Source organism: Python bivittatus, unplaced genomic scaffold (assembly GCF_059951505.1).
Source record: "Python bivittatus isolate LINGU-HERP-01145 unplaced genomic scaffold, Pbiv_v1 ctg000320_np1212, whole genome shotgun sequence".
Lineage (NCBI taxonomy): Eukaryota > Metazoa > Chordata > Lepidosauria > Squamata > Pythonidae > Python > Python bivittatus.
The window spans coordinates 5,464,621-5,536,709 of record NW_028277052.1 but is presented as its reverse complement, the minus strand read 5'-3'; the positions used below and the strand labels follow the sequence as shown (position 1 = coordinate 5,536,709).

Here is a 72,089-nt window from a genome sequence, read left to right as displayed (position 1 = left end):
CTCCTGGCTTATTGATGGCCCCTTACATATTTGTATTTACCTCTAATAGGGACAGAAAGAGCACACCATTCAGAAAGAGCCACTCGATCCATCCTTCATTTATCCTAAGCACCCAAGGCAACAAGGATGGTGCTTGTCACGATAGCTGGTGGGTTGGAAAAAGACTCAAGAACTTACCAGTGATAAACATCAAGGCAACTTTACATTTGCAGTTTCTGATTCACTTCTTCAACAGAAATAAATTTGAACTGACAGCCTCCGGTCCTTTTCTCAAGGAAGGGGAAAGCAGCTACTTGTAGGCTGAGAATATGGTTTGCATGCTCTCTTCCAGGAGATGAAGCTTGCAATGATCTACAGCGCCATACACCCAAGCATTTTAAAGTATAATAAATTGAATGGGTGGGCAGGTGGAGATGAAATTTGTCTCACTCATCAGTCCAGACAGCCAGAATTTATTGATAGTGCTGCTTCACTCAGAGAAGTGTGTTGAACTGGCTGTGGATTTGCTGGTATTCTGAGCCATCTCCAGTTCACCACCGGTTAGAGAGTTGGAGATTACTTTTAAGAGATCTTTGGGTTTCTTTAATACAGAGTTTCTTTAATGGGTGCTGCAAACTCCAAGAGATGTCAGCAAAATTGTGATCGATGCTGCTTATTTGACAACAGCCTATTCTAAGCTTTTTCCATCCATCATTTCAATGACATTTCTCCCCAAACACGCCAAACTGAGACCGTAGGAAGTTTCCGATCTTACTTCAGCACTGTAGTATGGGCATGAATAGGAGATTAAAAGCTGGGCAGCGACAGAGCAGAAGATCAGTTGATGAGAATATTGTTTCTCAAGTATTTTTTCTCCTGAGAAAGAGGCTTCTGTTTCCTTCCTTATGTTTAGAGTGCTTGAGAATTTCTTTTGAATTTTTCTTGGTAGCGTAATTGAACTTACTTTATGGATGGAAGGGGTGGTAGCCACAACTGTTCTCCATGACACATAATTCCATCACTCTAAAACCTTCCTAACTGAAAGCTTCATGGGAGTATTCCTAGCATGAAGTCTTCCTTTCTGATTTAAGGGAAGTTGGGGGAGGGACCAGACCACTGGATGATAGTGTAATGAAAGGCAGAACATTCAAATACTTCTATTGCATGAGTGCATCCCCTAGAAGAATTTCACTAAATTCTGTTCTGCTTACAAAGAAATTCAGGAAACGACTCTTTTGTCAAGTAGAAGACACAGTAGGGAAAATGTAGAAGAATGGTTTTGTCTGGTCTTAACGACTCAATCAAGGAAAATATATTGAACAAGACTGTCAGGCCTAGCCCAAAGAACTCCTGGAGACCATGCAGGTTCAATCAGCAAGGTTTATTTGCCAGCACCTGTTTACAGAAATCTTCTCAGAGTGACCAGCAGTTCCCAGGCACAACTCTCTACTATCTTCTGGAATGTTTAGGGATGCGCCAGCTTTCTCCGCACCGTTTTCACCCCCCTTCCTCCATTCCAGTCCATCACAAAGACCAGCAAAACATTCAAGAGAGAGAGAAGGAAAAGATAGCCAAAAGCAAAGAATTTCACTGAGATCCCAAAGATGCCCACATAGTGCGAGAGAGTTGTTTAGCATCTGGCATTCAGAAGCATGATGCCTCTCACTCATGTGTAGTGTATAACCAAGAAGGCTAATCTTCTCAGTTGCTCCTACCCGTGGTACAAACACATCCTAGCGACATCTTTTTTCTGCTATGTCTCCATGATGCTGCCTTCTTCTCATTCCCAGCTCAAGAATGAGAGAGGCTTAAGCTATCCTCAGCTATACCAATGCCAATGTAGATTTTCCCTGTTATTCTAATACCAACCAAAGACAGCCTCAAACTATGTAAAATCTGTTACACTCCGTTACCCATCATCTTGAGGTCAAGGAATTGCAATGATTTGAAACTTGCAGGGTGGGGATTAATAATGGGGATAGATTATTATGGTTTCATGCTTATATGGTTTTCTGGATAGAAAGTATTTCTTCTCAGTTATGGGGAATGGCCTTAACAGCCACTATTATCCTCATGGATATACTGAATTGTCTTCCAAATCCAGTGGTCTCCTTGCATCCCATTATTTACCCACATGGATACCTCTTTTCATCTCTTCTAAATCTTCAACTAGATTCATGAAATGTGCTTCTTCCATTGAAAGAATCTAAGAAGGATGGGCAAACCAGAGACAGATAAGAGCATCAGTAGGTTTAATTTTGGCATTCTTTTGTCTCGTCTGCAAAATTCAGTAGTCCATCCAGGATTCATCTCCAACAAATTCACGAGCAGCTTGATGCTCTCACCTTGCTTAAAAACCACATAGGGCTCTTACATCTGCAAAATTTGATATGAACCAAAATTCTGTTAAAAAAAAGTAAGCGGGGGAATTTCCTTTGTACAACAGCTTTTAAAAAAAATTCTCTAGAACAGTTTAAATTTTCTAGATGAACTTTGGATTGATAAAGGCAATTGAATTTCCACTTTGGTTAGTTAGCATGGCCAATCAGTATTATCCAGTAACCTACCAAAAAAAAAAAAACAGGATTCAGAACTGAGAAGGATGCTCCAGAACTCATAGTATTGAAGCACAATGACAACTTTGTCACTATCAGAAATAAAACTGTCCACCTTAAGATGTTAGGAATATAAAGGGATATTGACCCTTTATATTAACATTACCAATAGGTCACCAAAACATCTGAGTTAGTTAAGCTTGTTTCTATTGAACTGATTCCATTTTGCTTTGGAAATCACTCAACCTTCTCCAGTGATTCCCAGGCAAACCCAATGCTCTAATATAGTGTTGTCCAAACTTGGCCACTTTAAGATGAGTGGACTTCAACTCCCAGAATTCCCCAGCGAGCATGCAAGTTTGGACAACACCGCTCTAATATATGAATTGTTCCCCCCGCCTCCCTAATTTAGGAAGAACAAATCAGATCAATGCAAAGGTAGGCTGCAGTAATTTAAAAACTTATTTATTGACAAGTACAAATGCTAGGCAAATATTTCATCTGTTCAATTTCACAATATAAAATTTCAAACAATCCAACGGTTTTCTTTCAGTATTAACATGCTACTGTAGGAGTCTACAAAAAGTTTGGATTCAGCCTTCTGTTAATAAAGTCATCCTGAGTTACAAAGCAAACCTAAGATGTAGCAATAGGTTTAAGAAATTCCAGCCCACTCTTGCAACCAAGCCAGATTTTAAGGGGTGCTGTGAATATACTCAGAGGTTGTAGTAATGCAAAAGGTTGTCCCCCAAAATACATTGCAGCACCTATCGACACCAGTTTATTATCCTGTGTAGTATTTCACTGGCAAGGAGGATCATTAAGTATAACTTTCAGAGTACAGTCATATAAATACTACTATGAATTGACATTAATGCCAATATAAAGATTTTGCTCCTCAGCAGATCACGCTTTAAAATAATAAAATCCAGCCTCCCATCTTATTAAAATTGCTTGTAGTCCAAGAGTAATATAGGAGATGATTTGAAACTCTTAGCTAAGTCATAATTAATGCGACAGTTAACCTGAGCTTGCCAGGAGACCTATAGGAATCTTCAGGAGAATGCAACCCGGTGTCCATTAGCTGTTCTTGATTCTCACAATCTCCTCTTGACTTATTAGCTGAAACTGATAGGAGTGGAGAGCTAAAACATGATGATGACATGTATCAAGTTGCCTATTCCCAGATACTTCAAAACAGAATCAAACTCAAAGCTTTCATGGACCAGCATCTGAAGGGTCATAGTTACCTGGAGTCTGTATTAAGTAGGTAGTTTCTAATTTCCTTTTTTAGATTCCTCTCTAAGGACCGTTGTCAACATTTCCAGAATGTAATGCTTACTGCTTTATTCTGCATCTGCGGGAAGCTGACACCCAGAAACCAGATTTGCTGCTACTCCTACTGGTGGTATATTATCTCAGAAAGCAATTGGACAGCCAGAAAAGATGATTCCAGGGACTTGATATTCCTCCATAATAGGGACATGGATGTCTTCATCTTCCAAAGTTTTTGGGCTACTTACACCATGCTCGCTATTAGCATTTTCTGCCTGTTTGCTTGTCCCCTTGACATCTGGGACTTTGGATTTTTTCTCAGTTTCCTGTTCATTTTTGCTGGACTGGCCTCCCATCTTGGCAATCTTACAGGCAGGAACGCAAGGATGGTTTCTGGCTAGGTAAAACAAACAAGATTTTAAAGTGTTAGAACGATAGCATGCTTATAATGGGAGAACAACGTCTTACAAATATTGTGGCTATACAATTCTTTACAGATTCTCCTCCAAAATAAAATCCAGAGGCCTTCCATCCATTCTGTGTTGCTGCATCATGAAATTAAAAACTTTTCCAGCTTGCTCCATTCTGGATATCTTGGGTTTGGTTTTATCATCTGTTCTGTCCACTGCTACCCTTTATTAAGCTTCATTGCTTGGATGATTACGCAGGAAATGTATGGTATTAATTGCAGAAAGGATGAAATATTAAATATATTATGTCTGTACCTTATGACTGAAGAGTTAAGGCTCGTATCTCAAGTTAGAAATCCCAGGAGGAAAAAGTTACATCCAGAAAGTAACTTTTTCTTGTGGAGTTGTCCTGACCTGGCAGAAATGAGAGAGGTCATAAGGTGAGGAACAGGACAGTTGTTTAATCCAGAGAAGAAGGCTAAAGCAAGAGATTTCAAAGTCAACAGTTGACTGAAGAATTATGGTTGACTCTATGGAGTCCAAGAAATATCCAGAGGTAATAGGAGTGATGTAAGAAGAAAGGTGGTATAGGTAGTCCCCAGGTTAAGAACAACTGCTTTACAGACAACCCACAGTTAAGAACAGAGCCTATTGTAGCAAAATTGAAGTTAAAGACACAATGATTCGAGTTACATTCACAATGGCTTGAGTTCATTACCCAATACTACTTATACAGCATTATACACTACTACTGTTCTGGTTTACATACAAATTTGACTTAAGGACAGACCTTGGGAACAGAACTCATTCTTAAACTAGGAACTACCTGTACTGAAAATATAAACTGCTATAAATAAGAAAAAGAGCTTCTAAAATTGAAGTCAGCTCCCAGGTAGACTATTTTGGCTTTAAGTATATAACCGCACTTATATGCGTATATTGAAAGGGAACACATATTCACTCAAGGTTATTCAGCAATTAAGTAGACAACTGTGGTGATTAGTAACAAAAGTAGAATCTTCTGTTAGCCATCTTACACATTCATGCCAGGAAATTGCCAACTTTTGTCATAGTGACACAATAAGATTATCAGCTTTCAAACAATGCCCATAACCCTTAAGATTTCAGACGTTATAGGTCATAGGGCTGCACAACTAACCCTAACCAATTTTTGAAATTTCCCCCAGTACTTCAAAAACGATTCCCAAATTGTGATTTGTAATGGGAAAAAGGATAAATGCTACTATTCAAATAGATGTTATAATTAAAATGCAATTATAAATAAATGTCAACTTCATTTGTTGTCTCAAGCTTTTCCACTTGGGCAGCCTTGTCCTATCCACTTTTTGTAGCATAGCCCTTGACCTACCATTTAAAGGCTAGATATACTCCTATCTGCCTAGCAGCAAAACTTAGTTATGTTTTTCTTGCATAGAAGATACTATAACCCCCAACTTCCTTTTATTGGGAGACAACATTGTATACTAGGTCTTCACCAGTAGCTTTTCTCCTCCACAAATAATGAAAACCTTAAATTATATCATTCAAGGACTATCAGGTTCCTCAAGCTACAAAAACCCTACTTAACCCCCTAAGGAAAAAAAAAATAGAGGCAAGGTAGATCAGGTAGCAAAAGCTCTCTGTAAACTAAGATAAAGTTGGGTTTGTTCAACAGCCCTTTTGGAACAAAGATTTATTAGGGAAGAACAATTCTAAGCAGTTTGAAATTGCAAGTTTAACAGCTGTGGTTAAATTTACAAGACATGGTAAATCATAGCACGGTTTGATTTTGGTTTAACATAGTGCATAAACCCCACCTTCGCTGCTTACAGTTAAGTGTGATTTCTGTACTTAGTTACTAGTGGCTTAAAGCATGAATTTGCTAAGCCATGTAGGAAGACAGTTTACTACTTCATCTAGCTTATTTTCAAAAAGCATGTTTCCTAACTCATATTTTAGCTTTCACAACTGTTAGCAGATGGAGTCATTGGGCATGCAAGGCAGAAATTGTGGGAACTGACATTCCAAGCATCTCAAAGAAGCTGCAGAGAAAATTGTTACACCATAACTGTACATTTAAATTTAAGAACCATTTATCAACAGCATAAGAGAATATAGTGCTAAGTGTTTTTTGATTCAACTAGTGATAAAAATACACCCCAGTCCTACCATTATTAACAGCATCACATTAAGTAAGCTTGAATAGAAAAACAGCATTGGAAAAAGAAAGACCCATCAACAGCAAAAGAATAAAGATAACTCACCACTCAGAAGCAGTCTCTACAAGCTCCTTTTCTATTGTCACAATTTCCTACAGTCTCTTCTTAAATACAACTCAGTGGACCCGCTCTAAATCTTCCCCAACTTCCAATACATTTGTTCCACCTGAGAAGTGTTCTTTCCCCTTTCTATTAGACATTCGCATTTCCAGGTAGCGCTAGCCTCATTGGGCTTCAATCGCTTGATACAGCTGTGGTGATTTATGCAGCTGCAAGCTGATGAATTGCAGAGTGAGGTTAATTGGTTCTGAAGCTTTTCTAGCATCCTGGATTAATTCTAAAAAGGCACCTATGGTAGGAAATGGGAGGTCAGCATGTGAATATTGCAGGCCAGACAAGGAGAGGTAGAACCTTGGATGAAATGTTGGTGGAGAAAAAGGACAATTAGATGTTCTTCCAAGCTGTGTGGTCTAGACAATCAACACTGCTATTAATTCATAGATGAACTATCCTGCATAAACATGTAATGTTGCTACCATTGGGAAAAAAAGGTGATAGTCTTTGCCATCATAAGTCTGCTTTCCTGAATAGTCTTCCATCACTGATCTTGTTATTGAAAAACCACAACTGATGGTGTGCACAAAGCATAATGATATAAATCACAGTTAACAATTCACAATGGTCAAGTTCCTGCATTGTACTTACCCATCGTATGGTTGGTTTTCAGCTTAATGTATTAAAAAGGTGGGACATAAATTGGTGGGTTAGGCATGTTGTGCGAACAATCAACCTCTGAGTTAGCAAACCATGCTTTCCTATGTGTTCCTAGTCTAAAGTGTAGTCCTACTCATAATACTTCAGAGAAAAGATAGCTCCTGACTGATGCAATCTCTTAATGAATTTTTGCTGCTCGGAAAATGCCTTTTCTAGCCATTCCTTCATTTTATATGCTTAGTTTTAATATGGCAGCTTTACTTCATGAAAAATCTTCACATTTTGCTGTAGCTGCTTCAGGAATAATGCTTTTTAAAAAGTTTCCCCTCTTCTATTTTCTTTCAGATGTTTTATGCTCTTTACTGATTAGTATTGGTGTGACTGTTGCAGTTTTCAATTTCCATTGCTGCAAAATGTGGTCAATAAATAAATGCTTGGTATAGTAATCTTTAAAATTACACTTTTGTGGAAGAGCCAGTTTGATTGAGAAGAGTCTGTACCTGTGCCAACCTTTGTTTTTATCCATCGTTATGTGTCTTCCCTGTCTATAAAAACTTATAGTATTGAGGATTACATCCTCCATTGCCAGCTGTTTATCTGTTGATTCAAACCAGTTGTTTGAGCCAACTTTCTTCATGGGCCAAGTCAACCAAAATTTTAGCAATGCAGCTCCGAAATTGAAAAAGAAAATGCCCTGCAGACAGAGAAACCTATAGATGCTGATGCTGTAGCTGACTGTAGACTTGAATATGGCTCCCTGCTGCTCTAGCCTGACAGCCAACCCATTCACCACACTGTTCCTAATTTTACATAGTGTATTTTTTAAAACAAATATATTGTTTCTCTGCAAGAAACGCACATAAAACAAAACCATGATCATTTATTGAAACAAAAGAAACTAGGTCAGGAATATACAGCATCGGGAAAGGCTAAGAAAAATGGAATAACAATTGGTCACAACTCACTTTCCGGGGAAGTACTAGAACAATCAAAATTGTTACAAGGATGAATTCTAATCCTGAAATTAAGGAAGGAAGGTAAGATTTTAACACTAGCCTCCATTTATGTTCCAAATACAGATAAGGAACAATTCTATGAAAGATTTTTCCAGATGTTAATAGGAATTGCAGAGGAGGAAATAATTATCTTAGGAGATATGGATGATGTGCTAGATCCAAGTTCTGACAAATCATACTGGTGGTTGGTGGGAAGGAAAAAGACAGCCCCAAGAAGGTTTTTCAGTGCATGGAAATGCTAGCTTCATCCCATGCTTTGGAGATTAAAGAATCCAAAAGCAAGAGGCTACATCTTTTTTTCAGCAAGGCACAGTGTATTTTTGATGTGCTGTTGTCTGAGTCATACTCTACTCTTCAGCCAAAATCAAGCAAACCGCAGTGTAGCCTAGCACCATATATTAGCCTTGCCTTGTGATTTATAAACCAAGATTTATGGCTTTGTGTGTTGAACAAACCCAGTCACTTGTGAATTATTTGATTAACCATGATTAAGCATGCTACGGCTTGGTGCAAGATTAAAGCCAGGCTGTTAACTGCTTGCATCTCCACAGCAATCCTTCTGAGCTCCCAAATGACCTTTAAACTCCCTATTAAGCTAGGAACTAACTGTACAAGATCCATTGTCCTGGTTGCCTGTGATAACCATGATCAGTGGAGGGTCTTAGATGGATCTCCTTTGGCTGCATGTCTCCTCCAAGCTGCAGAAACAGAATCAATAGTTTGCTTCTGTTAAAAGGGAAACTCTGTTATAATGATTTCAGAGAAGAAGCTGCCTTTCTCTATCATGGATTTCTACCTGTCCAATTCCTAGTTCATCTGCAGTTCTGTTGCTTCCAAAGGCAGAGATCCTAACACTGCTAGGCTGATTTTATCTCCAAGCAATTGGTTCCTCCTGGGATTGCCTCCAGGCACCGCTTTGCTCCATTTCGTGGAACGATGCAGCTAAGAAACTTATTCAGCCTGTTCCAGTGATCAAACCTTTCTTCTGTGAGTAGATCTTATTTATTTATTAGTCACATTTATATAGCCTCCCTTCTCACACAAAGTGACTCTTGGTGGAATGTTGGGATTAAAAAAAAAAAACCCTAGAAAGTTTCTATTACTGTTAGCAAAATGATACTTCTGAACCATCTTTAAATGCTAGTTTCACACATTGCACTATACTGTGGCTTGATTTAAGCATGGTTAACCAAGCCACAGTTATCACACCTCACAATCACTTCAGGTGGTTGGGACTGCATAGCACCCTGGGCCAAAATCAGATTAAGTGGCCCAGTGTCGGATACTACAGCAAATCAGTCAGCGGCAGATCCATGGTAGTTCTCTATGTTGGCTGGTATTTTAGCCACCATTGTGGTGGCCTTCTAAGACTTTGTTTTTTGTTTAACTATAGTATCACAAATGGAAGGAGATTGGCCAAGGGAAGGGAGAGCTTCTCACCATCCCTATTTCACTCCCCACATGCCTGCAAGGGGTTCTTAAGAGCAAGTGAAGCCACAGAGATAGGGCTTAGCTGTACCTATTTTGTATTATAGGAGAACTGATTAAGCTATCTGTCACAGTGAGTGGTTCCTTAGTAAATAACCCTAGAATGTGATGAGTACAAATTGTGGTTACTGTATTCCACTGTAATCACTGTTCAGTGAATGATCCAGACTAGATACCTTGGCTGATAGGACATACATACATTGGCCTCAGTCACATTAGGACCTGATGCATCTTATCAGCCAAGTCAATAGAATGGTAGGTGAATTGCAGCCTTTTTGCTCTTCCATCCATCTCTCACCCTCTGTCCTTGCAAATGCTTCCCCGCCAAAACCATCATATCTGCATGTTACCCTGGACCAGCTGGGTCAGCTTTTAATCAGTCATTTTCTTTTAGTTGGCCTTGCCTGGATGGGAGGTACAAATGGGCAAACTTTATAAAGCTGTGTGCTCTTGGGAGGAAAGTTGATTTATAAAGATAATCAGTTGCCCTATGTTATTCCTTTGTTTTAAAACAATTGTACCAGGTAAGGGGAAACCATTTTAAAGGTCCTCTATCTATCTAAACAGTCTTAGCCTTGAAGATTTCATCTTTCCAAAGATCTTCAGGAAGAATAGACGACCTGCATAGTTTGGAATCCTTCAACTCCAGAGGTTCATAAAACTTGTGGCATTTAGAAGACCACTAACGATGGTTTTATTTTACCAGGCTTTCAACTGTAGTTAAATGTTACTGGCATCCATCATGGGTCTATGTGTGTTGATTTATTACTTCTTAATTTATGCTTAATTGTAACCAGTCCAACATTTTTTTTTGATTGGGACAGTTTTTAAAGATGGCAAAATAATGCATATGTTGACAATGATTTATTCCTAGATTTCTTTGTTAGTTTAGAATCAGTCTAGTTAACCTGATGTTCTTCAGATGTTTTACACTTCAGATGTTTACAACTTCCATAAACTCCAGTGAGAAGAGATTGTGAACACTGTACTCCCACACACTGAGTGGATGCCATGTTGCTAACCACATGTTTAAGGTGATCAGATAGCAGGTCATCCAGAGTGCTTATTTTTTTAATAGCTGGGCAGAAAAAGGACTTCTGGCAGATGAAGCTGCACTTGAAATCCCCCTCCTTTCCAAACTTAGACTAACCCAGGATATTTTTAGCTATCCTTTGTTGAACTCAGCCATACTAGGCTGGTTTGTATGTAGAGGTAACCCATAATGGCCGAGTTCACCCAACTTGCAACATAAAAAGCAAATCCATTGTGATTTAGTATCAAGCATGAACCAGGCCACCTTCCTGTCAACATTTAGGAGAGGGTTTTGTAGAACTGGAAGCCTTCTTGAAGTAACTGTCCGTGATGCTATCATTTGGAGCGGTGAGGTTTATAGCTGCTTGATTCCATTCAGGATTGTAGTTATCAACTCCTCTGTTGACAGAGGTTAAAGAGGTCAGTTGCTGTTCTTGTTAGAGGGAAATTGAATTGCCTTAATTTTTATTATGAGCCTCACCATTTCTTTTAACATTGTTCAAGGAGCTCCTGAGATCAAGGCTTCAAATAAAAGCCAATCATACGAGCTCTTATGAAATACGGCTTCCTTATAGGATATGCCTGGTCTCTTAGTTGATCAGTCAAGAGAGTTTTGAGGGCAGCTCATTGGGAGAAATTAGTTCAAAATGAGTTATGACTTCACTTAATTCATTTCCCACAAGTCAGACGTATTTTATTAAAGAGATCACAAGCTTACATATCAAGAGCCTTATCTGTTTCCTACAGAAAGAAGCAGGATGGCTTTCAACTCTCTTTAGGTGTGTTGAATCAACAAGAGTAAACATTTTAAACAAATGTTCTTACTTTCATAGTTGCAAGAAGGTCTTGGGAAAGATCCAGCCTTCATAAAATCATGAATTAGACTAAGTCATAGATTAGTCATTAGTAAAACTGAGTAGTGAGGAGCTGTCATTCCATCTTTCAACCTATTAGGAAGCCACGGGAAACCACTTGGTGACATGATACTATCACTAGAATGGCAAGAATAGGGCTACCAGATCTGGACTGCAGAAATCCAGATGACCAGTAGATGGCATTAAAGAGAAGTTTTGTACCTTGTTGCTGTCATCAGGTGGTGTTTTGGATCATTCGGCGTGGCCGAATTTTTAAACCTAATCCCCCTTCCCCATTTTAGGGTGTTAATGGTTTATCTGAAAGGCAACTCTCCCACCTCACTCCCCAACATCCTAAAATTGCCTTTGGACCCAATTACAGGCCATTTGCTAGGCAGTCTTAAAGGTGGGAATTGAAAGGATCTGCCACCTTTAAATGCTTTAAAAAAGCACGAAGAAACAAGCTTAAACGTGATCCTTAATTTTGAAAACAAAATTGGCAAAGTGGTAACACCAAAATCCAGCCTTTTCATTGCCATATATCAGCAGGGCCATCGGTTGCCCGTGCAATTAATCATAGCTTGCAAGCCACAATGGCTAAGCCAAAGCAAACCTAACCAACTTATGGTTTAACATCCCAGTCAGCAAAGGCTTCATTTCTATGTGACTCAGTATTGGGGAATAAAGGAAGAAATTCTCTCCTCCATGGTTTGTTTTAGAAACACATCACTGACACCATTGGAATTAATAAGTAACTGCTGAGTTTACGCGACGAAGAAACATAAATAAATGATCAAATCACCATCTGTTGCTGTGTATATTTTCTCTGTATATTTATTTATTTAGACACAATCCTATGTCGCATGGTGTTGTTTCCCAAGTCACCTTTTCAACATACAGAACATATGCAGGATGCTGTTGTGTAGGCTTGTTCAAACCTTCCTCTTTTGCCTCCTTTTCAAGAATAGCATTCTATATGCAGACTTATCAAATGGGAGGATTTGACCCAGTAATTACAGCGTGGTTCCAGTCTTTGCACGCATCAGTCTTCTGGAGCAATTTCCTAGTAACGTGTTCCTACACATGTTTAACTTAGAAAGTAAACCCTAAGCACCCACAGGAATAATTCCCAACTAAGAATCTGAACTAAGCATTAGAAGAGACACAATGTTGTGGCAACTCCCTGTTCTTCGCATTTGGGTCCACCATAAATGCATGCATAGGGAGGCTGGAGAAGGACAATGTGTTGTGGCTGGGAATACACTGATTAATTTTTTGATGGAGGAGGGGGAATGTACTGAGTAGAATGAGGATGGCATATAACCAAGCCTAAGATTTTCAATTGTCTCCCCCCCCCCCACTATTTATTTCCCATTGTACAGAACCTTTTTAGAGTGTACATTACTGTATCAAATTTGTACGACACCCAACTTGCAATGCCTCTGGGGAGCTCACAGTAATTAAAACAAGAAAAATCAATAACAAGTGAAAAATAAAAGATGGTGAAAATGACAAAATGGACTGGAACAAAGCAAAGGGACTTCACTCTCCCTTGGCAAAGGCTTAGGCAAAGAACCAGGACTTCAAGGCCCTGCTAAACAACATCAAGTTGGGGGCCATCCAGATCTCAGGGGTACTTCATTTCACAGGGTAGGTATTTGTGTGCTTACCACCTCATAATGGTGTGAAAACCTGGCACTGATTTTCAGCAATTCCCTTATGAAATTCAGTAGTAAATGGGGCCTATAGGAAGCACAAAAAAGAGATGTGGGGGTGGTAGGATGAGTGTTGGAGCTGAAGATCTCTCTTCCCATAACTGAAGGGGACATCTCCTCCTCCAGAGTGCCAAGTAGTGGAAGCTTCTTCAAGGAAAGGGGTAATCAAGATGATGGCCACAACCATGTGACCTAAGCCCCACCCTTTTTTTTACGTGTATTGTGCCAAGAAGAAATCCAGCAAGTGATTTCCCCCCCACACCTTTATTAAAATCCATTGGGATGGAGTATGACCAGCAGCAAGGTGTATGGACTTGATTATAAGATTGGTGCACCATTGGGAGACCTGAAGGATCAGATTAGGGATAGATCTTCCTGGAGAAGGTCTATCTATGTGGTCACTAAGAGTCACCACTGGCTTGAAGGCCATCCATCCCCCCCTCCCCCCGTCTCCCATAAGAGGGTTGATTTCAGAGTTGCTGTTTAGAACACAAGAGCATAATTGCCAGCTTAAGATTTTCATTGTTCATCTCATCCTGCAGAATTAATTTCAGTTCATCAGAGACATGTAAATGAGCAATTGGAAATGGTAAATGAAGATAGGCCCCGAGATATTTGGTTGGCTGTTTCCCCTCGTGTTTCCAATGAAACTTAATTTGCTTCTTGATTTGATTATGTGTAAAATGCTTGGTCGATTTAGAAGCCTGGAGAAACCAACAGGAAAAAAAAAAGTGACACGATGCCCAAGAATGGGTCTTACTCACCTTGACCAAAGAGGACTTCAGGGAGATCTTGCTTGAGCTGACCTTAATTTAAAAACTGTAGAGTCAAATAAGTGCAGGAGGAGAGCACTGAAGAATACGGGAGTTGTTAACTCATTGGTGTTGCATACGTATACCTGTTTCAACAAGGTCAGAGATGGCCTTAATTGCTAGGGAGAATGTGCTCTGGAGGACAATTGAAAATATGTTTTAAAATGTCCTAGCACGTTTGCAGTTACCTCAACCATTACATACTTGCAAAGGTTTTAATCTAATAGGGGAATAGAATTCCTCCTGCTACCCTGATTATGAATGATCATGTTCTGTCTAATTAAGAAGCATTTTTCTCTCCCCCTCTCCACAAATAACTGGAGGAATTTCTTTGCTTTCACAGAGCCTGTAGTTCTGTAGCAGATTTTCTTTGCACGCCAGTGCTCTCTGGTAGGACTGGGGAAGCATCTAGGCCGTTTCAGCCTCCTCCCCAGAGAATATTTATCCAAACTGCTTACCAGTGCTCCTGCCTACAAAGGAGGGGAATATTGTCAGTATAACTATCAATCTTTTATTGTTCAATATTTCTAAAAGAAGAAAAGGAGTTGACCCTATTGATGTTCTATTTGTAGCTGCTCTGTTAAAATGACCACGTTCTTCCATTCAGCATTAGCTGAGCTGAAATATCAGAAACTTCTGAGATTTTCCTCCTGGTTTCCCAAAACACCAATTTTCCAGAAAACAGTCTAGGAGGTTCATGGCACTCTAACACTCCACCTACTTACCTACCCTTCATTCTCTCTCTCCCTTCCTTCTCTATTATAATGCCTGTTGCAACTATTTCAAGATCCTGATTTCAGGTAGCTTTTGGAAACAAATTTTGACAAAGTTTCTGAACTGAGTTTTTGGATTAGCATCTCTATTTGTTTTATGAAGTGTTACTAAAATATTTTTTTTTAAAAAAAGCAATTCAAACATCTTAAATAACATATTTCTTGCTCCGGCTCAGCTGATGAAGATAAAAACTCATAAGTTGCAGTTACAAAATGGCATTTTATTGGCAGCAAACTACAAAATGTTTCATCAAGAAATATAATGAAGCATCTTCTCCACAAATAATTAGAAAAATAGTATTGGGGCTTGTTTAAATAGTAATGTACTGTAATATTATCTATTTGCATTTCATAGTTTTAGGCACAATGGTAATTTAAGAAGAGCAGAGCTGTGATTATGTCAAGGGTACATAAATTACATTTGGAAGACTGAGAGTCATGTTTAAGAGAAGTCCTGTTTATTGCAGTTTTTCAGGATCCCTTCACTTGTCTCCTATGGCCGTGCCTGGAATATATTTCAGGACTGCCTGGGAACATAAGATGAAAAATGGCTGAGCCACCTTGGAACCCAGAGGGTCATTTCTAGCAGTCAATGGTGCAGAACAAAAAAAGATAGATTTCCCAATCAGGAAGTCAATCTCAGAACACTTTGTTAGCATAGAGAGGTTATTTCAGGATTCTTTTCGGCAAATGGCAGATCCTATTTCTCTATGGGGGCAGAAGAATCATGTACAGCTGGCTAGTTAGGGTCATTTCCAGAGGCTGATGAAAGTAGAGGCTCTGGGTCAGGCTTAGATGCTACTTGCTCTCTTGCTTCCATCTCTTCTACTCTTTCAGTTCCTTCTTGCACCAGAGATGCTTGAGGTTCTGGGTGTGGCTTTTCAACTGGAACTTCAGCAATAGGCTGCAGTTCTTCTCCTGCCTTAGGAACTTCAGTGGTGGCTTCAGGAGTTTCTTCACTCCGCAGAAAGGCATCTTCTTGGGCCCTGTAAAACTCACTCTTGCTCACCTTATCTCCCATCACTGAATCAGCAGCAACACAACAGGCCAAGGAACTGATCTACGAGATGGCAAACAGCAGCAAAGTTGTGGGAAGAAATAGCCTGTATGAGAACACCACAGTGAGTTGATATTTTGTTATGACTGCAAAGAAAGATTTGCTCATTGAAACTGCTAGGTGAAAAAAAGGTATTGGATTTCAAGAGGAAGCATGGATATGTTTACTAATGCTGGATCACAGGGCATTCAGCCAATAGAGCAGTAATAGGAAACAGAGTTTGGTGGACACAACTGTACCCAGAGACACCTGTGGTGCATCAACTACATAGCAGACCCTTAATTTCTTCTCTTAGAAACACAATGGTACAAAGAAGAACATCTGCCTGTAGCATCATAGTCCCCACAGGCAATCTTAGAAAATAAAAACGATGGGCAGTCATCCAGTAGTTTATCTGAACTGTGTTTCTCAACTCAGGAAAAAAAAAATACCACTAAGATAAGCTTGAATGGAATGGAACCACCTCCCGATTTGTTCCCTGACAAATGGGTGTTTCATGACATCCAATCCACCACTGCAGCTCTTTTGTGAGAATACCCAAGATATGTTCACAACGTCACAAATGTTTGTATTGTCAAAGGGTTTCACAGCTGGAATATGATGGCTGATGTGGGTCTTCCAGGGTGTGTGGCTGTGTTCTGGAAGTTTTGGTTCCTAACGTTTCGCCAGCATCTGTGACCGGTGTCTTCAGAGGACAGGAGCACAGACAGGAGCAGTTCTCTCTGTGCCCCTTCTGCTCCTGTCTGTGCTCCTGTCCTCTGAAGATGCCGGTCACAGATGCTGGCAAAACATTAGGAACCAAAACTTCCAAAACATGGCCACACAGCCCGGAAGACCCACATCAGCCATCACAAATGTTTACTATCTTTAGAATATAATTTGCCTTCATTCAGAAAACCATAGACTTTCGCTATATCTCACCAGTAAATCATACAACATCTATCATAGGAATGGAGGGGCAGAGGGTGTGGGGAAGATAAGTTCTACAAGATGAATAGGTAAAAAACTTTGAACTCAGACCTGATAGACCCAGGGGTAAGTAATCAGGTACCTCCAGATGTTTTAAGTATCAGCTTCCCCCCAGCTTAGCCAGCAGGTTCAGAGGCAAAGGATTGTAGGAGATATTTTAAAATATCTAGAGGGTACCAAGTTCCCTATCCCTTTGACAGAGCTTCCACAGTCCCATCTAGAAGATACTTCTGTACTCAGTTCACCTGAACTGGTTGCCCAAGAATAAGTACAGAGCCTGTTTTACAGAATCAGAATTGAACTTTGGCACCAAGACCATATTTAGAAGCCAAACCCATCTCCATTTCATCACTTTGGCTAAGTCAACATCCTCTGGCAGCAAATCAGCTTCAATACAGCAACTTGATTAATCTTGTTAATAGGAGGACATTCTGTTGCTTGAGGTGAAGGATGAAGTAGTCTTTTCCAATTCTATGTATATTCCCTGTTTATACAATAAACCACAAACTAGCTAACTAGTTTTAGTTACCATATTGAAATGGGCTTATTTTAACATTACACCATGGTTTGGATCATTATAGCTGACTTGCCCATGATTTATTGAATAAACTCATCATTGGATAGATTTGCCCAATATTCTATTCTGTATATATTTTATAAACCAAAATAACTGGGTTCACACAGCCCACTAAACAAGCCACCCACATTATGGCTTAGTATAATGTATGAACTCAGACACAGAGATAAAAGAATTATGGGCCTCAATTTCCCCAGACAGCTGTATCAGCACATTTACTTCTATGCTATTAACATCCGCCTTCTGAAGTCAAGCACAGGCACACCAACATGTAGTTGCCTCATTTGCAATTAATTTTATAGAATGCTTGCCATTGACTGTACAAGCTAATGGCATAATTTACATACCATAAAGCTATAAAGGAGCAACCTTTATTGATAGCTACATACTTCCCTGCTGTAATCAATATCTTTTCAGAAAGAGATGTAACCCTTAGCCTAGTATTCTATGTACTTAGTGTTATTCTATTGTCAGTTAAACATCTCCCTACCAAAAGTAAGGCTTTTCTTCTGCAAACAAAACCCCCATAGAAAACTCACCACCAACACTCTTCACCAAGCAGTCTTATTTTTCCAACCCCCAGGAAGCACTTTTATAGTACAAGGGAGTCACACAAAAAGGCTTCCCCGGGAATCTCCAAATGCTAGTTCTGCTATACTATCATTCCTCTGAGGGCCATAGCTTAGCTATTGGCTAAGACTTAGCTAATGTTCCAGCGGAAACCATGGCTGTATTCACAAGACACGCTCAGCCACACAAGTTAGTCTACTGAATTTTAACTTAACATATCATGTACCCCCAGTCATCTGGTTTATGTATGATGTACTGTCTGACATGAACCCAAGAATTACCCATAGCTAAATTGTCCAAACATAACCAGGGTAATATTTTTCACCACCTTTTACTGCAATTTTGAGTTTGGACTTTTTGTTGATGAAAAACTGATTCAGCTTTAAACGAAAAATGGAAGAGAAGGATACAGGTGCAAATTGTCTCTCCCCCTCCCAGCAATCTTCTAACTTTGAATTTGTCCTTGCGTGATTCTATTAGTCTGTTTTTACACTTAGAAACGATAGTGAAAGCTTTGATCCTGCAGAGACTGATGCTGTAATCTATAGACCACATGAAATCACTTTCCTTGTGCTTAAATTGAGAGCTTGAGGACTTGGATAGATCATATTCCTTAGATGTGTAAAACCCCTGATAGACTCTGGTAACTGACTAGGGAAAGTTCTTAGCGTGACAGATGCCTAGAGCAAAGAGGGCAGGATTGGGGTTCACTGGCATTCTGTAGAGCAGTGTTTCTCAACCTTGGCAGCTTGAAGATGTGTGGACCAACTGCCAGAATTCCCCAGCCAGCATGGCTGGCTGGGGAATTCTAGGAGTTGAAGTCCACACATCTTCAAGCTGCCAAGGTTGAGAAACAGCGCTGTAGAGAGTGAGTCATGGGTGACATTAAACCTCAACTTAGTAGTTCTCTGTATTGTTGAAGGCTTAGTAGTTCTCTGTCTCATTGTGTCAGGTGATGGTGTGTTTGTCTCATTCCAATGTATATTTGGACAATAAAACATCCCATCTGAGAAAAGGACCAAGAATGATGGGCATTGGTTAGCTGAGTCATAAGGTTAGCTGAGTCATTTCTTACAACTTCAGCAGCCTTCCCTAACCCGGTTAGAGTGCTAGTTCTCAATCTCCCCAGCTGCTTAGAAGTTCTAGACACTGTTGTCTCTACAAATCTGAAGGGCACCAAACTGGTGAAATTTGAATTAAAGCTACATACCCCAATCCAATGTATATTTACCTGCAGCAAACCTCATTACATACAATGGGCTTTACTGACAAGTAACTGTGTCTTTGCCTAAAATGGAACCATTGGCCCCAGTATGGAAAAGGTAAAACATATAGTCTTCTTCCCTAAAACCTGACTTTATAGAAACATAGATTATAAAGGTTGGAAGGAACCTTGGAGAGAATCTGGTCCTCCCCCTGCCCACTGCATAAATCCATTACTATGGCATCTCCATCCAGCCTCGATTTAAACCCTTCCAACATCCAGGTACCTCTGAGAATATTTTTGGATTATCTTCCATGTTAACAAAATGGTAACAAATGTAGTAAATCCTTCATAAGTCAGTTCAGGATCCAATCCAATCGATTTACTTTTGAATACTGACCCATTATATTTGGTGAGGGGGAGGCCTAAGCATTTTGACTGCTCAACATACACACCTATTCACACCGGTCATTATACTACAAGGTTGTGATTCTGTTTCAGTCTTATTCAACCTCAGATTCTGTAGCAAGACAAGAGAAATATTCACTGCAGGAGGAAATTTCCCTTCCAGGGATTCTGCAAATATGTACAACAGTTGCCCTGGGATATCTGCCTCAATTTACCATATTTTTCATACCCAGGGACAGAAGATACAGAACATTTTTTGGGGGGGGGAGGAAGTGCAATGATCTGTGCTGAACATGGATGAAAAAACAATTCGGTCTGTTGAGATCTACTTTTTTTTCTCCAAAGGCGAGTCAGGAAACATTTCAACTTGAAGAATTCCCTGTAGGTCAGACGAATTTAATGGTAGGTGCTGCTTTTGTCTCCTGGCCAGAGAATAACAGATACCAGTAAGCGGGCAATGCTACTGCCAATTTTTACTCCTTTCCCAACAGAAGCTTCTGAACTGTCATTTCCCTGGGATTGTTGGTAGACCGAGATAAGGAGCAGCCAATGCTAATAGGCTTCTGACAATACAGGATTATTTCAGAGACAACCGGCTGTGTTTGCTTCCTGCCTTTTACGTTCTTTTGTTCCAAATCCCCTCTCTTTATTTATTTATTTGCATATAGGGTTAAGTCCCTTTGCTTTTGTTGCACACGCTGTTTGGTGTAGGAGGAAAGGAGATTCAACATTCTTTTAAGGTTTTCTAATTTTTCCCCCCTCTTCCTTTCAGGATGCCATGCTTCTGAGAGACTGTCTTGTATTCAGCCAGCCATATTATGGCACTTCCCATTCTAGTGTTATTCTCCCCTTGATGTAAGAAAGGGGCAGTAATGCTACTTTAATGATGTAGATCGGGGACTTGTGATCAGGATACATGGAACATTATTTCCTTCCATATGCTGTCCCTAATCTGTAGAGGTTGGCAGGATTGGTTCCTCTAACAGCCCTCCTTGTCTATGTGATGGAACCTCACATTTGACTTCCTGTAATGCACTCTGTGTACATCTACCCTTATATTTGGTCTCGGAGCAGAAGCTGGTGCAGAATCTGGCATCAGCCTGGGCCTGTCAGGCCTAGCCCAAGGAACTCCAAGAGACAATGCAAATTCAGTTCAGCTTTGTTTATTAGCTACAACCTCTAGCAAGAATCTTCCCAGATTGAAATCCCATCTCCCAAGTCAGCCAGCCACAACATTGTGAATTCCTCAGGGAGGTGCCAGTCTTGTAACTCCCACGCTCCTCTGGCGAGCTAAGAAAATGTTTATCTCCCTGAGCCTGGCCTTCATAATTCCATTCCACCACAGGGCCCCTGGTTATGCACCTATTACTCCTCTGAAGAAGCAACTCCACTGGCCCACATAGAGCTACAAAGCAAGTTTCAAGATTTTGAATATAGCTAATAGTAGATTGTTAGGATCACCCTGGAAGTCCTACTGATGGTGTCACAGATTGTGGCTTATCATTTTATGATCATTTTGTACAGGTCTTGTAGATGATGGCCTCTGATCTCCAGAATGTTCTATCCTAAATATTCAAGAGTCATCTAATTTTACGTTGTTTTGGTGCCTGCAGAATACTTGTCTTTTCATTTAGACCTTGTATGCAAAGCTAGATTTTATTTTTTAAAATTTTCATCTATCTATCTATCTATCTATCTATCTATCTATCTATCTATCTATCTATCTATCTATCATCTATCTATCTCCTGGAAGAAAGCAATGGCAAATTCTTTTGTGATGCTGTCAAGAAAATTGCATGGCTGCAGTCAAGAGGAAACAAGCTCAGTTTATGAGCATCTTTACTTCTAAGTGCAAGAACCAACACATTGGCTATGCGCATTTCACAGAATCATTCTTCTTTGGAAAAAAAAATCAAAGGCAATATCTTCTCATGCAACTGAATAAGAATGATTTAAAAATAAAAAAGAAATATTAGGTGCAGCGCTAATTAATAACAGCTTAAGTGCTACATGAATGCCAGGTATTAGTATTTCAGAGTTGCCTTTGTAGAAACTTGCAAGAGATTTCTGCTTGCCAGAGTGACAGGGAAGATTATGTATGAGGTACAGAACATCACTGACCCAACGAGATTTTAGCTAAGAGCCAGATTAAACAAAGATCACAGAAAGGCAATCATTACATTTAGCAAAGTAAAAGATGACAGAAGAAGAGTTTCTTAATCAGTGTCAAGTGCTCTGCTGGCATCACAGCACAGAGGGGGGTTTAATTAGAGGTGAGACTGTAATTATCCAGAAGTGGTCATTCCTTATCAGCTGAAAATAGTGGAAAAATTGATGCTATTCTGCAGATCAAGCTTTAAATGGGATGGGTGAGTTTGAGCTGAATGGCAGATAATGGAATGGCTTGGAGAAAATCAAAGGAGTGAATCATTCCCCAGTTCATTAGTGGTTCAACAACTCTTAAATTTGCCTTTGAGCAGAAATAGCAAATAATACAACACGGGTACCTGCGTTTATCTTAGAAAGAAAAGAGGAAGGAAGGAACCAATCAATCAACTAATTTAAAATGTATGTATTGGGGAAGGATTTAAACTTTTTAGTGGGGAAAAAAAGCATAAATATTGCATACCAGTAGAAAGTTTCAGTGGTTAAAATGGAACAAGGACACAAGACTGGGGATTTTTCCTCCCTCCAGGAGCTGAATTGCACTCTTGCAGAATATTTGTTTCTAAAGATAACTTTGCCAAATCAGATTTTTCTCATTTTAATTATATACTAACTATATATTTCCAGAATAAAAGAGAAGAGCCATAGAGCTTGGCATTTTTAAGTGCCCATTTGGAAATCTGTCCTACAAAGGGGGCCTTCCATATATGGGAAAAATATGGCAAATAATTCCAAATAATAAACCTCATCAGCTTTTGCATACACTTATTTCAACAGACATTGGCTGAGCCACTGTTTTTATAATCATGGTTTACTGAATGACATGGCTTGTTTCACATTTGTGCTAAGCCACCTATAAGGGTATAATCTATTTTTGGATAATATTCAATGCATCTGATATATTCTATGCTACATGTTCCAGTGCATCTCTTTGTTTTTAAGATGTTCCAAGATTGATGCTCCAATAACTAGCCCACCATGTTTTAGTGTAATATGCTACATGAACTCAGACTGTGTGCTTTATTTATAGTTGTGTGGATTATAGAACACAAACACATTGGAGAAACAGAATCTTCTTCTTCTTTTTGTGGCTGCAGACTAATGCAATCAACCCAGAAGTTACTGTGCCTTTAAGACAGAATTTCTTCCCCTGAAGATTCACATGCAGAACTTCTATGTGCTGAGTTCACTTAAAGCAATAGGAACTGCCTGTCAGGGGTACTGTGAGCTTTAATAGATACGTGAAGCATTCTGATCTGAAGCTATCTACAACAACTTTGCTTTAACAAAGAAGAAAAAAATCTGCCCCAAACTCCAGGTCTACTATGGGAACCTAGGAAAGGGGTCCCTGTGAACTTCCTTTAGGGCTTAAAAAAACTTGGTAGATCTCACTCTAGGAAAAGAAACAGAAACAGGCGGAAAACAATTGCTGGCAAGAAGCAAATCTGGAGAGCTTCAAGGGCATGTAGTCACCTTTGGGGAATTGGTGTCTGTCTGGATTCCATCCCAGTTTGCATGATCTGTTTATTTCTGAAAAGAGGCTGATAACACAGACCCAGACACACACAGACACACACACACATCTTATAAGCTTCCAAGTTGTATCATAAAAGGCCGCCCTTGAAATTTCCTAGAACAATTTTTGTTCATGTGAGTGAAGCAACGATGATGGAGATGGAGTTAATTTATTTGCGTACTGCATGTCATTCTTTCTAGGAGACATTGTGTGAAAGTAAAAGTAATTTCCAACTCCCCCCCCCCGCCTTCCCCTGCTCTTGCTTTATTGCCAGAGTACTATAAGATATAAAATACAGCTATCTGACGACATCGTAACCTTGAGATACGACTTTCTTCTCTTGCTAGGCAATTGGCAGGTATTAGAAGATGCCAATAAATTAAGACAGCTACAGATCGAGGAGTCAACAGCAGCCTCCCCACGTTTATTTTTCTTTGCAAATATCTGGGTGTATTGAAGGCAGGACCCAGTCGGATGGCATAAGTCTGTGGCTGTAATTAAGTTGATTATTTGCCCTGGTTCTGAATTGCTTTGATAAGTATACGTTTTGGAGGGCTGCTGTGAAACAGAAAAAACTTCTTGAGCGATAATGAGATGTAATGACTTTGCAGATAAAAGGTAAGGACTATTTTTTTCCAAATCTTTATCTTATGAGTTCTGAGTCCTAACAGGATGACTATGGATACAGTGTGCCCATTAATACATTCCTTGATCCTTGCCAGGCTTCTTGATTAAGGCTACCAAATCTGGGCTGCCTAACTCCATATGGTCGATAGATGGCAGTGGGGAGACACAGAAAACTCCAACTTTTTCCTGCCATCTAGCAGTCATCCAAATTCCTGCAGCTCAGATATAGTGTTCTATATCTCTACATGGGGCTACCCTTGAAGGGTATCCAGGAGCTACACCTGGTTCAAAATGCAGCCACGCAGATGATAGTAGGTGCCCCTAGGATGGCACATATAACACCTTTATTGCGTGAGCTACATTGGGTCCCAGTCTGCTTCTGGGTCCAGTTCAAAGTGTTGGTTATCACCTTTAAAGCCCTACATGGCATGGATCCAGGTTACCTGAGGGACCGTCTCACCCCCATCACATCAACCCATCCCACCCAATCTGGCAGAGAGGGCATGTTGCAGACCCCATCAGTGAGAGAAGGTCAGCTGGTGGGGCCCAGGAAGAGAGCCTTCTCTGCCATTGCCCCCGCCCTTTGGAACATTCTCCCCTCAGAGGTGCGGCAGGCCCCTACCCTCCCTACTTTCCAGAAATGATTAAAGACCTGGCTCTGTCAGCTTGTGTGGGGCGATATGGTCTCTACCTGTCCCTGGGGGTGGTTAGCCCCCTGACAATGCTCCCTGGAATTACTTACCAACTCTCCATCTTTCTTGGAATCTATTTGTTTTTATGTTGCATTTTAATGAACCTTACCTCTGCTGTAAACTGCCCAGAGTCGTTTCAACGAGATGGGCGGTGACAAATTTGATAAAAAATAAATAAATAAATAAATAAATAGTAGAACTACCCTTGTTGCCAACCAAGCTCCTTGGCCCACCTGACTTTTTTTTAACCAGATCTGGCCTGCAGAAGTTCTCCCCACACCACCTATGGGTCCAGAGGAATGATGGTGACATACTCTGGACCTCCAAAACTTTGGTTAAGTCTTATGCATATTTCAAATAGATGCAAATTTTGTCAAAACTAATCTTCCCCAAAAGAAATTTCCTGTGAAGGTGGTATCTCAGTTGTACCAGTTACATTCTGCTATGTAGCTGCTCATGGTATTATTATTAGACTAAATTAAGAAGTTATGACTGTTCTGTTGCCATGGTTATGATCGTCCCTCACCTCCTTGGCCCTGTGTTAACAACCAAGAAGTCAAACAACTTAGAACAGGGTAAATTTGGCTTTTGGCTTTGAGTATTCATTTATTTATTGTCTTCATATTCAACCAAAATGACTCCCGGTGGTTTACAACATAAAAACAGAGTAAGGACCTACAAGCCAATAAAGACATAAACTACTACAAAGCAGTAGTGTAATGGTGGCCAGTCAATCCTCTAAGGCCCTCCGGAACACCTCTATTGTCTTTATCAATTTCTGGAAGACCAACAATGAGGATGTCAATCTAATCTCAAGTGGGAGAGATTTTGAGAACATCAGGCTACTATTGAGAAACGTTGCTTGTCAGGCCTCCCACCTTGACCTCGCAACTCCTCCATGGAGGACCGTTACAAGTTTCTGGCAGGAGTTCTGCGCTGGGTAAGTTGGATCAGTCACCTCAATGCAGAGAACATAGTCTTGTAAACACCTTGGTGCCAAGCTACTTAAGTCAAAACCAGTGTTTTGAATTGCACTTGGAAACTTACAGGTGACTGATGCAGCAATTATAAGGTATTACATGACTCCAGTGACAACCTTTTGGAATCATATTTTAATGTACATAAATCGATTGATGGAGAAAAGCTTTAGTGTTAAAGATGTTGATATTATGTTAAATGATCTCCCAACATTTTGGAAATTGACTATTCTTGAGGAGCTAGGGTTAGGGTTAGGGTTAGGGTTAGGGTTAGGACCTGATGTGTCACTAAGATAATTATTTTGAGAAATTGGAAAAAGTAATATTCTTGATATTAATCATTGGATTCAAGAGACGTGTGACTTATCCATCTTTGGAAAGTCAATGTTATCTACGAATCAATAAATGATTCAGTATGTTTTTTGGTGGCACAGTTTTTATGATGTTTTGTAATGTTGATTGATCTGATTCATTCTGTGCCATCAAGTTGTTGTCAAATCTTAGTGACCACATAGATTTTCTCCATGATGATCTCTCCCTAACTTTGCAATGTTAGATAATCATTAATTACTTTTCCTGCTAAGATAGATATAAAAATCTATTTAACATTTGATTTATGTGTAGATACTATATATATACACACATACATTAATCAGACTATCAACTATATATTGATAGTTTCCCCTTTTCCTGTCCTTTTGTTCGTTTTTGTAGTTTTTCATGTATTTCTTTCCTTTGTTTTTATATTTTGTAATCCTTCTTTAAAACCTTTTAAAAACAATTTAAAAAAGGACTACAGTGACTTTGATTTGCTAATATACAGGCCACTGCATTTTGCACCAATTGTGGTTTTTCAGATGCAGCTCCATTTACAGTGCACTGCAGGAACCTAAACAGGTGGGGTGACAGCATGAGTTATTGCGGCAAAGGTCCCCCAACTCCAGGTAGGGTGGCAACTATGAAGTCACCAGAAGTTGAGCTTTACTTGACAAGACTTTTTGCATTTGTTGGTATATCAGCATTCTGATCTTGCCACCTTTGGGGGACGTGTGTGTGTGTGTGTGTGTCTTCAAGTCAGTTTTGACTCCTGGCAACTGGCTGGACAAGTCCCTGCAGTTTTATGCAGTTTTCTGGGCAAGATTTTGGAAGTGGCTTACCCTCGCCTCCTTCTTTATAGGTAGAGGGACTGGCCCAAGGTCCTCCAGTGGGCGCTGGGTCTAAGGCGTAACTAGAACTCACAGCCTCCCTGTTTTTAGCCTGTTGCCTTAACCACTACACCGAACTGGCTCTTTTTTTTGTGGGGGGAGCTATAGGACAAGAGAATGTAATTGTAAATTTGTACTTGAATTAATTAAGCAATTCTTAGAGAGATGCTTCTCTTACAGAGACATCTGCTTCTGCCTTTCACCACAACATCACCTCCAAAAATCCAAGGCATACAGGGGGCTTTAAAAATAGTGGGACTGCAGTATCTCAGGGATGACATTTCCTTGGACGTTCAGTTATGTCTCTGTGGGATGACCCATGTTTATATAGACAAATACCAATAATCATCAGGCTAAAGGCTTCGACAATGCAATTTTCGCATCTGTGCTCCAAGGTTCTTAGTTCATCAACCCAAGCTCAGTGGCAGGCAAACACATCCCGCAGAGGGAAAGAGTTATTTCTGAACTAATTTGGAGAATGGATAGGATGCAGAGACTAAAAGTCCCTGCAGGGCAGTTTACAAGGTCACAGGACATCAGGCTTTGCAGAGTAGTCAAAGTATTTGCTCCATCATGCATCAAGACATGCAGTCAGGGTTTGCCATCTCCAGGAGCAATTAAGAACAATTACCACTAGAACCTCGAGGTAAAAGCTGACATAATTGACAACAGTTAAAATGTGTCATTTGGCTTTTTGAAAGCAACCAACCAAACCCACCACCTCCAACCCTTCGTGCGTTATTAGTCAGAAAATAAATTAAGGGTTCATCGGGAATAAATCTGGCCAGCCTGCCAACGTTTAAATAAATAAATAAACCCGGTTGTTGCAGCCGCGTGGTGGCTAGTGGTTCATTCATCAAGCTGGGCTTGTGCAAAAATTGGAAAAGGGTGGCCCGTGGGCCAGATGGGGCTGTCAGCCTAACTTCAAAGCAACTCTACAAGGAAACAGTTCAGACCTGCTAAAAGATCCGCTGGCTTCTTCCTTGACAGCCTGAGAGAGAGAGAGAGAGAGGGATGTCAGAAAAAGAATGAGAAAAGGGATTTTGGAAAGGGATGAAATTGGTTATTGGGTTCCTGGTGTTCTCTGATCTTGGTTGTTCTCCTGCAGATGTTTTGTTACCAGGCCGAGTAACATCACCAGTAAAAGGGAGAGTGAAATACGTACTTCATTGAGAAAGAAACCACATTCCAACCAACTAAGACTGGCAAGCAAACTACTGTATGTAAACAACCACCAAACCTCACTCTCCTGTTCACTGATGATATTACCTAGTTGGGTAATGAAATGTCTGCAGGAAAACAACCAAGATCAGAGAATACCAAGAACCCAACTGTTCAACCCTAAGCTATCTATATTCTCTATTACTGAAACCGGTTGCCTGTTGCCCATGTTTAGCTCCGGTCCCACCAGAAATATGGGTTTTTCAAGTTCCTCCTCAGATATGAAGCTCAGACATGGGACCAGTCACAAGTTAGGTTCACATTTCTGCTAAGCAGAAGATTTGCTTAACTATAATTGGTTAAACAAGCCATAGTAGCCTGCTTCACATAACGCTGAGCTATGAAGTATGATTTACAAACCAATGTGTGGGGTCACATACTTTGCAAAACCATCATGTTCCTTGTTTGGTTTTGATGTAATGGGGTGTGTGAACCAGATAACTCAGTTAAGCCTACCTTAAAAAGTTGCTATGACATAATGTAGTTTTATTTTGGCTTAGTGTATTGTGTACAGCCAGCCATTGTGGTTTGCAAGCCATGTCTTATAGTTTGATGTTATACTGGAACCCAGGCAGTTGTGACTTATTCAACAAACCATGATTGAAACAACCTGTAGCTGATTGTGATGTGACAGCCAGCCATAGAAAGGGGGAAGCCTGCACATTGCCAATAGATAATGCAAATTTAATTTAGTTATCTTAAATACAGCCCCTTTTCCTGACAAGTTTAAACATGGGTCAGACTGGAGAATTGTGCAACTATTTAAAGCTGGCCACAAAGAGGCTTTTGAAAGTCTCCTTTATCTTTGTAGGTGGAGAAATTTCTCACAGGATGTCTCCTCCTGAACAATTATAATTACATTGCTATTGAAAAACAACAACCACCTCCACAACATTGGGAGGTGTTTCCTCTTGATATTTTCCCTTGGATTTAATGAAAGTGTGGAACTCAAGAGGGCTGGATATTAGTGAAGAGAGGGTGGTGCAATGAAAGACAGACATTCCCACACCCTATGGACACCACCTTCTATCCACAAGAAGGTCTCCAAAGTTCTTTCTCCTTCAAAGAATTTCTAAAGCAAATTCTCTTTCATCCAACAGAATGTGAACTGATAGAAAGAAATACAACCCATTTATCTGCCAGGCATTGCATCCATCTTTCCCCATCCTATCAGGAGCTTTTGTTTACAAATAAATATTTCCTATGGGTGCAGATTACATCATTTTGACAGGATGCCTGCTTCGGTGGCTGGATTTATGTTCTGTTTTTCAACTGGAAGAGAGATCTATTACTAGCAAAGTAGCCAGTCCTCAAAATGGTGTCAAGCCAAGCTCTACATGGAGGTTTGCAACAATCTTACGGCGACGATGATGGATGGCTTGGAGCTGGCAACTTCTGAAGTCAGCTATTCAGCTCCAGAGTGAAGAGCATTGTCATCAAATTAGTTCTCTACTAATGAGTTTCTCAAATTGGATGGAATAAACATTCCTTTGGCAACTTATAAATTCAGTTTGATTTATTTTGGTTGGATTTGGAGCTCCGGGTTTCTAATATACCCTACCTAAGGAATGGGTATAAACACATGCAGAGTTTGTATTCTAATGTGTGCACTTTTTCAGTTTTCACTTCTCAAGTCTATTTGCAAAGCACACCAGAATTTGTATTCTGCTGAAATCTATTCCATTCTGAACTTTGCAGTGTAGTTTATACATATAAAGTGATTTCTCTCCCTTTCCCATGTATTAGGTAGAAGTACAGGAGAATATGTAGAAAACAAGAAAACATATTTTACGATTTTATTATTTATTTATTCTTGGGCCAAAGTGTATATTAGGAAAAGGGCACTACAAAAATGAATAGTTTTGGAGAAATGTAGCCAAAATGTACACTTGGGTGGGGGGTGTTTTGAAATTTGCAAAAGTGAGAAAGAAAGGTCAATTAATCTTGTCCAGAGATGGGTAACTGTAATTGCACAAAACATTGTAAGAATGCTGATTATTTCTTTCCTGGGGGTGGAGGTGGGTGGTATATGATGGTTGATACCTACAGGTACATCTTGTGATTTTAAATTTTTATTACTCAGCAATGTATAGCTTGCAGATAAATGCGTAAAATGTTTCCACTTAATTAGATGGTACTGGAGACAGAATGATGTGATCTGAAAGCTCTCTCCATAATCAATTAATCCAGGAGGCCTCTTCACATTTTGTGAACTATGGCAAATCGCACACTTTACAATTTGTTCTGTACAATTTTCAGCCTGAGACTATAAAGCTCTATAATAGCAGAATATATCTTTGCAATCTTTGTTGGCTTCCATCCCTAACTCCCACCCTCATTCCTATTGGCTGCTTCAAATTATATCAAGCCCCAGATGGAACCTTTAGACCCATTTTGATTATATTTTGCCCATTGGCTAAAGGCATCATACTCTCCTTGTACATAACTCATCCATAAAATTTATGGCATAAAGCAGCTCCCCAGATCAACAATATTCTGGAAGGAAAGTATACAATCCTTGTCATCTTTCTCAGTGGCTAGATTTAGGTTCCAGGAGACAGGTGACTCTCTTGGTCATTGGGCCTAAAGGACATTTCTCAAGGGTTGTCTATTATACCGTCATTCATCAAGTGATATAATAGAGCTATAGTTAGTACTAGAGGTAAAGCTGTCTGGAGCCCAAGGCAAACCTCTCAGATAAGGTCTCCCAATGGGGAAAATGTTCAGAAACTAAGCTCCTCCAGGCTGCAACCTTTCAGAGAGGAGAGAGAAAGGGAGAAGAAGAGTCACATAGCTCCTTTCTTTCCACCACCACCACATCAGCACATCTGAGGCCTATAAGGCCCTTCCTCAGTCATCACAAACTCTTCCTTCCTTGACTGAGGAGATGAAGAAGAGTTTGGTGGCAGTGGTGCTACTGCTGACTGAGATGACAGGTGATTTGGGGGCAGCAGCAACAGAGTAGGAGGTGGCACAGCATTATGGTAGGTGCCCTTCCTTCCGTCTCCTCTGTTATAGCTCCTGTTGTGGCCTTATGCAGCCAGGAGTCAGGTTTTAAAGATATGGGGTAAGGGCTAGGCCACCCTGTGCTTGTTGATCAGAAGGCAGCCGTCTCCCCTACCTTGATTGTCTCTGATATATCTCTGGGCTACAAAGCTTTAAAGTGATGCTTTGCTTTGCTAATGCTTCCTGTGAAGCCTCCATATGAAGTGACCTCAGGAAGAAATGCCATATGACTTGCTTCTTAAAGGCAAAGCAACCTGGCCATTTTGCTCAAGTCTGAGGACTTGTTCAGCAGTTCCAAGAGCTCTTTTTAATCTTCCAGACAGCTGTTGGAAATGATGACAGAGCCTTCTGCACAAACACAATGGCATAAGCTTCTTTGGGTTTTTTTGGAATTAGTCGCTAAGGCTTTAGGAGATGAGAAGCACCTCATCAAGAAGAAATATGATGCCTGCTTGCTTCAGTCAGGTGCATTGCATTGCCTCCTTGAAACAAAGTGCTTTGTTGCCTCTCAACCTCCCTAATAAATAGTGCAAACAGCTTGTATAGCATGGAGGAATATAGATTTATAGATCCTAATGGGCAAGCGTGCCATTTTGTCTGATGGCTAAATCGTGCGTGCAAATTGTGCATCCAGTATGTGAAATGGGATGCACATTTTTTTTTTTAAAAAAGGCATACAAAAAATCAACACAAGGAGAGCTGAGCAAAAAATTGTTTTCTGAGGTCTTCTGGTCAAGGGCAGGAGTAGGACGTCTTGGGGTGGGGAGGTATTTGAGGACCATATTTGGACAAGGGCAAAGAAGTAGGCAGAACCAGGACTGAAACTGAACTTGATTTCATTTAATTGGCATTTTAAAATAATTACTCTTAAATGAATACATGTGATGCTCTCCTTATATGTAGTGTCACATGAGAAATTACAGTTTGGTGGCTGTTCTTGGAGGCCTTATGAGATTCAGCTAAGGACTTTGGGTGAGATACGCATTCCTGGCCTCATGATGTGCATTTCTGGTCAACGATGATCACCACCAGGATGAAGGTTGTGACCTGTGAAGGCTTTGTTCCATAAATAATGTGCTATCGTAACCTAGGTGAAAGAGAATTAGTCCCTCTGCAATCTGAAGCCAGTCTTAGCAGTAAATCCACAAACTGACATGCTCATATTTTGTTTGGCATGAGGTCAATTACCAATGCTCCTAGCAAACACTCCTCCACCTACTCCATATTGCACATCAGCTTGTAGATAACATTAGGGTTCTGCAAAGCTTTCGAACAGTGCTTCCTGAAGTACACTGATGTGAGTTTTTGGGGGGGAAAGCAGCTGCATCAGAAGGAATTTCCTGATGATAAAAGAAATTAGTGGAACAGGGTGCATAGAACAATGGTGGACTCACCTTCATTAGAGGCTTTCATACAGCTTACCAGTTGGGGATGATTTTGCGAGTTCTTGCACTTAGCAGGTGATTGGACTAAATGACATCTGAGGATCCTTCCCACTCATGCATCCTATGTTTGGATGAAACAGGAGCCCTGTAATGTTAAACAAGTCAAAGAGAGTTTCAGGTTCAGTACCACTGTAGTAGTACTGTACGTACCCCTGGGATGAATACAGGGCAGGTTTTTCGCATTGTGAAATTGTTCCATGCATCAGAGTCTCAGTTCTTTTTCCTAGCAATGGCTTTGCCCAAAGCACACTCAGCAGCCAGCATTTAATTATCTTTGATTTATGGTATCATATCTCCTGAAGCCCAGCGTGGTCTTCCTCTGAGCAAAGCAGGGGGTTTTGATTGGAGGAAGAATCTTTGTGCCACATCTGACATTGTAAAGACAAATGGAAGGGGGGGGGGAAGGGAGTAGGGAAGAACTTTGGGGTATTTATCATCTGAAAACAGAAATACTTTATTTTGTTTTGTTTGGGGCTATACGGTCTATCTCCAGTCAAGTTTTCCCTGGAGGTGGCAGGAGAAAAATCCTACAAAGCTGAGTGGAACCACAATTAGAGAAGGCCTCTGCCAAGTGTGTTGGCCACCTACTGAGGATGTGTTTTTCTCCAAGTTATCCCAGATATCAAAAACCTGAGCTCTTTGGAAGCTTACTGGGCTGTCAATTCTCCATGTAGCTCCAATTGCTTTGGAGAAAATAACCAGCTGCAGGCCCTCACTTTGGGCAAGAATTGAAGGTTGTGTGGTAGATTCTCACCGTGATCTGGATGACTTTTTTCTAACCTCACAGCAGTTATTTTTTCCCTGCTCCTAAAATTTTCAGAGGCTAAGCTTCACAAGGATGTTGAAAGGCTAAAGAAATGTATGCCTTGCTCTCATATTCTCTATATTATTGCATTGGGTAAGGCTGAAAATGGAACCCTGCCTAGACTTGCCATGGACCCTGGGAAGATGTGATAGATCCCACCAAAAATGCAATGCAACTGAGTCCTTTTTCTTTCCACTATAATCATGCAAAACAAAGTAAAACAAAAAACAGAAAATGAACATGTAATCTAGGTGAAATTATATATATATATATATATATATATATTAATTTTAGTCAGTAACTAGTTGTAGATTTCTTTTTTTCCCCCATTCAGATATTCTTATGATCATGATCAAATGAATATAAGGAGTCATAAGGTTGTTTAGTTCTGGCAGTGGGAGATGTTTGGTGGCACAATCAGTAGCAGCCAATCAGGGATGAAGCTATTTTCAACACCTTGAGTGGCAACTAATCAGGACTATGGCTTCCTGCATATAGAGGGAGCTAACACACTCATGTGAATGATGCACTCTCCCGTGATCATAAGTGCGACATGTGAAATGATGTCGTCGTATCTCAGTCTGTCAGTCTTAGCAATGCAGCTTTCAAATAATATTGTGTCTGCAAATTCCCAGGCCTTCAGAGAAGCAGGGGTGCAAAGCTGCTAATGCTTCTGATCAGGATAATTTTGACTCACGGTGCATAAGAAGAGGGGATGGTAACAAACAATATGGTATCCACCTAGTTGTCTGTGTGGAGTGCCTGCAGACGTGACATATGGTTTTCTTGAACAACAGTAGCAGCTTTTCTTTTTCTGCTGCCGCCTCTTGGACAAGTCTTCTTCCTCTTCTAAGGAGAAAAGTAGAAGGTAGATAAGAAGCCTGGTTAGCCTATGACTGATATATGGGCAGCACATATCCTTCTGTCTCAAGAGAGATGGAGTGTCAGATGATTGGAACAGTACTTTGAAACTAATGATTTGATTTCAAGCCTTGTAAGAACTGTCTGGAAACTCTGATCTTTGACTGGATATTGTTGATTTTAGAGTTCAAGTGGACTGGGTCTTGATTATATGGCTGTCTGGTGTAGCTACTCTGACTTTCGATCTTGGACAATTTGAATATACTTTTTGCTCGTTGTGTGAACTCTGGAACAGGATATTTACCAAGAATAATCTTTGAAATGAGGTCACAGCATGATGTATCCATGGGTGTTCTGTCCAAGAAAGAAGTTGGGTTACTGAAAATAGGAGTGTGAGTCAGAGAAAGACGGAAAATCCCAACCATCTGACCTTGTCCTCAACATTTACTCAAAACCAGAAGTCCACATACCTTTCAGTAAGAATAAATACTTTATTCAAAACAGGGAGAGGACTATTTAAAACTCTTCCTTAGTTTAAATGCATGCTACCTTTAATAATGTATATACTAAAACTGTTGTGGCCCTTACTGCAAACTGGAAAATAAATATTTATTTGATTTAGGGGCAAGTTTCCAATTAGAATTTAATTATTTTCAAATTATGCATTACTGAGTAATCACAAGTTTCATTATAATAAGTTACGTAACAGTGAACAAACAAACCCCAAGGATTAGGCTGTTAATTAGCTGTTTAATGTTAATATGGGGCTTTGACACTTTTTGCATCCATAAAACTACTATTCCACTTAGGTGCAAAGTGCTGTAAGCAACTGCCAATTTATTAGAAATGATGGAGGCTAATCATGCTTATGAAATATAAGACGAAGAGGGGGAAAAAATGTTCCATAATTTCCTGGAGGTAGGAATGCATATGTAAATTAAATGCTACTTTTAAGTTTCTCTGCTAGAGGCTTCTCTGGTGGATGGCTCCCATAGCAGGAGCGATTAGCCTGGCCTTAAAATTTCTGGCCACCTGGAGAAGGTGACACTTAATGTTTCTTGGGATGGTGATGGTTGTTGTGGAGGAGGCTTGGTTGTTTGAATGAGTGAGACTGGATTTTCTGAGTAATTTCCTCCCAGGCTTTAATACCATTTTGGGAGTTGTTTTCAAATTATGTTAAGACTGCTAATATCATCCCACCAGGGGGCAACATCTGAGTGACTTTGTGCGGGCTCAGAAGCTAAACAGGGTTGGGCTTGATTAGAAGGGTGCCTATCAGGGATTATTGATAAGAATAAGAATAAGGGTGACTATCAGGGATCATTGATTAGAAGGGTGACTATCAGGGAATGGACCTTGCTGTAGGCTAGACTGAAAAGTTGTAAAAGCAGTCTAGAAGAATGGCTTTCACTTCTGATTCATTGCCAAGAAGACTCCATGGCTGGGTTCATGGTATCACTAGGGTTCTACTTAAGACTCTATTTAAGGCTACTTTAAGGCTTTCTCACAGTTTTCATTCATTTCCTACTTCAAAATGAGGGGAGATCATGTGGTTGTTTTAGAGCCACCTTTCTCAAAAGAAAGGGGACTGGGGTCACTAATGTCTTCTCTACCATGGTTCCTTTGCCCCAGTGATGTGTAGAGCTTCCATCCTGATGGTGTCCTATAAGGCATTGAGAACCTAGTGTCTGAGCCCCAGTAAGATGTTGTTTTATAGGATTTGCTCTTTCTGGATGCATAAAATCTGTTTCTCTTTTATTGTTATGCCTTTTTTATTATGTAAAGCGCCCAAAGTCATCTGGAGTCAGATGTTCTTTAAATCAATCCACATACATACATACTCTGCAACATCTGTATTCCCGCCTCTAAAATAGAAAATGAACAAGATTGCAGGTCAGAGGGAGCCCCCTTTTTAGTTCATTGTACACGAAGCAGGAGCACCCAGAATGTTCTGTTCTAAAGCCCTGGGTCAACTATTATTTCCCACACTTAACCTATCTTACAGGATTGTTGTTATGAGGACCAACATTTTTAAAGGGAAATCATTTTGCAGAAATGGAAAAGGAGCTCCATTGCTTTGGTTGATAAATGACCAGTTGATCTCTAGGGGAGCAATCTGTGTCTACTGTTCTCCGTATCAACTAGCTGGTATGAAAAACGGATGCTTGAATGCCTTCTTGGGGAAGATCCAGTAGTGTCATGCTACTCTGGCCATCTCTGCTGATGCTCCTCACCCCTTTTTGTAATATTCTCACATGCTGGCCTTTCATGGTCTGGTAAGCAGGATAGCAGCACCCAAGCAAGCATGTGTAGCTGCATCTCCCTCTTGTGCTTCACCCTCTATTAAAGGATTTCTAATAATAGTGGGAGGCACTATTTAGTACACCGTCCATTTCTCCCCTTCTTTCTTTTTTTAGCTGAACTGGCAGATGTGCACATTGAAGTTTGAAGGTGTTTGGTGCACTTCCATCTAAGCAAGACCAATGCAAAAGTGTGGCCTGGAAAGGCAGAGCAACGTAAAGCAGGAACGTTGAGTGTAGGGAGCAATTTATGGTACCTGGAGAACACATGCCAAAGATTACTGCTGAACATCCAGAAGGTAACACGGTGACAGCAGAAAGCATGGGACAGTATGTTGCCATTAGATGAGGATGATGGAACTTCAGTTTTTTTCTCTACCACATGCCACCTAGGATGCCCATGTATATGGTTCCTGTTGTGGGTGGTGTGAGGGTGTCAGGTCTTCAAGGTAGACCAGACCAGGAAACCAAAGCCATACAGCCCAATTCCAGTTTTGTTATAAGGTCATGGTAACAGGATCTTGCAAGTCTGAATGCATTTCCCTCCCTCCCCTTATCTTCGTGAGAACTAGGGAGGGTCTTGTCCGAGACGTTTTCTCAGGTTACGGTTCTGTCCCAGACTCAGATTCCTTTTATCTGACCATTGTGTTGGTTGCCGCTCTTCCTCCTGTTCCTCAAAGTTATTCCTTCTACCAATTACATCAGGTGAGAGATCTCAGCTTTGGGGAAGCACTTATAATTATGCCAAGTCTTATAAAAAGGTCAGTTTTTTATCATTTTATCATTTTTAATCATTAATAATTTACAGTATATTTTGTATATTTCTATAAATTTATAATTTTTTATAATTGTGCTCCAGAACAACAACTGCTAGCAGTCCCAACCACTGTGGTTAGGGGTGAGGAATTCTAGGAGATGTAGTTAAGAGGCAGGAGTTCTAGCCTTCAGTTTGACTTGGATTTTCACTACCATTTCAATCAAATCTAATGTTCTCAGGCAGCCAATATAGATTTAGGATTTGAGAAAAGCAGCAGATTTGTTGACTCAAACTCATACTTCTGAATTAGATCTGATAAGATTCAGACTGATTCAGACCATTAAAATGCAGGCATGGACAGAAAACCTTCTAGATCAGTTCAAATGTGTTTAATCTGGCCAATTGAATAAATCCATTGATTCATCTTTTGAATCAATTCAATGTTCTAAATCACTATTCACATTGTACGCACATCTATAGCTATATTATTTTCAGTGGGGACTGCTTGGGAAAAAAGAGACAGACAGACAGAATGGATTTTTCTTTCCTTCTAGTCCATTCATAAAAGGTTTCCTGGTTGATAATGAAGAGGTTATATTCCCTTTATTTCCCAGGTCCAGTGTGATGTTACCAAATGTAGAATGGCGGGGGAGCAGCTGCAGGGGAGACATTTGCTTGTGATGACCATATGTTTCTTTCTTTCTTTCTTTCTTTCTTTCTTTCTTTCTTTCTTTCTTTCTTTCTTTCTTTCTTTCTTTCTTTCTTTCTTTCTTTCTTTCTTGTCCAGGATAACTGTGTGTCTCTTTTCCATCTGTTTCCAGCAGATGGGCAACCAGAATAATGCTTGCTTCAACACAGCAAGTGAAGGACTGCTTCCCCCTGCTTCATCCTTCATTGTGAGGGAGAATTTCCTTCCTTGTTCAGCTTTAAGCACAGCCAAGAAGAGTTCCAGGGAACAGAATTGTGCAAGTGCTAGAGCAATGACCATTTTTATGGCTTTGTCTGAACCGAGTCACATGTGCATTATTTAGCAAAGCCCCATGGTTAAGTAAACCAGAGTTTAGTATGAAATGTGGACCCAGTCTGTTACTGGTGGGTTCATATAAATGTAGATGGCTTGTTTTTATCTTAGCTGGATGTGTGAACTTAGTCCTTGTGATTTGGAAAACATGATTTATAACTTTAGCTGCTTGACAGCTCAGTGTCAAGAGCAGAGTTTCTCAACCTTGGCAACTTTAAGACGTGTGGACTTCAGCTCCCAGAACTCACCAGCCATAATTCTGGGAGTTGATGTTCACACGCCTTAAAGTTGCCAAGATTGAGAAACACTGGTCTAGAGAGTAGCAAAACAGCTGTTTAATGGTTTAAACCCCTCCCCCTTTAAGGTATGATATCACAGCAGCATAAGGCTTTATGGGAGAGGAAGATGTGAAATTTTAAAACATAAGTCCTCCTCCCATCTGTTTAAATGCTGCTGTTAAACAATTCCCAGACATTTCTGCAAGTTTTTTTTTCCTTCCTCGTTTTCTTACTTTTTAAATTAGGAACATTGTGCCTATAGGACAAAGAATTACACAGGTAGAAGTTTTAAAGGAACTTTTCAGAACTGAAAGCAAGAAGATTGCAAAGGGGATGGGTTAATGCAGATATAAAAACAAGAAACGCTAATGGAGTCTTCAGAAAATTGTTGTAGAAGAATCCCAATGTCCCCAAGAGGGTATAATATATGTGGGATTCTTTAAATATGTTTTTTTTTCCTCTCTCTCTCTCCTTGCTAGTGTCTTCCTTACTTGCTTTCCAACTGGTTTAGTTGATCAAGAATTAACTGGGACAATGAAGTCACTCATTGATTTCAAAGGGAGCCGACAAATCGAAATACATTTCAGCAGGCAGTGCAAGACACTGAAGCAGCCTTGAGGTACTTTATTTTACTTTATCTCTTGTACTTGGATGTTTGATCAACCAGACATGCCTCTATTGGAAAAGGCTATAGTAATGAGCTTAGTGCCATCAGTCTACCATGTGCCACACCCCACAGTGACTAATGGAGAAGCGCATGAACCCAACACATTCTCTTCCTTTCAGATGCTGGGCAGCTTGCCACAACAGCTAGCAGTACATTCAGATTCCCCTGTGTTCCTCATCTCTTCAACCCAATATTTTTCTGCTTTTATCCCACAGGACCAATGACCTGCCTGAGTCCAACCTGAGTTGTGGCAGCCTTTGACGACTTTTATGCAAATGTATCCAGATCTCACTCAAGGCGTTTTTCCTGTTGCTCTGAGAAATAGCCACATGTCTCCTGTGCTCTTGGGCTGGTTCTTATGTCAGTCCAAAAAGTTGTACTGACACAAACCCCACCTTTTTTTTTACAGGAAGATGTTAGAGACCCTTGATTGGCTTGTATTTGTGTCAATCACAAATCAACCCCTCCTATTTTGTCAGAGCTGATTTAGAGGGTAGAAGAAGTTCCAGTCCTACCTTTAAGCTCAGTTGCTGTGAAAAGGTCAGTGAAGTAGGAACCAGTCAATATCCTATCTGAAGTCTAGATTCAAAGGTGACAAACTTTTATTCAAAGTCAACAAACTTCAGTTTAAACCAATTCAGTACATCCTTTCAACATAGGCAGTAATGGGAAAACATGACACAAGAAAACATGAAGGAAACCAGCAGGGAAGGCTGCAAATGGTGATCATGTGATCGTGAGGTGCTTGGCAACCAGTCATAAGTGCAAATGGGGTGCCAAGTACCCAGATCACAATCATGTGACCTCTGGGATGCTGCGATGGCTAGAACTCTGAGGACCAGTTGTAACCACCATTCGTTCAGCACATGGTCGCAGGTTATATCGTAATGTATTACGATATAAAAAATAGATGATTGGTCATGTATACGGACGTAAAGCAAGTAGATGATCTCAATACTCCAAAGAAGCTTCATGTGATTCAGGGCAACAAAGAGACAGGTAAATAGCAGAAACAAAATGGGAATTTTCTTAGTTTTATATTATTTTGAGGGAGTGGGAGAATGAAAGGGTAAAATTAAAGAGGTGAAGAACTGCAGACAGATTGGACATAGATATTAATAGGGGCTATACTAAAGGTCATACACACAGATGGAGTATTAACAAAGGATAAGGACAAAAATACGCATTTGGAAAAAGGTAGAAAAAGAAGACTGGATAAAAAAAAAAAAAAAAGCAGAATTCTGTAGTTAACCAAAAGGAAGACAAACCTGAACTTTAAAATTAACACTCTGACCCTCACAAATACAGGTACTCCTGCAATTGGGACTGGAATTGCCGTCACTAAGCGATGTAGTAAAGTGTGATGTCATGTGACCACATCACTTAGTGATGGTAGTTCCGGCAGTCCTGGCTGCCATCATTAAGCAAGGACCATACGGGTCATTAAGCGAGGACCTCACATGACTGCGATTTCTGACTTCTTGCTGTTGACTTTGCTTGTGGGAAGCTGGCAGGGAATGTTGGAAATCGTGAACATGTGACCATGGGGATGCTGCAACAGCCAGAACTCTGAGGATTGGTCATAACTATCACTTGTTCAGCCCCATTTTAACCTTGAATGGTCATTGAATGAATGGACATAACCCGAGGACTACCTGTATCGACTGAAGCTATGAATGCAGTCAGAACTAGTACTGTACAATGTCTAGTTTTCTGCACCATGCCAACACTATCATCTTATTGGTTAAATCTGCGTCTTTCTTTCTGTACCCCTCCAAATGAATCTGCCTAAACAAATGCTGGTAGGAAACTGAGATACAAACAGCAGATGAGCATTTCCCTGACGACTGATAGGAACGATACACTCAGGGTTGATGATGAACTGGCCATGATAAACTCAGTGATCCATCATCTCACTCAACCCTTCCTTCAGCTTTGTCCACATCTGGAAAGACAGTGGCAGCAATTTTTGAAACTTTCTTTGAAATTCAAACAGATTTTCTAATCTCTGAAATTGCCTCTGTATCTCTGGGAAGCAATGCAAAGGCATTTTATTTCATTCAGTCTCAAACTGATTTGAAGGTTCAATTTAAGGGCTAATTTGATACAGTCACTTTCAAACTGAATAATCCCTTTGAAGCTCCTAAGCATGTCACATTCCTTGAAGTCAAAAGCCAAAGAAATGCTCACCCAGTTGGGCATAATTTATGGAAATGATGGATGCCCAGTTCTGATCTGGCCCTACTTCGTATACAATGAGATGGAAGAATGAGTCCTTGAAATAAGAGTTAAATCAAAATATTAGACTTCAAACCATCTTCATTATTATCTGCAGCACCGTTACCCCTGGACCTTTTGAAAAGTTTCCTGGGTTACATTAGCATACTAGCACAGTTAACGATAAGTGTTCAATTATAAGGTGACCAATAAATTCCATTTGCTAAATGCCAGCCTTTTTTTCTTTCTTTTACATCTTTTGTGCTGTGGGGTATGCTAATGTTTAGTAGGTAGAACATTGAACACCATTCGTGTTCCTATAAAGGGAGACAGTTGCATTTGCTGTATTATCTACGTGCCTATGAAAAGCACTGGAGCTCTGCTATAAAAAGAGTTGGTAACCTTCTGATAAATAGAAATCTGCACATATGAGTGAGTAACTGGGGGGCAGGAGACGGGGAAGGGTCGACGTGAGTTCCTGAGCAATGCCATCATATAAAGAATGAATGGTATTTCGCAAAATGGTTCCAAATAGTGCTTCAATTGCAAAGCAAATGGATAAGATCATAACAATGCCTCTTTCTCCTCCATCTCTGCAGCTTTGGACGAGGTTTTTTTCTCTGTTAACATTTGCTATAGATCTACCACTGATCCCCAAAAGCAAACGGTTTCAGCTCTGAGACTTACCAAAGGGTAAAAGGGGTGAAAATTTAGCCTGCAGGGATCATGTTTCCTCCCCAGTCCCCCTTCTCCTCCTCTGCTTCTTTCCAAACAATTCATGTTTTATTCCCTTTCAGTTTTCTTTGCAGCCAAGCTGTTTCAATCCCCTGCATTGCTGTGGCTTGACTGTGTTTGGAACCTGTATTACAGAACTGAGAAATCCCTCTGGCTTTAGGAACGATTGTGGACATTAAGAAGAAAAGGATCCCACCATTTGGAAATGCAATAACATAAGAATCTGAACTCAAGATGAATTATTGGGCCATTTTCCTTTCAGCATTCTAATATAAAATGCTTGTATGCAAAAACAATTATGTAGAACGGAGGTGGGATGTGTCCAGTCCCTTTATTCAGTGTGGGTTCCTCCAAGACAGTTTTCATCATGCAGAGTGTGAAGAGACTGGCACTCGGCGTAAAAAAAAAGTCCATTGCCATCTGCCAATGTCAAGGCATTACTGATGGATGCCAGTTAGAGGGGGTGGTTCCAAATCAGTGACTACTGCATGCTAAAATTTCAATTAAAATACTGCACTCAGGTGATCCAGATTCTGCTAAAAATAAAAAGGAGAGAGAATCAGTTCTGTAGCTTGCATGAATTATGCAAATTTCTTTCTTTCTTTCTTTCTTTCTTTCTTTCTTTCTTTCTTTCTTTCTTTCTTTCTTTCTTAATGTTGCAACAGGCAAAAGTGTCAAGAAAGCAAAGGAAAAGAACAAGGGGGGTATTTTTGTCTGTCTCTATAAACTGGGACATACTGGGAAGAGCTCCAATTTCCTAGCTGACATAAGATGAAATATGTGCTTCTTAGTAGGAAGGAAGAACACAGCTGTAGGCTAAACAAGGAAGTACAGGAGCTTTAGTCGATATATATTGCCTTTCAGTTCCCACTAAAACATGGATCGTTTTAACTATGTCTTGTTGACCAAACCATTATGGCTTGTTTCATGCATCATTCTAAATCCTAGGCCCTGTTCATAAACCACAATGGTTCAGTTCACATATCTCACTTAGCCAAGCAAAACAAAGTGATTGTGGCTTAGTTGGATGCTTGAAGCCTTCAACTGCTAGGAATGAAGTTGGTCTTCGGATGATGCACTGAGGAATGTTGACTATGGATTCATCGACTTGTACAGCAATCTACCCAGCTCTGTCAAAAGGAGAAAACTGCATAGACTCCAAACTAACCCCAGAAGCCAAGGAAGACTTTCCCTTCTAGAAGTCAGAGCAAATCAAAGAGATATTCTTCAACTTTATGTAAAACTTTGAGGAACTTGTTTGTTCTAAGTTAAGAGTTGGTAATGGGTAGTCTTCACTCTGTTGTCAAACTACAACTCCCAGCATCCCTCACACTTGGCCACGCTGCCTGGGCATTGTAGTTCAAGTTCAGAACATCTGGATGAACACATGTTCCACAGCCTAGTTTACTCAAATGGAGTAAAGGTTGGAGGTTGGTTGTAGATTGGAGCAAAGCTGGAGCAAAGTTGTAGATTGCCTTCCTGTATGATAAATAAAATTACTATTCCTATTGCTGCCTCCCCACTCTGTCATTGGTATTACATGATTTTATTTTCAGGGCAACAGCAGGTCCTATTTCACAGAGAGTAGCCATCTTTTTGAAGGCGTCTTTATTTGAAGTACTGTCAAATCCAAGTCCTGTATCAAAATCAGATCTCATTAACCATAATTAATGGTGGTTTCCACTCAGCAAAGGAATGAGGTAGCTACTCAGATTCCCTGATTTGAGTTTTCTTCTTCAGGGTGATAGCAGGAGTTGCTCTATATAGTGGGAGAGCCACTGTGGTGTAGTGGATAAAGCAACAGGCTAGAAAGTGGGAGTCCGTGAGTTCTAGTCCTGCCTTAGGCACGAAGCCAGCTGGGTGGCCTTGGGCCAGTCATTCTCTCTCAACCCTAGGAAGGAGAAGGCAATGGCAAACCACTTATGAAAAACCTTGCCAAGAAAACTGCAGGGACTTGTCTAGGCAGTCAGTCACCAGGAGTCATGACTGACTCAAAGGCACACACACACACACACACACACACACACACACACAAAGTGTATTAGTAGTGTGGCACATGATATGTACATTTTCATGGCTCTGCTCATTCATGAAGGTTGGCAGACAGGAATCTTTCCAGTGGTATCTCAAAACAGTGGAGAATATGGGTGGACAAGGAGAGAGGAAGGCAAGGGGAGAACAGATGTTTACAAATGAAGCAATGGATCACTTGTGCAAAACTGTAAGTAAATGTATGAAAATATGTGTGAAATATAGTTATTGAAAATAGAGAGTAGAAAAGAGAGACAGTTTGATGTAGCAGTGAAGGCATTAGGCTAGGCATTGGGAGACCCTGAGTTCTAGTCTGGCCTTATAAAGACTTCTGAAATCTTGCCAAGAAAACTGCAGGGACTTGTCCAGGCAGTCACTGGAAGTCAACAATGACTCAAAGGCACACATAACTAAAATATTGTGCAATATTCATTTCTAAATCTGTATTTTTATCTGTTCTCTTTTTTGTTTTTGGCTTGGCTGACTACACATGTATATAAAAATCCTGCCCCGTGGTTTGATAAAAGTTAAACTGCCCAGGAGAGAAATGGGGAGGGAAAAAAATATGCTGATCGACTGGAGACAGAGAGAACAAACTAATAAAGCACCAATTACTCAGATCATAGCTGCAATATAAAAGGCATAACTTTTAGCTTAATAATCAAGCGAATAAGGTCCTTTATTCCAAGTGCTCAGATGGTTCCACTTGAGAAATTTAATTTAAACCCAAACAGTTCAATAAAGAAAGTTATTAAGAGAGTGGAAACTTACTGGTGCTTTGTTAAGTTCATTGGAAAGGTAGAAGCTAGGAGGACTGGTTTCAGGGAATAATCAACCCTTTCACCGAAGGGGGAGCTGATGTGAAAGCGCTAACAAAAGAAGGCTTACTGACTATGTGGGGTGTTTGTACATTGTGGGAGGACCCAACAGCTTCCAATAAATGTAAATTGCACAGTCCTGATAAGTTTGCACAACTTCTTTCTGGGCTAAGCATCACACTTGACTTTTGAGAAGGTGCCCAACACCCAGGTACCAAAAACTAATAGATGGCGCCAGAACAAGAATGAAATCTGAATTGGTTTCTTTTATCTTTAAATATAATAAAATTAAACATAGGTACTTCAGACATGCCCACCCATGAGCCCCAGGAAAGAGAAGGAGAAGGAGTTTTAAGGCATCCATTTGTTAAAACAACATCATTAGGTTTTAATCTGAAAAAAAGTTGGCTTGCTTTAAGGAATAATAAAGAGGTTGTCTGAGTTCAATATCAAACGGGGAAAGAATCAGGAGACCGTTAAGTAAACAGCTAGCTGCAAATTGCTCCATTATCTGTGAAAAGGCAGTCAATATCTTGGATCACAGGAAGGCAGTTAGAAAGAAAACCCAAAAGTATATGCTGTAATGTATGCAGGGATATATATTGATTGTAGATGGGAAATAACTCAGTTGCTGATACTCTGGTAACCCTTCCCCTTTCTTCTCAATGCATCTTGCTAAAGAGACTCTGTGAGAATCAAGCTGAAAAATAATTAGTTTGGGTTTAGAGCAGAAGCCAAGCTTGAACTTGGAGCTGGGTTCACCCAAGGTCCAAAGCACTTCTTCTGAATTATTTTCTAAGCATGTGCAGATGAAACAGTTAATAGGACTCCTTTCCAGTTACCCATTTATGATATGTATCTTTGGAACATACGCTCAAGGCTTCCAACAATCTTTGGTACCCCAAGGCCTTGGGATGGGTCCTCTGCATGATGGGGAAGTTTTCAAGATTGCTATTGAATTGAACATGAAGGTATCTCAATAAAGCATCTGGTCTTTCTGAAACAGCTAGTTTGACCACTTATGTGTTCCACCTAAAACAGCTAATTGGCTGCACTTCTGTGAATGAATATCATAGTAGTGAAGAGGGACATCTGTAGGATGGAGGAGAGGTAAGAATGGCTGAAATTCTGTCTTTGCCAGCACTATTAAAGAGCTGTTTTCCTCCAGTGCACCTGGTCACCCTGTTAATAATGCAGCATTCTTCATGTTTCTCATATTCACCAGGCTACCCTGAAGGGCCTAATCAAATGAGTGCATCGAAACACCTTCTCTAGCACTGTCAGGGCTGACTTCAGCTCTCATTATTATCTTAATACATTATAGATTAGAGTATGATTTAATTGGGTTCCATCTGACAGATTGAAGAGAAAAACGAGACAGGGAGGGAGGGAAAGTCATGTGGATAATGAAATGGAATCATATCAGCACTCTTAACAAAAGTGTTTGTAGTTTTAAAATAGTTACAGTGCAAGCATTTTATGCCAAAATAACCCATTTGGTATGCAACTTGCTACTTCATTTTCCAGCAAACAACGACGTCACGGCATTTAGGGGAAGACAAAACCTAGCAGACAACTGCATTCTAAGCCATGCATTAAATCATGACATGCAGTTTAAGTTTGTTTGCTTAAAAATGTAGAGGAGGATTTTTTAAGGAAGACCACTTTGTCTGAAATTCTAGGTTGTCTCTTTTAGTCAGGTAGAATGATTGCAAATTAGATTCACCGAGCACATTCACACATCACCTGAGCCATATGAGAGAACCTGCATATGTGGCTCACCAGCCATTGAAAATATTTTCCATATTTTGTTCAATTGCCAATGATATGCACCCACTAGGCTTAAATATCTATCATCCTTATTGGAAAGAACAGCAAACTGGGATCCAAACCACAGATTGTCTCATTTCCTCCTGGGTTCTAATGTGCATATTTTATACAGAACTGCTAAGTTTATAACTAAGACAGCGGAGTTAAGAACCCAATACATTGAACAAACTGGGGACTCCTGTAAGGGAGATTCATTTATCTGATTACCGACTCCTTGTATTATCACATATGTAGTTTATCATTGTATTTTCTCCTGTCTGTTTTACTTTTTGGAATTGGACTATGTATCATACATTACATGATTTTAATTTTGTTTTGTTTTATTGATAAGGTCGTGGGACTAATCAATTAATAATAAACTAAACTAAACTGAGCTGAGCTGAGCTGAGCTGTATGAAAGGGAGAATGCCCCAATGGGCTTCTTTTCTTTGAACTTCACAGCTACAAAACTGCTTATCCATGGACTGCTTGAAAATGATATACCACTATTATTTCCATGTTGTGCTAACCCCAGAGCAAATCTTTGGTCTGTGGTTAGTGTAGCCCGGAGATGGCAACCACATGATATTTTGATTTTAAAGGCATTCTGGAAGGGTAGTTTTGTAGCCTGTTTCTTCAAACACGCTGAACATTTACTAGAGCTTACAGTGATATATGAATGCAACCATTAGAAGAAAGGTTTATATGACCTGGTTCAACCCATATAATTGGTGGGGTTCAACCAACACATTAAGCCAAAGCCAACCTACATGATGGTGTGTCATTGGCCAACATATCTCTTCACAGAAAATCTGAAAAAAAAATCCATCAATATGTACAGAGGAGAATTCTGAGAATTCCAGTAAAGGAAAGATGTTTAAGTGCAGAATATTTTGTTCAGTTTTTGGATGCCCCTTGTATAACAGAACCTCATGTTCAGTTATGTGCTTCAGAGATTGTACAAGAAAGAAACATCATTGCACTATCATTCATAGTTGCAACTGACACATATAGCCTTGCTCATCTAAAAACATCCCTTTCCCCACAAAATATGGCATTTTTCCTCCCTAAGGCTCGAGCATGGCTCATAATTGGAACAAATGTTCCTTGCCACACCATAAACTAATACGTATTATTTGATAACAATTAGGCATTTTCAAGAAAAGCAGATGAATTTCTAAGCTATATTCCACACAATGGGTTGTTATTTGTTGGGACGGTTTCCTTTTTGCAAGGCATCTCTAATGGATAAATTAATGCCCTCCGCTGATCCCTTGGTTAGCTGAAAATACCTTTTTCAAGAACGTATAAATAATTCTTCCTTAATAAAGTCTGAAGTGGTATTATTTCATTTATAGAAAACCACAAAACTATGGAGGAGAGAGGTGAGGTGGTGAAGAGAGAAGAGAGTTTGTAGGCTTTTATTCCTATTTATGCTAAGGCACAGATGCAATGTACTACTAATAATAAAAGAACATCTGTCCCAATGCTAAGCGGGTGAAGCTTCTAAGCCGCTGGATTCAACTTTCCCCCAGGGGCAGGGAAGAGCAGAAGACCTGTGCTAGATTAGACCAAAGGCCTATTGCATCAATCAAGCTATTAAACACCAGCCCAGGGGTGTCCACAGAGTATGGTTTTAAAAAAAAATTGTGATTGTGGTTGCAGAAGTATGACGGTACTGTCACAGCCACCATCTCGACACTTTTTTTCACCATACACTGTGGAACAATCCTACACTGGCCAAACAGAAGTCAAGAAGTTTACAAGTATGGGTGTGGAATGATGTTCCTCTCCCATGGTAGTTTCTTAGTTTAAGGTATTTAAAGCATGCCTCTCCATGACTCCACCACCCAGCGGTCCAGTTGCCTTTCCAGACCATTAAATGCACGCCCCTCCATCCCTGTGTTAGAGGTTAGCCAATTCTGCAGTTTAGGAATGTATTACAAGAAGATTTACCCATCCTGAATCTCCCTGCATTTAGTTTCCACAGATGACCTCAAGTTTGGATATGGTGTGAAAGGGAAAAAAAATATGTCTCTGTCCACATTCTCTGCACCATCCTCGCTTTATATATTGCTGTCCAATCTCCCCTTATTTCCCTTCACTCTGAATAAAAGATCCAGACTCTAGCATTTCAACATATAAGACCTCCTCTAACTTCTTTCAGGCCCTAAAGACCCCTTCTATATTTTTCCCAGCCCTCTTATCTTTTTTGAGGTGCAGAAAAGCACCCAATTCTGCAAATCCAGCAGTATTTCTCTTCTACCTCTTTGCTTGTCTTCTATTCAAACCCTGCCCTGGTTTTCCAACACAGACAAGTACAGAGATGACATCTGATCAAGCTCATGATTTTTCAGACCAAGCAGGACTTTTGTATCCCAGGTTCAGCCCTAGAATTTAATCCATCTGGTCAACCTTTTCTGCATTAGCCTCCTTGGCACCGCCAATTATCCCATTTCCAGCTCTATTCAGCTTCAAGCAGTAGCCCTGGAAGGATTTTCTTAATATAAATCATCTTCTGATAGTTCTTCATCAGTTGCATGATGGCATAATTACAAATTAAAGGTAGGAACATGATCTGGGCCTCAATAACACCAAAGCAATGAGGCAATCTTTCAGATCATGTGAGCCCCTCCTCTTCCTTCCTTCCTGTAGGGGTATTTGGTATTTTTTCATTCTGAAGCAGTGTGAGCAAACAGATTTTCTTCTGTACCTTCTCTGACTACATTTGCACAGTAGCTAGTGTGGCTGTGTGTTAACCATGGCAAGGTGTTTACCCAATAAATACACACCAGGCAAGATGCAGAGAGCAGTCTGCCTCCATTCGCCAGTTCCTTTTCTTTTTCAGACCCTTTCTCAACCAACTATGAAATTGTTGGTTGGCTGGAATTTCTGATTTTTTTTCCAGTGGAAACAACAGAACATGCACAGGGCTGAGAATTCTCCCCTCCCGCTTTTATGTCTTTAATTCACCTTTATGTTTTCCCTGGAGAAAGTGAAATTTAAGATATATGGCACTGAAGATGCCACTGTGGAATGGGGTCTACTTCAGGAATCTGCTCAGTCCTCTGTCCGGAGATGGTTAAATAAACCACACCACACCAAGCCAGGCTTACAAGTTATGGTTAAGATGCTCTGCTTTAACTACAAACTTGTCTTTGGTCTTCATTTAGATGACACACCAAGCAATTTGCAGTAGGTCTTGGTATACCGTGTGTATGCTATTTTTGACTTCTAATGGGTATTTTGACAATGCTAGGACTGGAGTAAGAAAACTCACAAACCATAGTTTTTCTCACATCAAGCCACAGTTTGCTTAGTCATGCATTTACTCAACAAGCAACATGGCTACAAGCCATGAAGCCACAAGAGTCAGGCTCTCCCAGCATGTTAAACCATAGATTAACAATATTATCATTTAGAATGCTGGGTGAACCCAACTTTAATCTGAGATGTCACCTGTGAAATTATTGCAATATCAAAGTAAGAGTGTGACTCTAAGCCTTCTATAGAACTTCATTTTTGGCAATGTTCTTTGCCATTTCCTGGGAAAAGAATAAGGCCCCCTTGCATAATTGACTTCCACCATCAAAAATAAAAATTTAGAGTCTTATTTGCTATAGCACTGAGGGAAGAAGGCAGACAGAAAGACCAAAGCAGAAACTGCAATGAATTGAGGTTTCAACTTGGCAGTTCTTAACATCACTTGTTCTCAAAATATTTGACCCACCAACTAGGCTGTTCCTTTTGATGCCCAATGCTGTTGCTTCTAATATGTCTGCTGTGTGTCCAAAGGATGCTGTGTGTCTTCTCAAGGATTCTTGAATACCGTATGGTGAAAATCCAGTATGGATAACAGAGAATTAAGGCCTCTGTTACATAAACCAGACTCAGTGCTTTGTATGTTTCCATAATTCCTAAACTCACAATGTAGACGAATAGCAATCACGCTTTAGAAGATGTGGGGAGTTCAGGTAGAAATGGCTTCCGAGATCTTTAGGTACATTCCAAAGTGAGTCAGGCATATCAGTCAGTTTCCTGTCCTCCTCCTCCTTCTCCTCCTCCTTTTTTTGAAAAAGCTCATCAATTGTGTCTTACAACCCAGAGCTGGTGAGCAGATTTCTGGGTTTTTGTTAGATGTTGTTTTCTTGTTCCCTTCTCTCAGCATCTGTTAGCCATAAGGAAAATAAACACACACAAAAACTTGTCAGAGAAGCTGGCTTTTTTTTAAAAAAAAAATTAATTACATGACATCTGAATGCATTTTCCTTCCCACATCCTATATCCATTGTTGTGATATGTCAAACCAGAACCGATGTCAAAATTGCAATATCCAAGGAAGTCTTTGCTATCTCTCAGCTTTTCATATACATATTTCAGTTTGAAACTCTGCAGTCTATAGGGCTGATTACGACAGTCAGCATTATATAGCTATCAGCAGGAGCTTGCAGAAATACTGGGGAACTTGTCACATTCTGCTAACAACAACGTGGCAATAAAAAAGTACTCAGCAGTTACTGAAAGAGAAAAATCTTTTTTTTAAAAAAAGATAGCTGGTAAAACAGCTGATAGCTGGGGAAAACAGAAAGACACAGAAAGTGGTGCTTTCTTTCTTGCTAATTTCTTGGGTTCTCTCAAATTGTAGAGTTAAAAAAAAAATAATTGCAGGTGTTGGCAAGCTAAGTCAAATGTACAATGTTGCTCTCCAGGTTTTGACAATTTTTAATCTGTATTAAAAGTGTTATCCCACCAGAAAATAAATGGTTCTATTGATGGCCCTTCTTTGCTTTGGTGACATATATGACAAGGGACATATGTGCAATCTCATTTTCAAATATGTTGTTTCTTACCAACTCATAAGAATTGAAAATGTAGGTTGTTCCACAGCTTTGGGGCAACTTATTGTGAAAGGGCTTTGATTTTTAGTGTGATTCCTGATTGGTCATCCAGAAAACAGTTTTAAGTCCTGTCCTATCTCACATGGGTTTATACACCATTAATTAAGCCAGTACAATGATAAATCTGATCGTTTATCCACCATTGAGATATACCAACCCAAATAACACATGTGCCCTGACTGGATAGGATCACTTGAAAAAGTATGAAATGGGGGTGGGATTGCGGGGGGGGGGGAATAGCTGAGCTAGCAGCAGAGAACATCTGAGTATGCAGTATTGCTAGAGTGTAAAGAACTTCATAATGGGAAACCCTGCTCCGAAATAGCTCCTTTCAAGGCAAAACGGAGAAGATTAAACTCAACATTTCCACCCAAGATAAAAATGTAATAAATTCAGAATCAAAAGCCCTCCCCCCAAATAAAAGCTGTCAGGCAAGGCAAATATGAGCATTTGGGGAATATCAGCAAAATATTTAGTTTTGCAATTCACAGAATACAATTTTGGAGACAACATTAATTTGAGGTATGGAGTAAGGCAATGTTGTCCAAACTTGGCCACTTTAAGATGAGTGGACTTCAACTCCATGGCTGGCTGGGGAATTCTGGGAGTTGAAGTCCACTCATCTTAAAGTGGCCAAGTTTGCACAACACTGGAGTAAGGCCTTGGTGTCATCTCTGTCCTATCCCTTTTCTTTATGACAATCACTCCCAAATAATTTGCTAAGAGAAGCCCTAAACTCATCGTGCTAAAACGCTACCCCTAGTTTCCCACCAAATTTGAAGCACTGCACAACCCTGCTATTTCTGGTCCCTTCATGCTCAAAACATGGGCCTTCCAAACACTCTTGGATGTCCATTATTACTATTCTTATTATTTGCCTTCAAGTCAGTTTTTGACTCCTGGCGGCTGCCTGAACAAGTCCCTGCAGTTTTCTTGGCAAGGTTTTTCAGAAGTGATTTGCCCTTGCCTCCTTCCTAGGGCTGAGAGAGAGGGACTGGCCCAAGGTCACCCAGCTGGCTTTGTGCCCAAAACGGGACACCTGGTTTCCTAGATGGAGAACAGGGCTCTTCTTTCAGCCTTAGGCCAATGTATTTTTCAACACCTCTAACTTTTCCTTACGATCTCTTTAAACTTGAGTGAGCTGCAGCTCCCAAAAGCTCAGGCCTTTTTACAAAATTTGTTAAACTGGAAAGGGTGCTACCAGACCCCTGATTTTCTGTTACAATCCACTGTCTGATTTCTTAGAGACATTCTGCAAGTTTGGAAGTGATCATGGTAGACTTGGAAACTTGGCACAAAACTTTTTTTTTTTTAAATGCCATTAAGCCTGATGAAAATAGGCAAATTCCAGAAGCTCTTCATCTCACTTCAAAAGGTATTAAGAATTAAGCACGCTAATCTGCAATTTTGCCATGTCACCTGTGAAAACAAATAAACAAAGATTTCTCCCTTCTCATACTCTTCCCACCAGCTTATAAACAAAACTCCCTGTTGTTTCTTCATCAGAATTTTGTGACACAGCATTGATAATTGCCACTGCACCTCCATCCTGTGGCTAATCAAAGAAAATCATATTTAATTATCTTCCGTGGCTGAAGCTTCTTCCTTTTGGAAGCCTCCACAATTGGGTCAGGGAGGTGAAGTACAGAGACAAAAGATTCATGGAGGATTTTCCACCTCTCATTCTTGATAACCAGGAAAATCTAGCTCAACTCTTACTACTCAAAGAATGTTTCTCCAAGGATAAATGGAAGGTGATCCACATTTGTAGAGCCATCTCCTTAAATATCAGAAATAAATTAAAGAAATATCAGAGCGCACAACTAAATACTGTCTGTTTGCCATCCTGGGGAGGTGCTGCTAATCAGAATTTCTGCAGAAGAAGACAAAGGTGGTGGGCAGAAAATGGCATGTTCATGATGACATAATCTTGCAAATGCTAGGACTTATGTACTTGCTTCACACAGCATGCAATAATGATGTAAGCATTTGTATGGTGATATTCTTGTACTTCCGTTTTGAGCAAGACTGACTCGTTACAGATTTTGCTTAGATTTTCTAAGGCAGTTTAATATGTAAATCCTAAATCAGCTTTTTCTACCCAAGTGCCCTTCCTTGTATCTTAAGCTCCATAATTTCCAACTAGCTGTAGACCAAACATCTGAGAATTTTAGTTCCAGCATATCTGGAATGTGGCATCAAGTGAATAATGCTGAACTCATGTGAAGTTCTCCTCAGTTCAGACATCTTCACTCTCACATTGACATCTGTTCTGATGAGACATTGTGGGTGAGGCACAGAACAGAACTTGTCTCTGTAATTGGAGCAGTAAATTCAATGTCCCAGTAGTGCTTTGATCAGAATGGTCTGTGTTCATTGGTTAAATATATTGACCGAGTGATAGGAAAGACAAGATTCTGCTTAGTAGATTTAGTACAATATGTGAGCCATGTCAATGAGACTTTCTTGGTCAATGTGTTGCCCACTGCAAATAAATCAGTTTTCAGGGCCATGACACAGAGACACATTAGTGATGAATTGTGCTGTAAAATGGGAATTAACCCTTTAGGAAATAATGCTTAAAGAGCCTCAGAATCATTTCTACCTAAAAAAATGCACCCTCTTTGTTGAAGAAGAGCCATGGATGTCAGAAGAGTAGATGGGAAAGCTCTTGGTTACCAGGCCAAAGACCAGTAGAAGTTCCCATATTTTTTCTCCCTGCTGTTGTCCAGAAGATGCCAGAGGTAGAAGCCAGCAGTTGCTCTTTGTATCAATTCTCTCTCTGTTTGCCACGTCAAGCCCTTTTTTATTTGCACCTGGAAGAAGGAACTGCTTGGAGGAAGCTGATAGAAGGGCTTTTTCCATTACGTTTCTATGGAAACTGTTAGCTTTCCAGCTGGTTCTCCCAAGGATGCCAACTATGGAAACCTCCCAGCAAATTACCACACTTGCACACTTTCCAACGATGTCCATGGATACCAGCCAATTTGGTTATGGTTTTTTGTTGTTATTATTATTATCTACCTGGAAGACTGCAACAGGCATGCTAATCTACAAAATCCTTATTTCAAAACCAGATGTGAATTTCAATTTTCTCCCCTTCTAAAACCTCTGAGATACAGTAAATGTAAGGCCCTTCTTTTCCACAGTTATTCCATTAAACTATTTCTTCTAATCATCTCCACCAATAATCATTCATTTCTCTAGGCCAGGTACAATAAAGCAAATGTGTGAGTCTCCACATAAAGCCCGCAAATTGAGGATTATAGTTCTTGAAGACAGAAGGGACCGAATGCTTCAAGAGAAACAGTCTATCCTATCCAACTGTTTGTCCCTCCATCTGTCCAATGGACAATGGAAGCACGAACAGACAGACGGAAGGATGGATGGACAGACGGAAAGACAGATGGACAAACGGATGGCGGGACGGACCGACGGACAGATGGACAGACGGACAGATGGACGGACGGATGTATAGATAGACGGATGGAGGTCGGACATTTGTATGGACAGAGCTGGGATAGTGGCTTTACAAGTTCAGTATCATTGGGGATGAATTTCCTGTAGAATTTGGCAAAGTCCAGAAAGTACTTTCAGATTATGGGGGTGGTGTTGGCATGGTGTGCTATGATAGAACAGCTTGGATCCATCTGTATCCCTGATTGTCTAGCCTAAATAGCCCAGTTGTGGCAGGTCAAATGTACATTTGTTTAGTCTGGCAAAGAGCTTATTGTACCTTAATTTTTGCAATACATTTCTGACATGGGTGACATACAAGGAGGGATCTTCGGAATAAAGTAATATGTCATCCAAGTATATGACCACATATTTATCTAAAATGTCTGCAAATATTTGGTTCATGAATCTAGAAAATACAGCTCCACAGTTAACCAGGCTGAAAGGCATCACTGTGTATTCAAACTTGCTGTACCTTGTATCACAGGCTGTTAAATATTTGGGCCCTTCTTTCATTCTAATTAGGTTGTAGGTTGTCAGTGCTACTCACTGCTGATTGTATGGCATCTAGGTCTGTTTTTCATCTCATTCATATTGGTCATTGTAGGAGCATAAGCGCTAATCAGGGTAGCTTGATTTCTGTTCTGTAGTGGAAGCTGTAGTGTCATGAGCCGGTTGTTCACACAACTCCTTGGGGAGGCTGGCAGGTTTCCAAACAAGGTGACTCCTAATGGCAGATCCAACTCCAGCATCACAACACTCATCACTGCTGTGACCGCTCCAGAAAAAAGTATATCCACCTCCAGTTTCAGTGAGCTGACCTTCCTTAGTAAGACAAGTCTCGCTCAGGGTTGCAGTATCAATGCTGTATCTCGTCTCTGGTCTATCTGCTGTAGCATTGTCCAAAAGCGTGTGCACTTGGAACATTCCAAGTTCCAATCGTGAATGGTATCACTTTACAGTTTTCTGTATTTGTTCAACCACCAAAATAGGATCCCCACCAGTTGTAGTAAATTGGCCAGGGTATGAAGCAGACAACATTTAGGGCATCTTTTCTAGCCCCTTCTTCATGCTACAGAGTGAGCAGTGCATTCCAAAAGAGGGCCACTCAGTCAGCCAGGTAGATGTCAAGTTTCACTGCTGGTTCGGTCAGCAAAAAAACCAACCATTAGACTCAAGCCACCTGTGTGCAGGTCCATGACTACAGCTCCCAGCATATCTACACGTGCTACTTTATCACTCACCCATTGCCACAGGACTTCTAAGAGAAGGTGAAGATAGTAATGATAATGATGATGTCAAGACTAGCGCGTGGCTTGGATTTAAGTCAGGGAGAGTTGCGCAATGTCAGCCTCACGTGGGAAGATATTTTGGGATGGGGAGAGTGAGCTTAGCAAAGGGCTTGAATTGATCCCACCTTCCCTGCAATGAATTCACTCTTCCTTTCTTCGTATTAAATTAAATCTGAACGCACTGTGCAACAACCATCCAAGTCTTGGTTTCAGTACATTTCAAAGACTGCTCAAAGATGTCATCTATATGTGATGAAAATATGGTGGGGATAGTAAGAGATGAAGATGCAGAGATTAGCACCTTTTGAGGAATGTTCCAGTGGAGGCTGTTGTTTGAGTTCCTGGCAGATCCTGCATTATTCTGTGCTCCACCATGGACTGAAGGCCTACCTCCGCCTGTCTTTTCCATAGCCAGACAGTGGCAGGGCCCATTAATTTTTAATTTAGCCCTCTCCACACTGCACTGCCCTTGTGTTTTATGGGCCCATTATGCTGAAATGAAGGCTTGTAAAACAGAATTTTCAGGTTCAAAAAGGGAGGGAGGGAGGAGGGAGGGCGGGAGAGAACACTCATTACGCCTAATAAGAATGGCAAACTGGGAATGAACACAAATTTATAGCCGGGCTCAGTATTTATTAGTATTATTATTATTTATTGTGCCAGAATCTGTAACTTGGCTCAAAGCAGGAAATAAAAGTTAGGCTCAGATTTGGTTTATAAAAGAAAACAAGCTCAAAACTTCTTTATCCACAGACATCTTGAATGGGCGGTCAGAGGGTTGTAGAAATCTCAGTCTTTGCCCCATATTAAGGAATCTTCTGCTCTTCTTTGGCTGGCCTTCTCCTGCCTTGCCCCCAAACCTTTTTCCATATGTAATTGTGTTCCCATTCTGTCAGTCACGCTCAGCGCAGATGCCGAGGCTGAAAATATCTCTGTGTTTGTTTCTTCTGGCTTCTTCCATGCAAAGGAGGGCTGGAGATCTTCTCTTCTTTCTGTCAGTTCGGTCTGGGGGAAGCAAATAGGAAGGCTGTTGAATTGTATGCATATTCTACTTTTCCATGTTGATGGCAAAACAACCCCCCTTAAAGAATTGGGGGATGGAAGTCTGACTCTGCACCTGTAATCCTCTGCCTCTTCAGATCAGAAACTGGATTGCTGCTGACACACGCAGTGCGTGAAGCATGCAGATATACCCCGCGCCGTTAATTTTGTCTTCAAAGGGAGCATGTGCAGGTGGAAGAATTTCAACCAATGCTTGTAGGGAAACAAGAAAGGTGCTTCAGAGGAGGAGCCCATCCACCCCATGATCCATGTCTCTGTTTCCACAATGAGCTCAGTTGTAAAAAGGGCCATCTTACATGGCAAACCACCTGCTAAGTCCGGTGAAACAGAACTACACACCATAGCCATAAGAGGGGGTATCAGGATGTCCTCATGCCCTCCCTCCCAATTCTCTGGAGACCTTTCCATGCTTTTACTGATCCCCTTTACTGTACATATGAAGACAGAAGGAGAACCATGTCCAATGTCTAGTCAAGAAGTACACTTCCTCTTATCTTTCAAAATCTTGGCCACACGTTCCCTGCTTCTGTGTTAGAAAAACCAGTAAGAGCCAACTAAAATAGGGTTCCTCAACCTTGGCAACTTTAAGACGGGTGGACTTCAACTCCCAGAATTCCCCAGCTGGCTGGGGAATTCTGGGAGTTGAAGTCCACCCGTCTTAAAGTTGCCAAGGTTGAGGAACCCTGAACTAAAAGGTATCCAGGATGGATCACAAAAGAGAATGAAGGATGTGTGTGTCTGTGCGTGTGTGGTATTTTGGGCAACAGCTGTTTCTCTACAATAGTTTTACACTTCATTCATTCGTTCGTTCGTTCGTTCGTTCATTCATTCATTCATTCATGTGCTGCAGCCTCAAACCCCAAATTCCAACCAAGATAGCTGGGGATTTAGGCAGCTGTAGTTCCAGCACATCTGGAGGGGAAACACTGTTTTACAGAGTGATAGAGAGAAGGAGAGAGAGAAGGCAGGATTGCTATGTATTACACAGTACATGTTGTCAGATTCATTGTTCTTTCTCTGAACATAAAGAGCACATCACCGCTCTCCCTCACCTCCCTTTGAAAGAAGCAGATGATCCAGCAGGACAGAGACAGGGTAAATATTGCATTAGAAACATTTGTATGGCCAGACTGGTTCGAGAGAAAGGGAGAATCTGCAGGTCTTAAAGAAAAGGAGGAACACTGGGCAGATGGTCCACCTGGGCAACATAATCCATCAAGCACAACAGCAAATGTCCTGTCCTAGTAAAGGCTCTTCAGGGAAGAAAGGGAGGTTCTGCCACCTGGAAGTAACAGCACTGGAGTGCTTTTTCCTGTCCTTGTACAACACATTTTGAAAATCCTTGATACCATCTCTCTTACAAGCACCAGCCCAGCCAATCCACTCCCCGAAGAGCACTTCTTTCTTAAGTGCTAGTTCAAGAAAGGAAGGGAGGAAGGGAGGAAGGGAGGAAGGGAGGAAGGGAGGAAGGAAGGAAGGAAGGAAGGAAGGAAGGAAGGAAGGAAGGAAGGAAGGAAGGAAGGAAGGAAGGAAGGAAGGAAGGAAGGAAGGAAGGAAAAACAAACCATCGTGTTTGAAATTCATTTTCTTGAGTGCCTTCTCTGAGTTTTGCCGGTGGCCTGACGTCAGTCTTCTGTTCTTTGTCCCTTTGATAGAAAGTTTTTTTTGACTTAGCCCCTTAAACTCCAGATGGCTGGAGTTAAAATAAAAACTTTTGGGGGGGGGGGGGTCAGAGACAATGATGTCTAAACCGAAATTGCCCAACTTTTAAAAAGTTATTAGAAGAGCCAGTCTGATGTAGTGGTTAAGGCACCAGGCTAGAAACTGGGAGACCGGCGGTTCTAGTGCCACCTTAGGCATGAAGCCATCTGGGTGACCTTGGGCCAGTCCCTCTCTCTCAGCCCTAGGAAGGAGAAGACAAGGGCAAACCACTTCCAAAAACCCTTGCCAAGAAAACTGTAGGGACTAGTCCAGGCAGTCATCAGGAGTCAACATCACAGGCATGACAGCTCAATCCATAAATATTCAAGACCTCTGCAATTTCTTTAATGTGGACACTCTTTCTGAGGTACACTATATTACAATCTATATAAATTCTTTTTACTGTATGAGCCACAAGAGAAATGAAGTTATTGTTATCTAAGCTTTCTTTTTTTAAACAATTTTGCTTGCCATATATCAGCTCTGATGTTTCATCTGCAGGACTGCTCAAACTATTCTTAGAATGAGCACATTTTGTGCAGAGGAGAATAACAGAGGAAAAGACCTGCCAAAATTTTGGACAGTACAGTTTCTCTATACAGGTATAGAACTAATATAAACCCATTATTTGGGCCTTTTGGCCATAATAAATTGAAACATAAATCCAGATATTTTTTTTCATCCAAATTTGGGGAGTCCAACCACTGAAGATTCATTTTGGATTTGATTTCAGACTGTTGTTACATTGAGGACATTATGGGACATTATAATTGAAGGTGCCAAGAAAACTACATGGATGAGTTCATGAAGTCACAAGGTATGACTTGACCTTCATCACAAACTCATGGTGACAATCATTTCTGGCCTTTCTGGTTAAACTAACCAAGCAGTCTTCAGAAGAAGGAACAAAAGAGGCCACCCTTAAGATAACACTTTGCTCAGAGCTCCATCAGCTGTGTTGATTAATTTTTGAAAGGTTCCCTGAACTTCTCTGGGCAGCATCATTTGTTCCCTATTAATTTAGAAGAGAGGAGGGTGACACTTAATCTTATTCTGTGAAATCATAATGGATGAGAGGATGCTAAAAAGTCAATGGAATTATATTGTGCATGTGGATCAGGTCAAGACTTCAGTCCACCACCATCACAATTTTGAGTTTATCTTTCCTTTTAAGGAATGTTTTAAACCTTGGGAACTTTAAGATGTGTGGACTTTGATTCCCAGAATTCCCCAGCCAGCTTGCTGGGGAATTCTGGGAGTTGAAGTCCACACATCTTAAAGTTCCCAAGGTTGAGAAACACTGCTACAAAGGCTTATATTGCATCAGCTTCCTCAAACTGTGGGACCCAATCTCTTGTGAGGGGAGGGGTGTCCCTGAGCAACTTATGAGGTCACAGCATTTATTAAAAAGCTGATCAGGCTGCTGCAGGCAAAGCTGTAGTACTCTCAAAACCCATTCCCACTTTTCCTAGGCAAACCCACAGAGGACTTTACACAGGAAAAGCAGGGAGAAAAGTGTCAAGAGATAATTTTGAAAGATGGTGAAACCCATGGGCCTACCTGTAAAGAGTAAGGGAAATGACCTTGATGGAGATCTGCAGGAACCATTACCTAGGCAAAAGGGGCTGACACATTTAGAACACTAAGATAACATTCAGAAGCGGCTCAGGCTGACCTCTCCCCAATTCACTGGGGTATAAGAAGGGGAGGAGGCATAGTTCAATCAGACTTACAAGATTCTGTTAGTATAGCCAATCTCAATAAAAATCATTTTAACCTTCCTGTGGAGTTAATTTCCTAGTCTGATCTACCCAATATGGCTGATGTTACCAATCTCTCCCACAGTTATAAGTCATAGCATGTGACCTGGAGGGTCACATTATTTCATTTATCACTGCAGAGAACTGTAGAATTGCAAACATTAAGAACTCAAACTTTATGCTCTTCACAAGTTTCCCATCTCCAAATTACAGGAAACCATGCCACCAGGGTTCAGCAATGGTAGTTAAAGTTAGTGCCAGGGGGCACAATAAAGAAGATTAGGGATGCCTTGGTTCCAGGGCATCAGGTTGCCCATCCCTGATTTAAAGTAACATCATCCCAAACTTCCCATTGGAGTGTGGAGAGACATCTAAAACAAAGCTCTTAAGATTCATCTCTTTTATATTTTGTAGTCAGCAGAGAGAAATTCCTCCTGCAGAGAAATTGTGTCTTAAGTGCAAGCACTTGTATTTGTAGCAAAACATGTCATCACTCCCAGCTATGTATATTTTATTGAGGTCATTCGCAATATCAGAGCATTACTGTTTTCCCACCCTTAGTATAATAGAATTTTATGAATCTGACATCTCCCAGCTCTTCAACTTTGGAAAAAGAAAATGTATGTGAGTGTGTGTGGAGGGGGGAGGCAATGAGATGAGGAAGAAGGAGCCAGCAGATTTTAGGAAGTGGTGAGCAAATTGCTCAATAAGAAGATGATTAAACAAGGACAACCTAGATCTTCTGCCTTGCTCTGAAACAGCCTCCTCCTTTCTTCTGCCCCCCTTCTCTATGACAATTTAACTTTCAAGAATATAGAAAATAAAGGCTAATTCCATATGGCAGCTTTCTATCTAGTAAGGCAATGGAATCAAGCTAGCCTGTAGAAGTTAATTCTGACAACAAGTCACCCAGCTTCAGGCAGATATAATGCACATTTTAAAAAGCTAGGTCCAAAAAGCAACATTGGGACAGCTATGTTCACAAAGCATAGATTTGAGAATGTAGTGGGCACCCTCCTTAGGGGTCAGCCCTACAAGGTAGACCAGACTAAGAAACTGATACCATGTAGGTCAGTACTACGTTTATTGTGACGATAGTAACAGAACTTGGCAAGTCTGAATGTACTTCCCCCTCCCTCATTTTATCTTTGTGTGAATTAGGGAGGAACTTGTCTGAGATGTTTTTTCAAGTTATTTTCTTGGCCCAGACTTAGGCCCCTCTTATCCAGCTCTTCCTCCTGTCCTTCAAGGCCATTCCCTCTGCCCTCTACATTAGGGAATGGTACATATAAAAACTCATATATTAGCAGGACATCTACCCCAACGAAGGTACCTTCAGGGTTTCAATTCACAAAGTCCTCTGCTAGGATAGTACTACTGAGAATTCTGGATCTTGAAATCTACACATCTGAAGGGCTTTGAGGTTAGCGGGAACAAGGTGGCAAAGTTCCATATTTGGGACAAAATTGCTGGCTGCATATATCAGAGGATGTTCCAGTGAACACTCTCTGAACAGTTTATTATTTTTGTTATTGTTAGTTATCAGGAAAAAAAGATAGAGCAGGATAACACAAAAACCTGCAACAATGAAACTGATTAAATAAACCTCATTTGCACAGTCTTATTCTAAGTAAGGGTTGAATAAATGAATCCTTGTGCTCAGAGGCATCTGAGAACTTAACAACCACAAAAATGATGAATACAGTGTTGCATTATCATGCTACAGGCGCCACTCCTTTTGCACATGGGTGTGATGTCATGATGCATGTAGAAAAGGGTTGGAACTTGTGGCACAACAGTGTCGGTTGCTTTCATCTCCGCTTTTGGTGATTCTGCTAGGCATCGTCTCCTTCCAGGGAAGAGTGCAACTTGGAGCATCGTGCATGCAGCATGATACTGCAGATGTCAAGTTCTTTACTATTTCATACTTGAAAGCCACGTATTCAAGGAGGATCTGCGTTGCAAAACAGATGATTCGATCCTCCTTTCTTCTTTCCTCCTAATCTGCAATCAGTTCCAATGCTATATCAGAAGTGCAGTTCTGATCACCTTCATTCTGGCTGCCTTGTCATTATTTATCTATTTATCATTGGCAGAACATTCCAGTGAGGGATGAAAAAGACAAATGTCAAAGAACAAATTAAAATCAGAAGACAAGAATTAACAGTTGAAGGGGTGGGGGGGAGACTAGATAAAAACTTGGGCTAGAAATTTGCTGGCAACTGTATTCTGCCAAGACCAGCATTTGGAGATAGGTTAATTCTAGCATTCAAATGTAACCCTGGAAATCATCTGGCCAGCAGTGTACCAAGGATGGGGCAGGGGGTGGGTCCACCCTGGGTGCAGGCAATAAGGTGGGTTGCCAAAGATGATGAGGAAGTTAGTGGCAGGTTAGAGTTGGGTTGCTGCTGCCAGTATGCCAATCAGCTCTTGCCCGTCAGCAGGTACAGGAAAAAAAATGTCCCTTCAAGTCAGTTTTGGACTTAGAGTATTAATACTTTTGAGCTCTGGTGTTGGAGAAGACTCCTGAGAATGCTGTGGGCAGCCAAGTAAACAAACTGATGGATCACTGAACAAATCAACCCAGTGTCCTCACTCAAGGCACAAATAACCAGGCTCAAATTATCCTACTTTGGACACATTATGTGAAGGCCTATCTTTCTGGAGAAGGCTCTAATGCTGGGAAAGGTGGAAAGAAAGAGAAGAAGAGGATGATCAGCAGCAAGGGGGATGGACTCAGTTACAGTGTTGATGGAGGCACCATTGGAAGACCTGAAAGACCAGGTTAGAGACAGATTGTCATGGAGAAAATCTATTTTTGTGGTCGCTAAAAGTTGAAAATGACTTGATGGCACATAAACAATCAAGTCAGTTCTGACTCCTAGCAACCGTTCCCTGCGCTTACCTTGGCATCATTTTTGGAAGTGATTTGCCATTGCCTCTTTCCCATGGGTGAGAGAGCATGACTGGCTTAAAGTCACCCACCTGGTGGTTTCTAGCCTGATGTTTTAACCACTACAGCAAACTTGCTCTTGGCAAGAGAGGAGGGGGTTGTTAAAATGATCCACTCAGGGTGTCAAATATGCTAGGTAAGCCATGCCTCAGGCTAATATGTTGAGATTCAGGGAAAAAATGCTTGGGGCTTCTGGACATTAGTAGAATTTTACAGAGGAACATCAGACTGAAATACAGTCCATGTGCTACCACTAAGATTTGGCTGTAGGAGGAAATGAAAATGCCGGCCAAACTTCAGAAGCTAAGAGGAGCTTGGCTAGTTCGAACAAAAAGCAACCTCTGTCAGAAGCCCACACTAGGATTCAGTGCCTCTAGAACAGGGTTTCTCAACCTTGGCAATTTTAAGACGTATGGACATCAACTCCCAGAATTCCCCAGCCAGCATATGGCTGGGGAATTCTGGGAGTTGACGTCCACACATCTCAAAATTGCCAAGGTTGAGAAACCCTGCTCTAGAAAGACCCTAACCCAGAACTATAATAACAAATCTTCATTTACTTCTTCTCTGAAAAAAGAGATTTATTTAGTGAGATGACTCTGAATCCGGAAGGCCCATTCAACCAACATGGATAAGAATTAACATTATTGCTCTAACCTCCTGCTGAAGCCATCTAATTCAATGTTTCTCACCACATCTGGTTGGGATGGGTTGGTTTGTGTTTTGAAAAGCATGTATTGCAGATTTCTTTCAATCGAGTGCCTTCAAATGTTGGGATTACCACCCCCTCAATTCTCTGCCAATGGGGCTAATGTACTTACTGGGAATCCTGAATGCTCTAATCCTAATTCATTTGGGAGGCAGTAGGTTGGAGAAGACAGATGGCCCCTGCACTTGTCTTACCCATCCCAATCTTTTCAAACATTATCTTTCCACCAAGATAAATGCAGACAATTTCAGGGGCCAAAGCAGGCCCTTCTACCTGCAAAGAAGTTCTACCATGAAGATGTTTAAGCACTGCTGTATCACCATTTACTGCAGGAGACATTAAAAACCAACAGAACATCTGTTTGTACAAATGGGCAATGGACACGTGCCAAAGAAGTACACTTAATCATGATGATTCAACTTGAATCCACATAGAATATGTCCTCCAATTTTTCTTTCACATTTCATTTGCTGACTGTATACAACTCTATTGTAGTCAGCAACAATTAGCCCTTCAAATGTATGGCAGTTTAAAGAGGTCCCATTGTGGTGTCTCCTGAAGTCTTGTACTAATCAAACAGGAGGCCAGTTTTCCAGCATCGTCTCTTTCATGAAGAGAACATCATGCAGCCATTAGGAAACAAGGTTGCACCTCCCAGCACTCACAAACTGCTTGGGCACACTTCCAGATGGAAGTGTGTTTCTCAAGAAACAAAAAGAGGAATTGTAAGTCCATTTTTCAAGATGCATGAAGAGGATTCATGTGTGAGTTGAAGATGAAGAATTGCTGCAAATTAATAACCTGCTAGTTTAGGTGATAGGTGGCCACCTTAGTAGCCACATGTGAATGTTGGCTTGATTTCCCACAATTCATGGTCTAATTTCAAAAGCCTTCGGAAGCCATCAGTTTTCAGCTGTCCACCATGAGTGAACTGTTGCTGCATGGAGAGAGGGAGTAGAAAGGATCAGAAGGAAAGGTAAGAAAATGACAGAAAGAAATGGATAGGCAGAAAAAGAAAGGATGGGTGGTTCCACCACTGCCTGCTGCAGGTAGTCTTGCCTAATAGTGTTCTGCAGCTCCAGACATATGCCACTCGAGAAAATGTAGTTCTCAACCTTCCATTCTTGGTCTTCAGTACTAGCAAACTTCAATAGGAATGGTGGACAACAGCAGCCAATCCATTCATGTCTTGCTATTAGTTTCCCTCAGAATGGATGAAATGAAATGAAATGAAATGAAATGAAATGAAATGAAATGAAATGAAATGAAATGAAATGAAATGGGCCTGGCCCCAGCTCCAAATGCCCAATGCCTTCTGACCTCCTTTCCACCCCCGCTTCTGCCTGGCCCCACACTGCAAGGCCCAATTACCCAGCTAACATCTCTTGGGCCTTGTGCTATGGATAGGCTTGAACAAAAGGAGCTGTGGTTACCATGACAACATTAGCACAGATACAGATGGGGGGAAGCAGCAGCTGTGATTAAACAATTGAGGATCAGTCATGTGTTGGGGGGCTCTTCTCACTCCCCCTTTCCCTTCTTATAGATTTTCCTGGCTATATCAGGAAATCCTGCTGCAGGCAGGGAAGGAAAATGTTGATGTTCCAAGACATCTCTGAGGGTGATTCATGTGAAAGTCAATTTAGGGAGGAGAGTCTTCCTATATATGTATTTAGATCATCTGGTTTCCTATGTACATTTACACAGAATTAAATTCCTCTGTATCTGATGACTCAGAATTGAGTGTGTCTGTGGTAACAGCCTTTAAAAATATGAAGCCACCATGCCAGGTCTCACACAGGCTTACATGGAAGCAAGCAGCGGCCAATAAAGCCGATCCCCAAAGAAGTGTGCCCAGGCCCGCAACCTTGGAGACTTATTGTTACATCATAGCTCATTAGTTAGAGATGAACGGATTAACCAGTTTTCAGCTTCTCTATGAACAAAGTCTAGAAAGTGAGGAAAATTAGAACAAAGAGGTGCTATGCGTGCTACTGTGACCTCTTGGGGGCCAGAGGGATTAATTCTAACAAATACAAAAATAATAAAAATAGAATGTTTGGGACTTTTGGGGCTTTGAAAAGGGGCATCTCAGGAAAATATGATTAAGGTATGTAAAATCATGCACACTTTGGATTAAATGTACAGGGAGAAAGCACTATATACCAGATCCAGAGGTTGTCCAGTGAAGCTGATTAGAAGTAGATTTGAAGATGAAAAAAAGTTCTTCACAGCACATAATTAACTACGTTACCATAGGATGTTGTGATGGCCATTAACCTGGAGAGCATTAAAAGGGGAACTGGATAAATTCACAGAGGACAGACCTGTCAAGGGCCATTGGTCCTAATCTCAGTGTGATGACCTGCCTGGGGACAGCACAGCTCCAAATACAAGTTGTGGGGGAACAATGGCACGAGAGGCCACCTCCTGTCTGTGAGCATCTCAGAGGCATGTGGTTGGCTGCTGGAAGACACCAACTGCTAGACTAGAATGAGTCTGGACCTAATCCTGCAAGGCTCTTCTCATGTTCTAAAGAATGGGGAACCAAGCTTTGCCCCAATTCATGTACAATTCTTCTTCTGATTCAGGCCTAAGTCCATAGAAGAGGTAGATGTGGGAGGCATTATGGTCCTTGCTATGTCTATACTGTGTGTCTGTTTATGAAGGTATCGTGTTTTGGAGGAAGGGAGAAATGGTTTGCTGTTGGGCATAATACCAGGCTGCTATTACTCACCATTTCTCATGCAAAATGCTGATGAGTTTGTTATTTCTCGTTTACTTTGGAAGGCTGAAACATTTGTCTTGAGGTCATATTTTTTTTAGACTTAGCCATTCAAAACTTTGTAATACATTTTGTAAGCATAAAAATATGGGGAGAATGTGTATATTAAGGAGAAGTGCACACAAACATAAATATTAAGGCAAAATATATGTTGTACATGTAATAAAAGTATTTATTCCAGGAAATTTATTTTTATATACTTTTTCAATATTTTTCTTTTCTTCTTCTTTTTGGTGGGGGAGAAAAATCCCATGCAGAAATGAAAAAGGAAGGAAGGAAGGAAGGAAGGAAGGAAGGAAGGAAGGAAGGAAGGAAGGAAGGAAGGAAGGAAGGAAGGAAGGAAGGAAGGAATCTTGGAGATGTTAACAACACTTAGATTTGAACTGTTGGGTGAATACAAAAAAAGTTAATATGCAGTTACATGGATTTTTTTTTAAGGCTGCTCATCCTAAGTGAGAGAAATGAATGATAAGAGAGATGGATTTCTTTGGTGAGGATGGATGTCCTCCTTTCAGGCTGTCCTTATGTTGGCTCAGCCATTAAGCTACCATTGTTAGGCTCCTACAACCACAGGCATCTCACATTGGCATGCTCAGCCAAGCTGATGAGACAGAATTCTTTTAGAATGAGAATTCAGTATTTCTCATTTCTGTTGCCTGGAGCTTGTCTTAAAAACAAACCTGTTTTCACTCATCTATTTGCCTGGGGAGAAGAAAAAAAATGTGTGGAAATCCTGTTCTGCCATTTTGTATTTGCTGATAGAAAAGGGCTTGCTTTCTCCTGAGCATTTGCAAATATGGACAACCCAGCATGGTTACTGCCTCCCTACAGATCTTCTCAACATATGTCTCCCTTCCTTTCCAAGTATTGGTGAGTATATTAATGTTTTAAGTGAGCTACAGTCACTTTTGCAACATGGCTGCAGAGAAAATGGAACTGTATACAGGGTTGAAGTTTACAGCAGGTTGGCCAGCTGTTCCACAACTGAATCAAATGTGATTTATCTGTCCCCATAACTAAAAGTGGCATTTTGATCAGCCAGGAGCCTTGAAATCACTCCATGTTGTACTGTCGCGCACACACGAACACACATAGAGAAACAGCTTGGAGGAATGACAGCAGATAAGTTGCTGATCGACATACAGAAGCCAAAGAAGTGTCTACAAAATGAAGACAATGCATATTGGGAAACAGTTTTGGCAATCATGAATGTAAGAACAGGCTTACAGCAGATTAAACACATAGGACAGAAAGGTGCAAGTCATGTAAAGATTCAGTGGGGACTTCACTGCCAGTTCAGGGAGCACAGATCAATTGCCCCAGATTTTCTTCCTGTAGCTCAATTTCTCTATGCATGCTAGATTTTTTTGGCACACCATATCTAGGTTCCCAAACTCTGGACAAACGTTAGACCTCAACCTCAGCAACTTTAAGATGTGTAGACTTCATGCTGGCTGGGGAATTCGGGGAGTTGAAGTCCACACATCTTAAAGTTGCCAAGTTTGAAAAACACTGCACTAGATGGTAGCAAAGAAGTCTGTATCCTCCAGACTGTATCAGTCAACAGAACAGAGGCCTCTAGCTCTGGCAAGCCCAGCGCTGATCCATACACTAGCTGAGAAGCACCACCTCCCACAGCTGTGCTTGGCCGTCTTTCCCTATCTGGCTCCATGTACCAAATTGCATACTTAACAGCTGCATTCATACAACATCCTTAACTTAATTACTGAATTAATCCATTTTGGGGGGTTGCATAGTACAGGGAGCCAGGAAGTAATCGAATTGCCTGCATTTGCCTAATATCTCAAGCCACAGAACATCAGTGTCAGCCTTACCAGGCAGACCAGACAGGAAATGCGACCAGATCAACTAATTCTACTTTATTGTGATCTTTATTGTAAGATTACATTATGTGTAAGATTACATTATTACATTATTGCAAGTCTGAAAGTACAATTCTCCCCCCATCTCCTTTATACCCTGAGAAATTAGGGAGGGTCTCTTCTGAGCCTCTTGCCCCACCCACTATCCAGCTGAGGACTATGCTGTCTCTTATCTGACCATTTCCTAAACAGCATCTCTGGGCCCCGTATCCCAAGGTCATTCCCTTGTACCATTATAATCAGCCAAGGTAAAGCTTAGAAAGTTGTATAACTGTAGCCATTAAATCTTTCACTGCCTTAAAGTTGCCTAAGCATTTCCCCACTATATTCAGGGTGGGGAAGATTTGGTGGGAGTAGATGTCTCCAACAAGGGAAGCAGGTTTGTTCTGAATAGGGTGCCACAGTTAATATGACCTAGTCTCTGAAGAGGTATATATGCTTGAAATACCTAGGTGAAGATGTGCTTCTTGTCACAGCCATCAGGGTCAGTCTTATCTTGAAGCTTTTAGGAAAGCTGTTACCATTGTACATAAGATGAACTAGAAAATGTCTGTCTAAATGTTCCCACGACTATTTAACCCTACTTTTCCAACCCAGTTCTATGGGACAACAAATCACAGAAAATTTAGCCTCCGTTGTCCCTGCTGGCTGTACATTCAGGGAGATACAATCCTATGCTAACAATCTAGGTTGCCCAAATTCAAACCACCACTAGATGCCAGCAAAGAGATACCGAAAATTCTGGCTCTTTCCCACCATGTAGTGGTCATCTGGATGCTTTTCAGCCCAGACAAAGTCCTAATAATTCCATTGTCCATGGAGAAATCAGGTTGGAAGAATCTGCTTTAGTTCCAAGGAAGCCCTGTGGCATTTTAGAAGCCTCCCACAGCAGAAGTTAACCGAGATAAAATGAAGAAAATGTGTTACGAATAGAAGAAATTTTAAGAATTGTCATGATAGCAACAGACTGGTCTTAGCTCACTACATATTTTTAAAACCTTGGCTGTTCTTAAATAAAAAGGAAAAATAAAAGTACTGTATTCCCTCAAGGGACTTCAACATTTTTCCTTCCATTGGCTGGGGAAGTTTTCACATGAAAAAATATAATAAAACACCAGCTGTACTGCTATTTTTGTACCACTTGCATTGTGCTTAAAACTATAAGGGTGATCTACATTCTCTTTGTTCCATTTTAGGGGTGTCCATGGGGGGCTAGAGAAAATGAAGATGGGGCCACAACCATGAAATTGAAGCCCCACCACTTTTTAAATGCATCATAAAAAAGAAGCAATGCTTCAATCACATGGCTGTGGCCCCCATTTTGACTTGTTTGACCCCTCCCCATGGCCACCCTGTTACCTTTCTAATGCATTATTTGATTTTGAGGAGGATGGCTGGTTGTAGTAAGTGGCATTCAGTTTCCTGTGTAGATCACAGCCCTTGACTTTCTCAGTGTTGTGAGAGAATGGAGCAGAGAAATTTGGAAATGTTCTCTGATCACAGCCGCTTAAATTTTTTAAAAAAAGAATCATATCCCACTTTTCTCTCTCTCTTTTTTCTCTACTGTTTACTATTTTTATTATATTGTGATTTTATATTTTATTATATCGTGATTTTCTGACTTCATGTCTCTTTGGCTTAACATATTAATTGCAGAGGTGTCCATGGGGAGGGGAGGTCATAAGAGTCAAGATGGTGGCTTTGATTATATGGTCATGGCTACCATTTTGACTCTTTTACTGTTTCCCCCAGTGCCCCAATTACTTGCAAAGGGATGAGCAATTAGTTCAAAATATCATGGACAGTGTCACCCTCACAATTTAAAAAAAGACTCATAGAATTATACATTTCTATTGTCAAATTTGGATGTTGCAAGATGGTTGGTATGATTTTAGACAAATTTCAAGGTCATCCTGAACAAGCTTGTGAGCAAAATGTCCCTTTTCAGATACTAGCTTGTCTATCCTATGTTTTACAAATTAGAAGATGTGAATCCTTAATATGCTGGGCCTCACAATAAGCAAGACTTGCACGTTCATAGAACACCTCTCAATTTCTGCTCTCTGTATCTGCATTCCTGCAATTCCCATGATTTTAAGACTCTTGATTTTATGGTTCTATTTTTTTTTTATTTTAATTTGCTTTTGTTTATCGCAGATGCACAAGGTGAAGCAGTGAGTGCAACCTCAAGAGATGTCCAAAGTTTGTGACTAAATTATAACTTTTTAATGTGACAGGTGCAGAAAATGATGAAACACACAACTGGAGAATAATCTTATTGACTGTACTTAATTTTAATTAAATGCAAATGACTTCAAAACAGATTTAGTTTGTTTGCTCTGACAGCACCCATTACTTTCTGAAATGCAGCCCCTGATGTGCTATTTTTGTAGGCCACATACAGCCCACAGTCCAGAAAAAAATTGCATACCCCCTTCCAGCACTGGCCATTTAATGCTGGTGTTTATTGCCCTGTGATCCTTTTTCAGGATGAAGAAGTGTTGCATCCAGTTCTGAAATAAATACGTATCTCAATAAATAAATTGCCAAAAGTCCCCTGCCACTACAATCAATGCAGTCTTCTCGTTGGAGGAACAACAGCAAGCAAGTCCCTGACAATCGTTAAACATGGACTTGCAATCATCACTAGCCCTGCTTAATTCAGGACGCTGGTCTGGGCGGGAGTTTGCATTGATTCATTCAGATTGCAGAGTATTCTTGTAGACATTAATCTCGGACATCTGACAAACCAGTCGCTGATTGCAGACACAGCAAAGTCCCTCATACGCGCTGGCCCAGGGTCCACCTA

At 40.6% G+C, this 72,089-nt stretch overlaps 1 long non-coding RNA gene across 2 annotated transcripts; it reads left to right on the top strand.

Moving 5' to 3' along the window:
• The first annotated feature begins 23,583 nt into the window (after positions 1 to 23,583).
• Positions 23,584 to 43,592, top strand: LOC148216195 (uncharacterized). Of its 2 annotated transcripts, XR_015795837.1 has the most exons (4): positions 23,584 to 23,927; positions 36,566 to 39,123; positions 39,387 to 39,711; positions 42,186 to 43,592. It is a non-coding gene; the product is annotated as an uncharacterized LOC148216195 (long non-coding RNA). The 2 variants fall into 2 exon arrangements; XR_015795836.1 differs by having other exon boundaries at positions 39,387 to 43,592.
• Positions 43,593 to 72,089: the final 28,497 nt, after the last annotated feature.